This window comes from Polypterus senegalus, chromosome 3 (assembly GCF_016835505.1).
Source record: "Polypterus senegalus isolate Bchr_013 chromosome 3, ASM1683550v1, whole genome shotgun sequence".
NCBI lineage: Eukaryota > Metazoa > Chordata > Cladistia > Polypteriformes > Polypteridae > Polypterus > Polypterus senegalus.
This window is the reverse complement of record NC_053156.1, coordinates 240,886,470-240,958,558: the sequence shown is the minus strand read 5'-3', so window position 1 is coordinate 240,958,558 and position 72,089 is coordinate 240,886,470.

Here is a 72,089-nt window from a genome sequence, read left to right as displayed (position 1 = left end):
CAGAAAATAACCAAAAAATAAAGTAAATGCCAATTAATGACAGAAATGTCAATGAAAAGCATCAAAACCATTAAATTCTAGAGATACCCATGCAACTTGGAACCTGTGCAAGGACAAAATAAAGAAAATGTAGCATGTGCCATTGTACTAAAAAGAATACAATGAAACCTCTTTTAACAAAGAAATAGTAAGTAATACATTTTTTTAAGAAAAAAAAGTAATGCCTCAAATACTGATGATTGTTTTTTTTCTTATCTGAATTTAGCACACCAATACATGTTGATGGTGAGCATTTCAGCGATAAAATAAGGTAAAATAAAGTAAATGTAATTAAACTTAATTTTTTGATCTGATGTCATTGGCAATCTGCAACCTGACTTTATCTTTTATATGCAGCTGTGTGCCACTGAAGATTTAATCAAGTTTTTTATTTTTCATCTAGGATTGGGTCACTGCTTTTTGCAGATGATGTTGTCCTGTTTGCTTCATCAGGCCGTGATCTTCAGCTCTCTCTGGATCGGTTCGCAGCTGAGTGTGAAGCGGCTGGGATGAGAATCAGCGCCTCCAAATCCGAGACCATGGTCCTCAGCCGGAAAAGGGTGGAGTGCCCTCTCAGGGTTGGGGGAAAGATTCTGCCCCAAGTGTAGGAGTTCAAGTATCTCGGGTCTTGTTCACGAGTGAGGGAAGAATGGAGCGTGAGATCGACAGGCGGATCGGTGCGGCATCCGCAGTGATGCAGCCTCTGCATCGGTCTGTCGTAATAAAAAAAGAGCTGAGTCGTAAGGCAAAGCTCTCAATTTACCAGTCGATCTACGTTCCTACCCTTACCTATGGTCATGAGCTATGGGTCGTGACCAAAAAAACGAGATTGCGAATACAAGCAGCTGAAATGAGTTTCCTCCACCGGGTGTCTGGGCTTTCCCTTAAAGATAGGGTGAGAAGCTCAGTCATCAAGGAGTGGCTCAGAGTAGGGCCGCTACTCCTCCGCATCGAGAAGAGTCAGATGAGGTGGCTCGGGCATCTGATCAGGATGCCTCCTGGACGCCTCCCTGGTGAGGTGTTCCGGGCACGTCCAACCGGGAGGAGGCCCCGGGGAAGACCCAGGACATGCTGGAGGGACTATGTCTGGCGGCTGGCCTGGGAATGCCTTGGGATTCTCCCGGAAGAGCTAGAAGAAGTGGCCAGGGAGAAGGAAGTCTGGGCCTCTCTGCTCAAGCTGCTGCCCCCGCGACCTGACCCCGGATAAGCTGAAGAGGATGGATGGATGGATATTGCTACTAATGCTAGTTATAAAGGTGCCTCAGAAATTGTATATAACCACATGATATGACCATAAACCTATCTTAATTTTGAGTGACTTTCGTAATTCCTAACCAAATTTAGCTTCTCCTCAACATCAATGACATCTTTAACAAGGGGCACAATAACAGTTGATCTCCATTCCAGAAATAAAATAATGCTTGCAGAGTCATTGCTCAACTTTGCAATGTTATTTATATAATATTGTACTCTCACACATTAATAACAGAGACATCCTAGTTAGATGTTGTGTGTAAATCCTTAACTGCACTGGCTGAAGAGTATTTGCCTATGATGACATTAATGTTATGAGCCTGTTATGACACTCTACATACATTTTTGTATTGACAATATGATCCAGTGTAAGCAAATAAATATTAATATAACAGAATACACTCTTTCACAGGGTAAACAAAGTGCTGATGAGTAAAGAGTAAATAATAGGCTAATATACAGATTAGGTGGTTAAAGAGCTGGCATGGACAAAATAGACACAGACCCAAGCTGGAAAATCAGAAGGACAACAATGCATGAAAAACAAAGTGATATGGTCTGCTCTCCCAAATATAAGGCAAGCAACCTCGTACACAAATACATGTTTTGAGAGGTACAAGTCAGAAGATCTGTTTTTCCTATAACAGTACAAATATTGTTATGTCTCTGAATAAATAAGATGGGTTTTTTTGTAAATAAATTGTTGAGCATCTATGATATTGTATGATAAATGGCAATCTTTTTCATAAGTGGAGCAAACAACTCATTCCTTTTTTGTGAAATTCATGGGATAGTAACCCACCTATTGATCCATTTTACTTAACCCTTAAGTCTAATACAACGCCACACGTGGAGAGCAGCTGTAAAAACGTGAACTGTACAATGCAGTGCAGACTAAAACTAACCTCAAACGTAGGTACAGCATTATAATACACTAAAGCGTCTAGATAAGATATTGGTGTTATTGAATAGAACTTTGCAGTTGGAATAACAACTGTTATTATAGTGCCTGCAGGTAGATTGTATTTAATATATAAATATTTTGATGTTTTTCTAGTATATACCATTTTTTTCCTTCCAGGAAATCAGTCTCATACGTTACTATAATTGCAGCCTCTGCGGTTGTCAGTTTTCCATTTGCCATGAACAGTAAGAGGTGATTTATAGGTTAAGCATGCACTGCAGGAGAGTTTAATGTCATATTCTACAGATGTCATTCATTAAAGCTGCCTCAAGCCACTCTAACATAACACTGTTTGCATATTCTGACATTTTTAGTTATTTATTTTGTTTACTGCAATCAAAATCAGTTAAAAGTGCAGTGGTGTTGAACACTGACCTAACCATCTGCATCAGACTCATCCACAGTGACTTTCAAAATAAAAAAAAGAGAGAATTCTATTTTTTGTAATAGCATCGTAAATACTGACTCAGAAGTTGTCTGTTTAGATCACTTCAGCTATAAGCACAGAGACACAGCAGGTTGCAGAGCTCTAAGGATGAAAAAATGGACACCCAGCAAGAAAAAATTTAGACTGAATTTTACAATAAAGCTGGCCTAAAAATATATATTTTAGTAGAGATGGATATTTTCATTATTCATTTAATGTATCAAAATAATTACTATAAAGCTTCATCCCTTACAGTAGAGTGCTTCATTTATATTTATACTATATTTATAATTGAGATTGATTGGGTATATATTTTATTTTTCTTAAGTCAATTTAAAGATCAATTAAGCAATCTTTTTTTTATATAGGACCCATCATAATTCTTTGGAAATTTCGTCATGACACAGTTTACATGATACATTCATAGTGTCAGTTCTGCCAGAGTGCAGTGAAATTATTGCTGTTTGTTTCTAATCAACTAGGAATCATACTAGGTAATATTATTCATTATTCTTCAGCTTTTAAATACCTTTGAAAGATTTCTGCCCTGTTATCCAGAACCATAGGTAAATATTTGTCTTACCTAAAATTTTCTCGTGTGTGTTGTTTGAAAGCAGGTAATATTTCTTTTCCCATAATTTGGCTGTGAGTGTTTGCACTTGACATCACACATGTAGTTTGAAGCCCACTGCATTACTGGGCTAGTAGTTGCCAGAAGAACTTTATACATTCACAAGTTTAGTATTTATATTGAATGTGGAGAAATAAAACTTCTAAATGCTTCAAAGTCCATTAACCAGAAATGCATGTGTAACACATTTGCAAGCTTTTACCCTGACAACCAGATTACAAGCGGTATTAGCATCAGAACCACAATTACGAAGCAGTAATGTTACTGTCTTTGTCCTATTTTTATTGTCTCAAAGGCTAGAGATGATGCTTTGTGGTGAAGTTTTCTGAGGTTTGTAAGGCACACAGAGGGAGATTTCCTATGCATACATGGAAGGAAAGGAAGCCTTGTGTGGTTATTGTCCAAGATCCTTGGTTTAGTTGCACCTTGTGGCATCTGTATCTGTTACAGATACAGTCATTCAAGGTCTCACGCTGTGATTCTATTTTGCTAGAATACATTTTTCTGTCATGGTTTATTGATTAGTTAACCCTTGGCTTCAGGGAGATGAAAGTTGAACTGCTACATATGATCTCTTTTGTTTTTTTCACATTACTTTCCTCCCGTGAAACTAGACTCAATGCAGCAAAACATCAAATGCTGTTACAGACTGTCTTCTACTACGCAGGTTCGGAACTTGAATTACTCTTAAAGTAGGGGAATACTCATGCATTTTAGGAGGGTCAAAGTCTACTTTAGAAAGCAGACGTTGAAACCAGGCTGAGTTGATGCAGATAGCATAGAATATTGAGCTCATCCTCAGTTTATAAGGCAAAAGTGGATATTTTGTAGTTTCTTGGATGCCCATAAGTTCAAACATCTTTATATATAATACGCTATCGTGGCTATTCATTTGTCTGTCCAGGATTTTAAATCACCTGCAGCTTGCAAACCGTTTGACTTATTGATCTAAAATTTGGTACACATATACTATGTGATGTCTACTATCTGCTGTCGGGGTGATGATTGACCTCCAAGGTTATTCCTCTTTTTATTTTATTTTATTGTAGAATTAACTCTCGGTATCCCCTACCTCTTCATATCTTAAATCATTCTTGAGGTAGATTGAAGATTTAAGTGCCAGATTAAGTGAAAAATTAAAGAAAATGTACTAATTAATTGCAACACAAACACAGACTTAATCAGTTTTAATACGAAAAGATGCTGACGAAAGAAGAGAAGAAGTGGGACGCTAGGGTGGAGAAAAGAAGAGCTACTCAGGAAGCAGCAAGCGCATCAACCTCTGAGCAAATGAATGCTAAATGTACAGAGAAAGAGTATGAAAACTATGAATGCTCAAGTCAAGTGGATTCACTGCACATTATCGTGCAGTGCGCCTTTACTGGTTTGGTTTATAAGAGTAAGAGAGAGTTTAAAAGAGAAAAGTGAATTGTGGTTACTCTTCTTGCTGACTAAGTGTCGAATAAGTGTGTAAGAGTGTTATTTGATTGTCATTGACACTGCCTTCTCGGTTTTAGAGACCTAACTATAATATTTATTTATATAGCACATTTTTATACATCAGCTCAAAATGCTTTAGAATAATAACAGCTAAAAAATGTTACAAAAAGAATGTACAAACTAAAGAACAGTTAATTTTAAAAGGCTATATAAAACAGTAGAAATGAGAAACAAAATGCCCAGCTTAATATCAAATGCTATGGTCAGATGGCCAGGGAGGAGAGGAAAAAAAAAATCTCGAGCAAGCAGTATGCTGAAGAAAATAAACTCTTGGGGTTCCAAGGCCAAAAGACCGCCCAGTCCGCTTTAGGCATTCTAGAAACCCTAAATGTGTCACCAATAACAGAATACTTTTGTGGAGCTTTCTTCATTTTGTTAGCATCACAGGGTGCTGCAGTATGCTTTGGTAAGGTGGCATTGGTGCATTGTGCCATCTTTTTGTACCCAAAAACAAGCATAGAGGCAGTAAAGAGAAACCAGTGTATAAAATAACAAATAATATCTCTATATTATCTATATGCTAAAATGCTTCAAGGTGCAATTTAAATGCAGTGTGTACCAACTTACACTTAATCAGAGTTCAAGAAACTACTGTTTATTACTTGAAAACCATATTACTGAAACCATGTAAAAATGTTGAATTTGAATTGAATTAATATTATTAAGGTAATTTATAATAATTTTTTAAATTGCTGTAAATAGTATCTTCTCATCTGCATTCCATCTGTTTTTGCCTGTGAAAACACTTTGTAACTTGACCACGAAGCAAGGTCAGCACTAGGACAACATTGGATTTTTTACGGATGGACCAATGCATGAAGATAATACAAATAAAGCACACATTATTTTTGATTTATGACACATATATCTGAGAGTGCATAAGCAACAAATTAAAGCAAACAGAATTTCATCTTGTACAACACAAAACCCCAGGATCACAATCTACCAATACAAACATAGGTAATATTGATCAAGCACTTGTAAGCTGCTCAAGTTGTTTTTGCTTTTTTTTTAATATTGCGAGTTCATTTGTAATTTCATTCTTTCTATTGAATGAGTTCCTAACTGGCACAACCCGTACCAAATACTTTCTTGCATTAAATTTTGAGTTGTCTTTTCTGACTGTATTTTTGAAATTTTTGAGAAAAACCTTGATACTGAAGGGAATGTTGAGGCAAGAGTTTCGGCAGTTATGTGTTTTTGTTAACACAGTACACAGCATATTAAAAAAGAAATGTGCCTTGTCCTTTGCATTGAAACGCTAAATAAATTTTATATTGGTATTAACAATTTGAGTAACTCATGTTATCGCTGGTGTAGACAAGGCAAATATCCACTTTGTTTGAATATTGCATCAATGTTTGCTTGCTACAACTGTTGTTGTTGTCCTCCCACTTTCCACACTTCTATATGATTAACTGTTGGACACATTTAAGTTGTACCCCAGTGCGACCCTGAGCTGTATACACCAATTAGAAAAAGGATAGATGTTTGGACTGATGGACTTTTGTGGAAATGCTCACTACAATCAGAGAAAGAATGCAAAGACTCCATTCATTTATTGGGGCTGTATAGGACATTGTTTAAAAGCAATTAATCTTGTTATCTTTCCTCACCTCTTACAAATATGTGACAGTGCATATTGAATGATTATACCTAATTTGGTCAGTAAAGTTATTTTCCTCACAAACCATGCACACATCTGTTTTTGAACTATTCCCATAATGTTATAAATGCTGCAATAATGCAAGCCTTGTGTGTGTTTCACTTTTTTTAAATAACAAGTACGATTTCTACACTTGCGTGCTGAAATTCTCTTGCATGAACACAAAACATTTCCAGACCTGACCTCTACTGTTTTTCGTTTCAACATGTGTTGATGTGGTGCTGCATCATCACCACAGTGAGCCTTTTTATATGTAGTTTGCCTTCCGGAGTAATTTGTCTACTTGCAGTCACGCATGAGTACAGTACCAACTTTCTCGGTGCTACCGATACTATAAAAAAGCTGGTGTTGATAAGTTTTTGGAAATTTGGTGCAGAATTAGCACAAAACTACTGGCTCTTTTGACATCCATATTCCAGTTGAAACATACTGAGAGAAATTTCTTTTTTCCTCACCAATTTCTCTTTGTCTGATGTGGGAGTTTAATATTAAGTGTGCCTCAGATATCACCTCTGGTCTGAGAACAGTAGGAAAAGTCTAATGTGGAGATGTAAAAGACAAATAGGGCAGTGCCACTTTGTCGTTCATCAGCTCCAGACAGATGATGCTATGCTAAAAAAATGTGTCTTCTAATATTGTTTGCTTAAATCAAAAGGACTTATTTTAGTGGTAGGACGATCCTTCCAGTTTGGGACCAGTATAGTGAAAGGCTTTGCTAACTACAGTAGTTTTATTTATCCAGTGGAATTTTATGGGAACCATATGATTATAGCATACAACCAGAGTATAGGCATTAAAAAAGTTCTATAGTGTAATGGAGAGCTAAGCTGTTTACAACTGCAAAATCAAAAGGAGGCTTTTAAAGCTACGTCTAAAATACTAGAGTAGAAGCTCTGGGTATGCTGTCATTCTTCTTCATTTATATTTCGATCCATGTTCTTAAGCTTTGAATGGACTGTAGATTTATTTCACCAAGAACACTCAAAGATGCCAATGTATTTATCTTCTCATAGCAAAATCATATTACTTAATGATTGTCTTAAAACGTAATAAGGACTAAGGTATTCTCTTGTATAGATACAGTAGCCCTGCAAGACACCACAGAACCAAAGTATTATTTGAAAAAGAGGATACAAATGCAGTTACACATTCTCATGCAGGCTTTCCATCTATCACTATACTTTAACATGTAAGTGCAGTTGTCCAGCATTAATGTCCTTTATTCTGAACCAAGTCACCTGGAGATGGGGAAGAACTTGGCAATAGACAATTAATTCACCCATGCTCCTATATTTACTGTTGAACCAGAAACTCTTGTACTGATGATGCACTGCCCTAATGTGTCTTAAAAGCTGAGTTCATTGCTGTTTTTCTCAGATGTTTGAATGGTTTGACCTTTCAATATTTTAAGATGTGTGGGTGCATGTAGGAGGTTTAGGCAATGAGTAAAGGCTGAGAGAGCATGCGTCATATGAAAAACAGAATTAAAGAGACAGATGTCAAAACAAAACAAACAGGCTGAAAACAGTAGCAGAGTAAATTAAAGAAGAAAGCAGTTACATAAATAAACCAAAATAAAATGTAACAAATTAAATAAAGAATGAAAAAGTAGTGTCCAATTATTTTAAAAATGGTGGTACATTATATATAGTGTGATGAGCCAGCCGATGTGCTAGCCAGGACGGACCCTGCTGCCTTACCTGGACTGGAGGCCAAAATAATGTTGACTGGGGAAGCAACCTGACCACAGTGGATGGCAGTCCCTTTTGTAGTTGGAAGGTAAGAAATACAGGACAGTAAGAGACTGCCTGCTATAGAGAGATCATTCCCCATACACTGGATGGCAGCCCCAGTATGGATGCCCATAGGGCAGCATGGAAATTGTGGTCCCATATGGCTACTCTCACAGGTTCTGTGGGGGCCTCCAGGGAGAGCTGTCAGGAATTAGCTGCTAAGCGGCGAGCGTGGTCCTGCCTAACACTAAAGTGCTTCCTGGAGGCAATTGATTGAGCACCGGAAGTACCCCCGGGTAGGTTAAAAGAGAGAGCCCTTCACTTGTCCTGGCGAATCAGAGTCAAGAGTGGAGAATGGCAATATTCATCTGGGAGAGTGGATGTACAAGAAAAGGAAAGGATTTGTTTGTGCTGTGAAACTGGAAAAGAAGCCTTCTTTTCTCACATTAATTGTGAACCTGGAACTTGTTTGAGCAATTGTGTCTGGGATTTGGGGCTCGGTGGCACCCCCTAGAGGGCACAATATACTAAATAAAAATGCACATAGAGTTAGATTAGATTTTTTTGTACCTAAAATTAGTTATATCATCATTTTTATAACTATTTTTATAATAATCTTTACAGGTCAAACTTATATTTAAAACTGATTCATAATATTTAACACTGCATTTTCTCTAGTCAAACATGCTTGAAAGTTTCTGGTTGCTATTTTTAAAGTTTAGACTGCAGTATGTGCATTGTTCCCACAATGAATAAAGTGTACTTTATTACTGAAGCATGCTTTGCAATATAAATTGTACACATTCAATTAAATAATATGCTATTTGCATGCTATTCACTGTTTCCTAGTCATATTAATCATACGCTTATGTAGGAATTGAAACATAAGTACCTTTAAATCCGGCACTGTGAAATGTACAAATATTGAGGGACAGTAAGTTAAAACATAAGTTAACATTTAACATTCACCTATCCATTTGAGTTCATTATTATTCTGCCGCTGTGTAGAATGGATTAATGCTTTGAGGTAATGTTCTTGCTGTAATCAATAAGAATATAATTGGTAGACAATTATCCATTTAATTAAACCTGACTAATGTTAATAAGCAGCGTAATGTCATTTAATATTTTTTCAGCTGCTTTACAAATTACATTTAAAGAAAATTGCACATTAACATTGTTTGACACTTCTTATTACAGTTATGTTATTCACTATGAAACAAAGCAGTATGCAATTTATGATTGTATGATTCCCTGTCAAAATTACAATAAGTACCTACAGGTTTTTGGCAGGTGCATTTTTTATAGCTTAAAAAGAATAGCTTATCACAGAATAAATGCACATTTCACTTTTGCTGAGTTGCCATTTGCTTGGTCTGAGTCATTGAGGGCATGAAACATAAAATTTCATCAATAAATCTCAAACCCAGACATTCATCTATACCCACTCTTTTATGAGACATTTCATGGCAATAATGTGTAAGCCCTAGGATATCAAGGTTAAAGGTTGTAGTCTATTTCTACCTTTCCTACGATGAATGGGATGGCTGACACTCTATCAGCTAATGATAGATATGTTGAAATCCTCAAACTGCCACTTTAAGAGAGAAGAATATGGCTATCACAAAGACTGTTATGTATCTCGCAGAAGTTAATATTTGCATGTCTACTTTTTTAGTCTAAAAAATAAATTTTCCCAAAAAGTCTATGGCACTAAAAAGAACAAAATTTTGTAAAACCACAAGTTCTATCACAGCAAACCATTATGTTAATCCATACATTCTGCTTTCCTGTTTTCTATGATCATAGTTTGGAATTTGATAACACAACTTATAACCTTATCCAACAGTTTTGGGCCCAAAATTTATGTTTTAGCATCAAGGCTGCTGCATCTCACGCTTCACACCGTGAACAAATTTAGTCAGAGAGAGGGAGAGAGATGACGCAGAGCAGTGAAGGTCATTCTTTATTTACTTGCATTCAGTCAGTCTTTATTTTTTGGCACATATCAATACTCTGCTTAGTTTATCTCTACCCTGTCTGTTGTGATTTGTCTACTTATGCAGGGTGGGTGGAAACTTTCTATTCATCTTATCTTTTTTACACAATTGTGACTTTCCTTCACATTAGCAAGAGAAAGTATCTGGATATTTGCAGCTTTTCTAAACATTTTCAGTGGATTCCAAATTTTCTTTAGGTGTGTGTCAACTTATAAAGTCCCTCTTCTGGAGTCTCTTAAGAAACAAATTTATTTCCACATTAGAAATTGTTTTCGATAAAATGCTACGCAATTCTGTTTGACATTGTTAATGTGTTGTTATATTTCAAATGAGAATCGACTATTCAAAGGCCACAACAGTTAGTTAGGGTGCTGCTCCGTAGCTCCATGTACCAGAGTTGGAATCCAACCCAGTCTCCTCCTGTATGTTCTGTGTTTACTTGCATGGGATGTGTTATGGGTACTGTGGTTTCCTCCCTCGTATCAAAGATGTTGTTTTTTGAAAATCGGTCTGATACAAGAAAGTGTGAATGAGTGTGCACTGCTATGGACTGTCACTCCATGGAAGTGTTGGTTCCTGCCTGCACTGTTTCACTTTCCCTGCTGCAATCACTTTCTCCATATAAGAAGGTTTGGATGATGGATTATACTCATCATGAATATAATTCAACGAACTGTATAATTCAACCGTTTATAATTAGACCAATTCTAAATACAGAAATGCAACACCATTCATTTCCAGTTTGTATTTTACTTTCTTTTATAAGACATGCACATTATTGCTGAACAGCAAATAGAGCGTCAAGTGGAATACAAAAGCAGTACACACCAATGAGAAGCCTTATCTGGGCAAGGGCTGGTGACCTATCGTATTTTAACATGCAGCTGACCAACATCACTCTTTATTGACAACTTCACATCTGCTTCTTTAATGCATCTCAACTTTTCATCAGTTTTCTTTCCCCATTATATAGCCTTTGCATTCTCCTCCTGAGCATCCTCAATACTGGCACAATGACTAATTAACAACATCCTGTGGATACTTTGAAGGTCAGGGGCTGTCTAGTAATGTCGGCAACTCACTGCTCCAACAACTATTACTCTTCTGGTTCTCAAACACTTTTTAGATTAAGACTGTCCAGCAGTCATTATAACTCCACGGCCCCATTCTATGTCCAGTGCAAGCCTAACATTCCATTATTATTTATTCCTAGTGCATCTTATAGTAAGCAAGGTTTTTTGTAAGAAGCACCCTTCATGAGGACATTTAAAAAAGGTATCTGAAACTTTATAAAATGTACTGCATTAAAGAATTTAGTGTCCTGTTCAATATACCTTATTTAATTGGTTATTTGTCAATTAAAACATTATTCATATAATTATTTGAATTTAGACTCTTTTTTATAGTCACCCCTAACCTTCAATAATTCTTTTATTGCTTAGTCTATTTCCATATATTACAGAATCACTCTGATTGAAATTCCCAGCGCTGATCTCAGTTCTTGTTTCAGTTTAACTAACATAACTGGAGATTAGCCAAATATTCAATCGACAAGCTGAGTCTGGGAAAGTGCTGCAGACACACTGATTAAGACAAGACAGTATCTAATCAAAACAAAAGTGACACTACAGAGATCATGGGGTCAAATAGATAAAGAGAAGATCTTAAAAGCCTATAGTAAGCTATCTGTCATTGACAGATTAGCTAATGAAACACATCAACATATGGTGCATATGAAATATTCGTTCAGTATTCAACGACTGTATATCTGTATTAAATTAATGAAATGCAGAACTGACAGTGCTACTGAGCAGATCTGAACTGCATGCAGAAATAAGAAATGTTTTAGTAAAAAGTTAAAATAAAATGTAGACTTAATATATTGATTTAATTTTCTTTAGAATCGGTAATACGGAGGTCATTAAAGCAAAAATTAAAACATTTTACCTTCAATGTGTAATTCTGTTACACCATTTTTTTAAATGTGTATTTACTACAGTATGAAAGGAATATACGTTTCATCTAGAATATATGTAATAATATGTCTGCTGCTACATTGCTTCAGGAACCTGGTTCTCTATGGTGTTGGCACATTTTCACACATTTTGTCAAGGTGCTCTGAGCTTTTTCCCCTTCTAAAGATATGAATGTTACAGTAGGTGAACAACTTAATATAAATAGTTCTGGTATACTGGCAGGAGAGGGGTGGCAAGGTAGGACAAGTTGTTGTGTCTCAGCTCCAGAGCTTTGGGTTTCAATCCTGGCCTATGCAGAGTTTGCATGTTCTCCCTGTTTTTTAGATACTACTATTCATATTCCAGCAGGTTTGATGACTGAAAGCATATCTGAAACTAGCTCCTGCCTTGCAAGTGATGCAACTGGCATTTTGCTCTAGCTATCCAAAAGGGAAGGATAACTGTGGAAAATGTATGAATTGTTTCATAACCTTTCAGATGATTTTGTTCTTAAATTCCCTTGTGTTTTTTTGAGTCATGCTTTTCATGGGAAATTTTGGAGATTGCAGCAGTTAATGTTTTTCTAAGTGTTCTGCTCATTCTCCCAAGCTCTAGTATTTTCTGTCTTTCACAAGGAATAAATCTTATACATAATGTGAAATGTTGGTACATTTATACCATTTGTCTGACTACTTACTGTCAGCTTTTCAGAATTTAAAAAGAAAATCTTTATTACAACTTTGTGTCCATTAAAACTGTACATGGTCAGTAAATTTAAGTTAATCAAATCAATGTTTAGTTCCTGCATTGTATGTGATACTGAAAGTAAAGCTCTGGTTCCCTTTGCTCTGTACTGAAATAAGTCAACCTTTTTGTGTGGCAGCATTTTTCTTCACAGATGTCACCATTGCTCAATTAGCATTATATCCAGCTTGACTCATATGTTTTGTTCCAGAGCATGATGTTTTTGTGGACAGATGTCCCTAAATAATGCCAACATGTCATTGCAAACATATTGCAGGCATTTTAGTGTAAAATCAGCTTCAATATGTAGAGCTTCTTAGTATCAATATTAATGAAGGATAACGAACTATCAGTATTTAGCAAATAATTCACTTTTTTCTCGGGGTGGATCCTGATAAATGTCTGACAGAATTTAAATATGATATCATTTATACAAAGAAAAATTGTTAAGTCCAAAATATCTAACTAATTTTAATTATATATATTACTGCCATGTGGTGGGCTGGCGCCCTGCCCGGTGTTTGTTTCCTGCCTTGCGCCCTGTGTTGGCTGGGATTGGCTCCAGCAGACCCCCGTGACCCTGTAGTTAGGATATAGCGGGTTGAATAATGGATGGATGGATATATTACTAGCCGTCCACTGTGGGTCCACCAGTGTAGAAGTGAAACAGGACGAACTTTACACTGTGTGCACAATTATTAGGCAAGTGAGTATTTTGACCATATCATCATTTTTAATGCATATATTCCAACTCCAAGCTGTATTAACTTGAATGCTTATTGGATTTAAGCACGTCAGGTGATGTGTATTTGTGTAATGAGGGAGGGTGTGGCCTAAGGAGATCAACACCCTATATCAAGGTGTGCAGAATTATTAGGCAGCTAGTTTTCCTCGGGCAAAATGGGCCAAAAAAGAGATTTAACTGACTCTGAAAAGTCAAAAATTGTAAAAAGTCTTTCAGAGGGATGCAGCACTTTTGGAATTGCTAAGATATTGGTGTGTGATCACAGAACCATCAAACATTTTGTTGCAAATAGTCAACAGGGTCGCAAGAAACGTGTTGAGAACAAAAGATGCAAATTAGCTGCCAAAGATTTGAGAAGAATCAAACGTGAAGCTACCAGGAACCCATTATCCTCCAGTACTTTCATATTCCAGAGCTGCAACCTACCTGGAGTGCCCAGAAGTACAAGGTGTTCAGTGCTCAAAGACATGGCCAAGGTAAGGAGGGCTGAAACCCAACCACCACTGAACAAGAAACATAAGTTGAAACGTCAAAACTGGGCCAAGAAATATCTGAAGACAGATTTTTTCAAAGGTTTTATGGACCGATGAGATGAGAGTGACTCTTGATGGACCAGATGGATGGACCTGTGGATCAGTAATGGGCACAGAGCTCCACTCCAACGTGGAGGTGGGGTACTGGTATGAGCTGGTATTTTTAAAGATGAGCTAGTTGGACCTTTTGCATTGAAGATGAACTCAAAATCAACTCCCAAACCTACTGCCAGTTTTTCGAAGACACTTTCTTCAAACAGTGATACAGGAAAAAGACCATGATTTTTATGCAGGCCAATGCTCCATCACTTGCATCGAAGTTCTCCACTGCGTGGCCAGCCAGTAAAGGCCTTAAAGATGAAGGAATAATGACATGGCCCCCCTTCCTCATCTGACCTAAACCCTATCGAGAACTTGTGGGCACTTCTTAAACGCTAGATTTACGGGGAGAAAAACAATACACCTCTCTGAAGAGTGTCTGGGAGGCTGTAGTCACTGCTCCACAAAAAGCTGATCGTCAACAGATCAAGAAACTGACAGACTCCATGAATGGAAAGGCTTATGACTGTTATTGGAAAGAAGGGTGGCTATATTGGTCATTGATTGATTGATTTATTTTTTTTTGAAATGTCAGAGATGTTTATTTGTAAATTTTGAGGTGTTTGTTTATTATTCTCACTATAACAGATGAAAATAAACAAGTGAGATGGGAAAATTTTCATTTTTCCTTTAGTTGCATAATAAATCTGCACACTAATAGTTGCCTAATAATTGTGCGCACATATGTATTCCCCTGATGATGTTCACACTCACATTTCCGTTGTGAAACATTCAGGTTTCAGGTTTATTAACATTTTGTATTGACTGATAGCACTGTGTTTGTTCCATATTAAAATTAATCCTCAAAAATACAACTTGCCTAATAATTGTGCACACAGTGTAAATATCAATAAACAAACAGGTATCGCTAGTCAAGCGGAGGCAAGGTGTACTCCAAAACACAGAGGTATAGCAACTCGAATGGAAGCTGGCGAGTGAGTAAAGAGGGCCCGGCTCCCTACTCCTGACATCACACTTCCCCCTCCCCTCGGCCCACACCCTCTGTCTCGGAATAGTGCAAATATTTTGCTCCTGCAAGCGAACTATGATTCTAAGTTCGATGGGAGAAGTTGCAAAATCAAACGAAATGTTCAAGCAAATGATACAAAGAAGAAAACTAATCTAAATCCGTTAAGTAGTTGTCTCATTCACTAGATAAATGGAGGTAAGGTACACGCCTCGAGGCTGCAGCGTGAGTAACGAGGGTCCCGGCCCCCTCCCCTCAGCCCACTGCGTCTCTCTCAGATTTGCGCAAATAAATTGGTACCACAAGTGAACTATGATACTAGAAGTTGCAAAATCAATTGGAATGTTCAAGCAAATTATAGAAAAAAACCCAATCTAAATCTGTTAAGCAATTCTCTTGTGAAAAATGGACAGACATGCAGACAGACAGACAGATGTTGGATTTTATATATATAGAGATGAAGCTGATTTTTTTTCAGACATCTAAGGGTTTCATTTAATTATGTATAAAGAATCAAAGGCAAGACAATATGTCAACACTGATGATAGGTCTGAATAATATTTCACCTTGGTTCTTTACTGAGATGGTAAACACTGTCACGATTTGCTCTCTGAGATCTGTGGATGGAAGATGAACTTTGCTTCAGCAGAACCACAATGAACTTACTCTGTTGCAGTACATCCTGATTGCTATTTTTGGGAGTTTGGTGTAACAGACCACTATTGATTTTTCTCATTAGTAACTTTTTAGCCAGTCACCTGGAGGACTGTTTGCAGTTGATTGGATTTAAGTTTACCTATGAGACAGTGGCAATGAACTTCTGACCTACATCTGTCAGATAATTTGAAGTATCAGTAATTTATTGTCTTGGCCAAGGTGATTCAAAACACATTTCTGGACATCTTTATAGTCATCCTAAACATGGAGCATGAATGTAATGCAAGATCATATATAATAATCTATTTGTGGAAGATGTTTTGTAAGTGAAAGCAATGCCCAATTTCATAATTAATCAAATTCTTAGAAGAATACTGAAATCCATCATTGTTTACTATTACCCTGCTTTTACAGTTATGCAATATGGCCGTCTAATAAAGCTAACTTTTCAACCTTACATGTTCTTCTGTTTTCTAATTAAAAACAAAATACAGTAATGTACACAGGTACATGAGGTGGGCATGAGAAGTGTTTTCTCTTAAAAATGTGCATCTGACATAGCAATAAATAGAGAGAAAGGTAGTTAACATCCATTATAAAATGTATGTATTAAAGCAGACAACAGGAGCCACACAAATAAAAAAAAATGAAACCCATAAGGGTCCACTTGAGGACAGAAGTAGGTGAATGCTGGAAATTACTGCCTAGGAACACTGTAGAAACAGAAACTTTAAACATGTTTAGGTTTAGTGTCAGAATGGGGGAAATACAGAGCAGTACACATCCAGGCAGGGATGCCTTTACCCGGCTATGATGCCATGCTGAGAACTTTTTGCCTCAATGCAAATTTAAAACAATCTCTATTCCCCCAATTCCACTATTAGCCAGCAACAGTATTTTGCCATTATGACTAAGATTCTTACAGCAGCTGCCCAGAAATACAATGTTTGCCAGAGTCTAAATAGATACTTTTAAGAACCTCCACCTCCTCCATTAAGTGAGTTTGGAGTTTGGAGATAATCACAGTATATTGAGAATGAAAAAAGATAGGACATAAGAAGGAGCATTTTAATGATACTAAGGCAGATAATCCAGACCAGTATTCATTTGACTATTTTGTTTTTCATTTTGTGCTGTGTTCTCCTTACCTTCACCCTCTTTTTTATATATTCTGTGTTATTTAGTACATTATCCTTCCTAACCTTTATTTAGACTGTGCTGGTGTTTTTCTAGATGAGGTTCTGCTCCAGAGCACTCCCATTCGTCACAAAGTCTTGATCAACCCTGCAGGACATAATCATTTAGTCATAAGTAGTGCTGATCAGCAAAATTCACCAAAGTGTTTTTTGCAGCAAGAATGCTGTGTTTGCTGGTGACCTTATGCACCAAATATTTTCATAGAAATATGTCACTTTTTTTTCCTAGGGCCACATAATGCTTGGCAAGGCCAGTGTGATATCACAGAGCTATAGCAGCCAAGTGCAAAACTTTCACGCATGCATAATGTAAGCCTATTCAACCTCACATTTTACGTTGCTACTTGATTTCCCTTGCACATGTGTGATGTCATTACCTGATCAGTACCCTGCATGAATTACAAAAAAACTAAAAATAAACCTTGCAGTAATTTTATTTGAGGGGTACATTAACTGACAATAATGACAATATTATGAGTACTACCTCAGAGTACCACGCTGCTCTCTGTGCGCTCACTAACTTGCCACCACGGTGCATAGCTAATTTTCCTTGCATCCAGAATGCATCTGCAATTAGCAACACACCACATTGAAGAATCCAAACAAGCCATAAAGGAGCCTTCTGCCTCTACCTCACTGAGTCAAAAACACCAGAGACCCTGTGAAATAATACTTTACCATACCATACCAATCTAAGTATAATATAAGTCCGCTTAATCCTGAGCAGGGTTGCAGGGGCTGGAGCCTATCTCAGCAAGTTTAGGGTGCAAGGCAGGAGCAATCCCCAAGACACAGTAAATCACATTGGGTTAAATAATAATAATAATAGTAAAAGGTTTATTAATATTTGCAAGGCATTTCTATACTCTTGATGGAAGAAAAATTGCAAAGCATTTGCACAAAGAGATTGGAAACAAAAAAAGATGTGCCAGCTGCACCGCTGCAATGTGTGGCAAAATTGCCAACTAAAAAAAAAAAAGCTGTGTGGCGCTGCCATTCATTGCCTCAAAGATTGGAACTCTCTGAGCTCAATAATGTTTTTTTCTTTTTTTTACTTATTGCTAGTTTGTGGCTATTTGTTGTATTTTGTTTGTATTTGTCATTCCGTCTATATCTTTTGTGCTTTGTGGTATGGTGGCGCAGTGCTTAGCACTGCTGCCTCACAGCTCAGGTCACATTTTTAACCACAATAATCTGCATGGCATAGTTGATAGATGCTTTTCTAGTCTTCAGGACCATTTAAAAGACCATTGCACCATTATTATCCACTCAAAATTAATTCAGTTCGTCCTTCCCCATCGACTTTAAATCATTCCACGGACTTTGAAGAATGAATGCAGTGACTCAAACTCTGCCAGGTTCGCTCATCTCTAATTTTAAGCACAGTGATATCTGAAATACAATACAGCTTTGGAAGTTTTTTTACAGCTTTAGAAGGTTTCATTATTCATAAATAAATGTTTAATGTGAGACATATATTTTCCAGAATGTGGACCAAAAAATAAGATATGTTTTGAGATATCAAACTGCTAACAGTCTAATTTGCAAAATCCAGCTCATCTTGTCACATTTCTGACAAAAAAAAATATGAGAATATTTTATTTTTTTTACAAGATATCTGTGAGTCACAATTTTATTTAAAAGTTACTCTAGTTCCTTTGTTTCTTTAAGGAGTATGGGTATCCCACAGGTTGCATCTTCAACAGGTCTGCTACATGACTTTCAGTCTCTCCCACCCGCAACATCTACACATCTACTGCTTTCTATTACTTAGATCCTGACAAAAAATAATAATTTAATTATATCTAGTATTTATAACAAATATACAATGTTAATTTATTATGAAGCATTGTTTACATTTTATAGAAATCCCCCTTTATATTAGTAATATCTCATTTAGGAAAAAATGATATGGGAAAACTGTTTGTAGGGGGGAAAATACTATGGAGGTTTATAACCAGAAGATATGGGTAGAATCTCCAATCTTAATGGCATTTTGTTCTGCTTTTATTTAGCCTCAACATGTTACCAGCAGTGAGTCTCCCATATTTCCACAGGAAATTTTAAGATAGCTAATATTGACATTACAACCCTCTGGCCTTTAATAAACCTTTATTTTTTTTTTTCCAATCTAAACTAGCTCTCTGTACCTCTATGGTAGTCTCTTTAAAAGCATCCATGAAATTAAGACATACTTACTAATTTATGGTAGTGGAAAAGCCCAGCTTATCTATTAGTCTTCATTGGTATTACTACCTTACACTCTAATTTTCTTAAATGCAAGACAGCAGGTTAGGGACTGTACAGTTAATAGACATATCTTGGGAGGGAAAGCGCTATGATTGTGTGCAGATGAAAGACAGATGTTGTAAGCAACATGGGCATGATAGCCCAAGGCAAAGAGTGTTGTTGGAGCCAGAAGCTAGAGGGACTGGGTGGTAGTGCTAGATGATGTTTGCTGGCAGCTTTAAAAAAAAGGACCATGGTAGTTTCCATTGAATTTTTTTCAAAGCTGCCAGCAAACATCATCTAGCACTACCACCCAGTCCCTCTAGCTTCTGGCTCCAACAACACAACAGAAGCTTTAGTGATTCAACTAAGTGATGCATTACAGAGAGCATTTTTGCGAGCACAATGTAAAATATAGCTGAAGAAATGAAAGAAGAATTTGCTACATTTGATGTGCAATCTTCAACTGGAATGAAAACATTTTCTGGAAATTACAATAGCCCTGAAGTGCCAAACACAAGCAACTAATGAAAAAAAAAACAAATTGAAAAACACTTCAAGAAATTTGAATGTGAAAAATCTAATTATAAATATAAATGCAAACTGGAAGAAAGGAGAATACGAAAAAATATCCAGTCAAAGAAAAGACACTTACAAAAAAAAATATGTGCTTACAAAGATAAAAGAGGAGTGAACACCTAACAGAAACACAACAAACAATAAAAGTACATAAACAAAACAAGGAAACTAGAATCTCCAAAAGAAACTGAAGCAAAGTAAGAAGATATAAACTCCACAGAGAGACAAAGAGCAAATGATTTCTTATTTTTAACATGCAAACAGGGTCCAAATATGAATGGAGTGACTAAAACCCTTAAAATGCTCAGGTAAACCACAATTAGTGTCATATTACCAGTTCATTCTTGAACATACAGTATTAAAGTGGAAAATTATCCTAAAACCAAGCCTATTCTTTATCCTACATAAAAAAATGTAAAAACTTTAATAACAGACTTGTCAGTAAATTAAGAACTGCACAGCTTTCATAGTTGCCTAATTAATGATTTTGTGATCAGTAAAATTACAGCACATGCTGGTTGAACATACTGATGACAGAAAGATTTCAGATGTGAAGAAGAATAACATTATGGAAGGACCTGAAGACTGTGCAGCCTGCCATCACAGTCCACTTCCTATACTGACACAGCACCATCCCACAATAATAGGGTACATTCTTGAACAACAGGTCTGTCACTTACACATGTGGTAATTCATGTCATTATTTAATCTCCCTTTGGCCATTTGTCAATACCTTTTATGGCCTAGTTTACAGTCAATCATTATCCAACCCGCTATATCCTAACACAGGGTCATGGGGGTCTGCTGGAGCCAATCCCAGCCAACACAGGGCGCAAGGCAGGAACAAATCCCTGGGCAGGGTGCCAGCCCACCGCAGGGCACACACAACAAGCACACATTATGGAAAATTTAGAATTGCCAATGCACCTAACCTGCTGTGGACTGTGGACGGAAACCAGAGCACCTGGGGGAAACCCACGCAGACACAGGGAGAACATGCAAACTCCACGCAGAGTGGACCCAGGAAGCGAACCCGGGTCTCCTAACTGTGAGGCAGCAGCGCTACCACTGCACCACCGTCCCGCCCGACCTAGTTTACAATAAACTGATAAATACTTCTCTCTTACCAGTAGTGATCCCTGGATCTGCAGTTGGATACAATATACGAGGTGTGGCAGAAAAGTAATGAGACTGATTTTTTATTTACCAAAGTTTTTATTTTTTTCAAACATCAAAGTTATCCCCTTCAAAGTAGTTCCCTTGGGCAGCTACACACTGATGGAGACGTTGTTCCCACTGTTGGTAGCAGCGCTGGAAGTCTTCAACCGGTATGGTCTTCAGCATGTCCATTACACTCTTTTGGATGTTTTCTAAAGTCCCGAAATGACGTCGTTTGAGGACATTTTTCAGTTTAGGAAAAAGTCACACGGACTGAGGTCAGGTGAATAAGGGGGCTGGGGAACCACAGGGTCTTTTCAATTGTCCTTCTGCTCAGATGTGAGGTTTTTCAGCACCATTTTGGCACAGACCTTTCGCATGTGCAAATGTTCAGTCAAAATTTGATGAACGGTAAATCTGTTCAAATTTAATAGTTCACTCAACATTCTTAATGTTAAACGACGGTTTGATCTCACAAGAGTGTTCACACGTTCGATGTTTTCATTGGTTTTCGAAGTTGAAGGCCTCCCTGAAAAACTTGAGCTCGGGATAAAGAATGTTCCCCATAGGCCTGTTTTAACTTTTCAAACATCACACTTGTCGATTCTCCAAGCTTAACACAAAATTTAATGGCACAACGTTGCTCCAAATTCCGCTGTTCCATTTTGCGTGACGCACAACCAAAACACAACTTCGCTAATAGCAGTCACAAAAATCACGTAGTTAACGGAAGGAGTTGAAACTCGCACTGAGCTATGGGAGGGTACTGATACACGTGCTCTATCAAGGACAACAGCGCAGCGTTGCCAGATCGCTTGCAGTGTTGCCAGTCTCATTAATTTTCTGCCACACCTCGTATAATCTGAAAAATATTTTCATGTCGCACTGACCATTAGAACAGTAAAGATCAATGTTTTCTGTTTTTATGTTGGGAAGAGTTTGACAGTGTGTATCAAGAAATACATTATGCACCCTTTCATGCCAAGCCTCTTTGGTGCCACGTTACAGTAAGAATATATCTATGTGACATCATCAACCTTATTATCTAACCTACTCCTATAACTCAACATACTATGTGTTATGATTGTTCTGGCAGTACCAAATAACAAAGGCATGGTTCACATATAATAGCCTACTGTACAAAGCAAATCTCACCCCAAGGCAAGCCTGACCCCAGGAAAATGAGAAGCTTTAGACCTTGCTAACAATAGCAAAATGTTCCAAAAAAACCTGGAAGATACCTTACAAGAGGGAGAAGTGTAAAAACTACAGCTGAAGAAGAAACATGTCCACAAATAATCTTTATTAAAGATAATGCTCATTCACAATAATAGCAAGAATAAAAAAATCAAAAGGCAAAAGGATTTGTCTGAAAAAGCAATCAGCAGCAACCAAGTCCCGATAGAACTCTGGGAGTAGAAAACAATAAACGGGAGCATAAATTCAGAAACTGCAGCAAAACAAAGAGACAGAATATATCACCAAACACCAGACTGCATTCAAATGAACCGCAGGGACTTGCTCATCCAGCCTGAATATAAAGGCTGGAGGAAGTTCACTAACAATGGCTTAAGTGTGGCCCCACCGACAAGTAACACAAGTAACATGACAGCACAAAAATAGACACATAGAAACTAAATAATCACAAAAGAAAATATTGATATATACATAACAAGATACTGTAAGTAATAAAAATATATAACAATATATACTTAAGCAAATGTGGTGGCTCTGAGGCAAGGTATCTACGCTGGCAATTGGAATGTTGCCAGTTTAAAACCCATAAATGCCAGAAGTGACTCTTCTCCGTTAGGCCTTTAACCTGCAATTGCTTCATCCTGGGTATGAAGTTAATCTGAATCCAGCCCTGCAAGCAGACCCTTCAACTTACAGGGAAACCTTTGGTGTTGGTGACAGGATTGGCACTTCAGCCACTGTAAAAAAACCTCACACTGTTCCAGTGTGGTGCTAAGGTGTCACCTGTTGCACAGACGCACTCGGGTCCCAAATCCGGTTCATCGTGTGGTGGGTGTGACAACACGCTGTAATCAGCGAATGCTCCCAACCTTGTACATAAACAAAAGTAACTAAAGCATCTAGCATGAACAAAACTATTTAAAAAAGGTCTGAAACAAAAGCCAGGAGAGGAACCCTGGCTTACTCATGACAGTATATAAGGCATACTTGCACTTCACTGTCCATGCCACACTTTCCACAGACCATCAACAGTATAGCTTCATGGTGCTTGAACACACTATTTTGTATCTAAATGAACTCATAATGAACACAAGGTTAATTGTATTGTTAGCTTTAAAGACTTTACTTGATACTAATACCCCAGACATGTAGCTCTATTTGAGAACAATAAACCATTCTTATTCTGTAATTTTGTAAAAATTTCTTTTTTTTTTTGCTTATCACCTGATCTGTTCCCTGGCTTTCATGCAAAGGAGTGCACTACTTTTGTATATAGATATTCTTAGCCAAAGAAATGTATTTTGAGGTATGAAGTTCACACTCTTTTAGATAATTTAAAAGATTTAAAGCACAAAAAATGTATTTACTTTCCTCAGATGACTAAAGACTGTTAATAGTGTGTAATCACATAGACAAGTGTTTGCTTCACAGAGTAATAGCAAAGTGTTACAACTCTTTCAAAACAATTAAAAAGTAGTTAGAGAGTAAGTAGTAGTTAGTGCTGCTGCTGTTTTTGTTGCTTCTAAGCTCTAGAGCCCTGGATTTGAATGGCAGCCTAGGCACTGTCTAAGTTGGCATGCTCTATCTGTGTCAATGTGGTTGACATGTTAGGTTAATTGGTAGCTCTAAATTGGCTCCCCATGACTGATTGTGAGAGGTGGTGTGAGTGCACCCTGGCCTGGCTGGCACGTTTCTTTTGCCAGATGTTTCTAGGGTAGCTTCCAGCCCTTTTATAAAAATGTAAAATATATTTGCTTTCATAAAAATATAAAATCAGGTACACGGAAACTTATCACTTTCTATGTATAAATCACAGTTTAATGTTATGAGTATTTTTAGAAAAATTTGATGTGCTATTACATTTTTACTTGGTAAAGAGGGAATATATAAAAATGGGAATATTCTATTAAAGTAAATTATTTTATAAGTAACTGAGTAAAACACAAACCAGCAGGTTCAAGAAGATTCCTTGTAGCATGTCTTAGAAACGCTGAAATAGTATTCAGAAACCACCACAAAATGATTAAAAAAGAATATAGTAAAATACTATTTATGTCAGTGTCAATGTTTCATTTGTAATCACTTGCTATCATTGTTCTGTTCCCACATTTCTATTAATGCAGTGCAGGCTATCCATCTGTTCTGTGTGTTTTGTTGTTTACTGCATATTTTAACACATTGCCTTGTTTACTCACCATGCTTCAAATCTCACTTTTCTGCCTCCTGATTAGATGTTCATTCAGCCTTACAAACTATGTAGTTAGCATTAATTCACAGCACCTGGAGGATGTCTAAGCATAGTGTAAATTTATGTTCAATTTTTAACAATTCAAAGGATCTCATAATAGCCCTATTTTGATATAAAAACATTAGTCATACAAAATATGAAATGGAAGCTTGCTTGCCAATGACGCACTCATCTTTGCGATTTCTCAGCTACCATATTTAAAAATGTTCATATGCAGAATCTTTTAATCATGACAATGTAATGCCCTGAAAAATTAGGTACACAAGGCATTTAAAAATTGTTGAAACCCGGAAAAGCTTAACTTTGTCAGATTCTGAATTACAGACTTGAAATAATTACTTTACTGGGCTAGTAAAAAATTTCAACATTATTCTTTGTGCTTAAAATATTTTATATTTCATACTGTATTCATAATAACTTTATGGCACAAAGGAATAACAAGCAAAAGTGCTCATATTTGCAATATATAAAATTATTTTACAGTCCCTCCCTTTCAAAGATCCAAGAGGACAATGGGAAAAACATCTATCACTCAACATATCAGAAAAGGAGTGGAAGGTAGCAATGCAGAGAATTCTCTCAAGCTCCATATGCACAAAGCATACAATTATTCAACCTAAAATTATATATCGAGCACATCTGTCTCGCTTAAAACTGTCCAAAATGTTTCCAGGACAAGGTCCAACCTGCGAACGCTGCAATCAAGTTCCAGCCTCACTGGGTCACATGTTTTGGGCCTGCACCAAATTAACATCATTTTGGACAAAAATTTTTAAGTGCCTTTCAGACAGCCTTGGTGTCACAATCCCTCCTAACCCATTAACAGCTATGTTTGGTGTTCTTCCAGATGGGCTTAAAGTGGAGAAGGACAAACAAACTGTAATTGCCTTCACTACACTATTGGCACGCAGATTTATTTTGCTAAACTGGAAGAATCCTAACTCTCCTCTTTTATGTCAGTGGGTAACTGATGTTTTATATTACCCTAAGTTCTTGTCTATAAGCCGCGGCTCATCTAAGGAAAAACGTTGTGAAAATGAAAAAATAGAATATCGGCTTATACATAAGTCCGGCTTATACACAAAATCAATTTATTAAAAAGTTATACATTTTTAAAAATTTATTTTTATTAATCAAAGCCATCAAATTCTTCATCAGATTCAGTATTAAAGAGATCAAACATCTCGTTAAAAGATTCTGGAATATCAGATTCGATTTGATCTTCAGATTCTTCTTCACTATCAGTGGCACGAGATATCACAGTTGTTAGCACTTCGGTTGGATATTCGCAGATATTCGCAGCTTTAAATCCATTTTTAATGTAATCCGCAGTTACTTCTGTCCAATAGATGTAATGGCTCTTACAGATAAGTTGTGTCTTTTCATAAACAGAAAACACCAACATTTGCTGCCTTTGAAGTCATTGATTTTTAAATGTTTTGCCAATTCTTTCGCTCTCAAACGAATTCCAGTGGTCGACACTCTTCTATTTTCATTCCGTCTGGAGATAATCCATGTCTTCAATTGTGACTCCAATTCCGGCCAAAACTCTTTTCGGGACCGATGGCAGCGCTTCTTCGGATGCATTGCTTTTATAACAGGCTTTTGTTTTTTCCATCGCCGGATGTTTGACTCGTCTGTTCCAAACTCTTTAGCCGCCGCCGCATTGCCATACTTTTTGGCATAGCTGACCGCTTCAAGCTTTCGATGATTGGGATAAGATTTTCGAGTCTTCTTTACATTATCCATTTTAACAAATTTCACAAAACAAAAATTTAACAAAATCACAATTTAAATGACCGCTACGCGCGTGTGTTGACTCGGCAACGCCCAGAGCAGAAAGAACGCGCTCCGGCCGCTCCAACCGCGCCATGCGGGGAGTGAGAGAGACGCCAATATCTCACACTCTCTCCCCCCTTAAAGAAATTAAATGGGTGCAAGTGAGACCACTGACCTCCCTCCCTTCTATTAGTTATAGGTTATAGTACGTTCGGCTTATCCATGAGTCCGGCTTATCTATGATAAGATTTTATTTTAAAAATTCATATGATTTTTGGTCTCCGGCTTATACACGAGTCCGGCTTATAGACAAGAACCTAGGGTATTTGAAATTGGAAAAAATTAAATTCTCAGTTAGAGGATCTGTGCAGAACTTTTTCAAAACCTGGCAGGATCTAATAAATAATACTTTAGAATAAGCTCTTAAAGCACTGAGGAAATAATTCTCTTCGCATTTTTTTATCTGCCTATTAAACTCATCAATTTATGTATTTGAACCAGCTTTAAATTTTACTCTGTTGGCCATGCTCTCTTTCTCAGGGGTGGGGATTGGGTTGTTTTGTTTTCAATCCTATTTTTTGTAAAAATTGATCTATCTGTATGGAATGATGACAATAAAATCAATAAAAATAAAAAATAAAAATAAAAAAGTGCTCATATTAAACATAAATTGCATTAAACTAAAATAGGGTAAACACATAACACTCATCAGCTTGTGCTTTTTATTCAAAAGAAGAGATCACATCAGTCCTACACATTACAAAATAAATTCTAAAAAGTGTTTTTTTTATACATCCATCCATTATCCAACCCACTATATCCTAACTACAAGGTCACGGGGGTCTGCTGGAGCCAATCCCTGCTAGCACAGGGCGCAAGGCAGGAAACAAACCCTAGGCAGGGCACCAGCCCACCACAGGGCGCACACTCACACACACTAGGGAGAATACACCTTTACAGTCTTTAGACTGTGGGAGGAAACCAGAGTGCCCGGTACCCACACAGACACAGGGGAGAACATACAAACTCCATGTGAACCCGGGTCTCCTACCTGCGAGGCAGCAGCGTTACTCACTGCACCACCACGCAAGCCTTTCTTTATACAGGCATTTGCAATGTTGCATATTCACTTTTCTGTATTGATTTCTGAACCGCTCAAAGTATTCACAAAAGACATGACACAAATGTATGGGAAACATATTCAGTTTGCAAAGGTTAAGAGTTCATAGCACTCAAATGCATATTTAAATCTGTGTTTGAAATATAGAACTTTGGAACAGTACATACAGGATCATAACATTTACAGTCTTAATTTAATCAAGGGCTGCATGGGTTGGTGCCATTCTGTTGCCAATTGCCAGTTAGTCTAACATGCACTTCTTTTGGATATGAGATAAAAGCCAGAGTACACTGACATACTCTTAGTGAGACATGTAGTGAACGTAAACTGCACTCAGACATGGAACAAGGGGAACTGAACTCTGGATACTGGATTTATAAGGCAGAAGTGTTAATCACTGCTCCATCATTGTACTCCTTTGGAAATATTGTTTTATTAATTTAGATTTATTTACAGATGGACTGCAAACATGTTAACATTCCAAATTTGTATTCATAACCACTGTCACATAAACAAAATAGTTTATGCCATGAATACTTTATAGTTCTGTTTAATGAAATGTATAGTACAAAGAAACTTATTATGAAGTTCCTCTCATCTTCTTGTCCTCACTACAGAGCTGGTAAACAGTAGATAGCGTGAGCTATACAGTAACAGCATTCAGATTGTTGTGTAAACTTGTCATCTCTCTCTGATCTTTGTGTGTAGTTTCTTACCTCATTATACATAAGGCAGCCCTCATAACTACCATCACAGTCACACCTAGAAATAACACAGAAGATGTAAAATATACAAAAACGGTGACTATTAAATGCATCAATCTCAAAGCAGAGATAATCACAGGGAGAGCACAAAGGGTAGATACATAAAAGTGAAAAACAGACCTACAACTCCTTCTGGGTATAACTATAGAAGGACCACTATCTAGTTGGGTGGTCCTTGACCACTATCCACTTGACCACTAGAGTGCCTAAAAAAATTTTCACCTTTGTACAAATGACAATATGACACTATGAACCAAATGAACCTCCTCCACCTCCATTCTGTTTATCTCTCATTTTTTCTTCTCTCCCTCTTTAGACCTGGGACCTTTTATGAACACCAGTTAAGCATATGCCCTACTGTTCTCCTAACTCCATAGGACTTGAGTCATGAGATGGTTTGAAACCATACACTGATGTCATTTTCAATAAATCATTTCTGTAATGAAGGAAGGCCCTCCATTTGCTCCAGGAACACTAGGCTAAAGCTTTCTCTTTAACAGCTCCTAGTGTTTCTGCACCCCTGAATTATGGTGGTTTTTTAAAGGCCAGACCTTCAAGGCAGCTCCCCATTTGTGAACTCTGTAAAGAGACAACATGGATGCCTAGTCAGGAGAAGTTGCCACTTCTGTTGTCTCCTGCATTGCCTCACTGACTCTTTGGATAGAGAGCCTGGCTCTCCCTCGTTGTATAATTTAACCCAGGATGCATATCACTCATTTTGTCTGTCCCATCCTCTCTCTGTCTCTCTTTTTCTCCTTAATACTAATACTCCTGCCATACAGCTCTCTTGCCACTTTTGCATTTCCATGTGTTCCCACAATGGCATGTACAGAAGTGTTCTCTTTCTCTCTCTAACCTTCCTTAGCCTCCTTAGTGTTAACTTAACACTAAGAGTTTGGTAAATCGTGATGTGTGTTTTGTTCATTTAATATTTATTTATTGTTCAAATTAAAGCTATTACAAGAAGTACTAATATAGTCAGGGAGGGGTGGGGTAGGTATGGGGCTGGTAGGGGTTTCCAGTCTGGCTAGGGGCGTCACTGGGTATATACCATTTATATAATATCTATTTTATACAACTATCTTCGACAATAATCTGTACAGACTGAGCGAGAGCAAATCTTTGGACTGTACTTTTTAAGAGGTTGATTATATTTCTGTGCATATACAGGGTGGCCTGCCTCCAATCGCTCTCATGACATTGTAAAGTGTGTACATGAACATTCTGAAACAGGCACAGAAATTTATTGATGCATGAGGAGATCATTTTCAGCATCTTCTGTAAATGTGAGTACCAAATTTGATCATTTTTTCTTCACCACGTAATGCAGTCGTTTCTGTGGAGGTGGACCACTTTTTCATGGACCACCCTGCATAAAAGCTTCATGCAAACTTTCTTTTAAGTTTAAAACATGTGCAAATTCTTGGCTTTCACAAGAAAGAGGAATAATCAGAATTTCTAAATGACATCCTGAACAGCAGTTTTCATTTTTCTTTTCTGTTTTACCACTGCAGAATTGTGGAGGACATGTTAATTATGATCTTGGCATGCACTATACACAAGCGCACCTTAGAGGATCACTTTTTGTTCTTTGGTCTGTGAGTCCGGGCTATGTTCTATAAATGGATGTCCATTAAATATAATGGAAGGACAGAAAGCCACAGGGTTTTGTAATGGGTTCTCTCCAAGCCTTTCTTCCACTTTCATTAATTCTTAACAAAGATTTATGTAGCTAAAACATCAATAGTATAACAAAATCAATTTTTTTCTTTAAGGGATGTTACTGGCCAAAGATGTGAAGAATGGACATTAAGATCAACTGTTGAGCAATATTTTTTTTTTTGTACTAACAAAATAATAAGGGTGTTAGTAAAATAAATACAACAGAATAATCCAAAAATAGTGACTAGTCAAACATGTGTCAATTCAATTAAAAAAACATAACTGAAGAAAATTTTTGAACAAACAATACGAGAAGCACAGGTGGAGTACATATGGGAAACAAGGATATGAAAAATACTGGGCAAAAGAAAGATGTGCCATGGGTACAATTCCTAGTAATGAAGGCCAGAATGACAAGGAAGAGATTTAGAACATAATTGTGGTGCTTTACATATGTCACACCACTATATTAATGACACATTATAATGGCATTCTTTATTGTGTATTTTCCATGATTACTATGATGTGCCTATTGCATACAGTATAAGCAAATCACCAGCAACATATCTGGTTGCCATTTTTAGCTTTTGCTGTATATCAGGCTGCTCATTTTTTTCAGCTGGTGTAATTGCTGTACTGAGTAATGTTGTGTACAAGGATCACCTTTAGGTTATTTTCCAGCACATACCCCAGGCACAACATGACTGATGAAGTGGTTTGAGGCATACTTTAAAAGTGCTTATACACCTTTTCATTACATGTTTTGTCCTAGGATGGTACAGATTGTACAGACTGCTCCTGTACCAGTTACACATGGAGTGAATCAAGCAGTTTAATGAAAGCATCTCATATTCAGGATGCCATTCAGCCCATTTTAAAAAGCACACCTGCACATTAATGATGGCTCTGAGGCTAAGGATTTGTGTCGGTGTCTGTATGGTTCAAATCCCATTACTGCCAGAAGGGATCATACTCTGTTGGGACCTTGAGCAAGTCCCTTAACCTTAAAATTGCCCCAGGGTTGCTGGACAATTGCTGTCCCTGCACCAACCCACCCAAAAGGTCATGTGAAAAGACACTTTCCCCTCAGAGATTAATACAGTGTACCAAATACCAAAAAAATAATAATGTTGAGTTTCTAGTTCTAGCACCCCTGTGGATACAATAGAGTGATGCATTGTTTGTCTGTTTCAGTGTGAAAAACATCCTTTAATAGTACTGTCTAATTTCAGTTGTACTCATCCGTCTATCTATCTTTTAATCCAATGTATTCATTATGGGATCAAAGCAAACTTAATAAATGCTTCAGTATAGAGCAAAGTCATTAATGAGACCTCAGTTTATTACAGGGTAGTTACATTAATGAACTTCGACAATACTTTGTAAATGATGCCTTCCAATATTTCATTGTTTCTCACCAAAATGTTTTGGGTTATTTTTCTTACCCCATTTTCATCAGAAGTCATCCACTGCCACTGCCCAACACTGTCACCATTTGTTTTGAGCATTTTGTCTTTCTTAATATTTTCAGAAGCATACTGTCCCAACTAAGAACAAGTGTCAATTAAACCACCTTTGGATGGGTTACTACATATTTTTCTTTGCAAAAATAGTTACATATGAAGTATATGAAATGCAATAAAATTTCATGCATCCTCCTTTTCTGCTATAAAAATCTCCCATATACTCTCACAGCCATTTGAACACATCTTCAGCAGTAATTTAGAATTTGGATAGCTTGGAATTTTTAAACAGGGGGTCCATCCTGCCGAAACAAAGATTAAATGAGTCCTAGCAATCATGCACCAATAAGCCTGCACTCAGTATAAAATTATTAATGTTTATGATTTTAAATAAAAAATATCATAGTAGAACAATGTTTTTAAAAGATGTTCAGCTTTGATTTAGTAAAGACCCATAAATCACCGGGACCTCATTCAACAGGCAGCACATGGTATGGATAAATACAAATCACATACAGATGGAGGAGTGCATGATGACCATTACAGATGGTGAAGGACTATGCTGCATTTAAAAGCTCTGTCTCTCAGAAATGATTGCTACATGGCACACCTGATCTTTTATGTGTAAGGCTCAGCAAGTAGAGATACATTTAGCAATTAAATGTAACATCTGGGATGTGGAAACTTTTGACATGTTTTTCCCCACTTTCAGAAATTCTGATTGATTTCGTCTTATATAAACGTAACTGAGTAAAAATAATATTAATATTTGCATCTCTTTCATGGATGTCAGTTTGTCTGTAGTGTATTAGTTTGCAATAGTTGTCACACAGAATCTTAATCTGACTACAATACCAATAAATCAATTCTTATTTTCTTGTAGCCTCATTAACTTTATTCACCATCACAAGATGTTTTAAGATGTAAGAAGAATGAAAAATTAGAGGATTTGTGAGGATTTACAATGGTGAAATCTCAACACAGTGAACAGCATTTATCCCTGAAATTTTATTTCCTTTATTAATGAGAACCAGTAAGTATGTCCCAATATGTTTATAGACATTATACAGTAGCAACCTGACCAAGGTAGGACAAGCATAAAACATATAAAAAAGGATCTTCTTCTATTTTTATGACTATACTAGCTTTTACCTGTAACTTCGTCTGTGCGGGACTCTGTTTTAATATACTTTTTTTGGAAATATATACATGAAGTTATAGCTATTGCCCGTGCCTTTCTTTGTGTGGAACTTCTGATGCCGTGGGAGTGTAAATATTTAATTGCTTTTTAGAGGATTTCCTTATAAACAATATTTTTTGTTTGTTTATTGGGCGGCACTAATATTACCAGTATCGTGGGCGAACTTTTGCGTGAGCAAGCTACGTAAGACTGACCGTGGGAGAAACAATCTTCCCTTAAATCTACGCCAGCGTATTTCAAAGTTTGCCCCTGAGACTTATTTATTGTCATGGCAAAGCATATTTTGAGGGGAAACAGCAGTCTCTTAAAGTCAAAGGGGAAGTCATTGGATATTAGAGGAATGCGCGGCATGAACACTTTTTCTCCTTGAGCACACCCGGTCAAAATAATGGCTTCGATTAAATTTTTATGCAGGGCTTTGACTTGCAGTCGAGTGCCATTACACAGTTTCGGTAGTTTTAAATTCCGAAGGAGCACTTCCGCAGAGTAAGCCTATGGTATGGAAGACCCGGTGGTTTAAGGGAATTTAAAAACTCTACCGGATAGTTAGCGGCCTTATCTGCATTACAGACAGTGTCTATCGACTTGTAGACCATTTCTTCTCCATCAAAGGACTTCAGCAACATGTCATTAATGAACGCAGCTTCATCGTTTTTTGGAGTCAAAATGGCCCATTCACAAAACCATTCTATAGGCTTATTCTGTATTTGAGCATTCCCTTCCTCATTCCACGCATGTGCGCCGTGTCGTTCACTTCTCTTCTTAGTGGCAAGAAATGTATTGGAGTGTCCCGATTCACCCCCTTAGGAATGGAATTTCAGAAAATCCTTTCTTAGCGGTTATCCATGTCATTATAGGAATGCACTGTCAAAATTTCAGCCCTTTAGGTCCAGCGGTTTGGTCTGTGTGTTGTCTGTCAGTCAGTCATGGAACTGTTTTATATATATAGATAATTAATTTAGACTACTCGTCAAACATTTTAGAACACCTGAGATTTTTCAGTTTTCTTTTAAATTTACTCAGTCAAAATGCAATGAATGACCTAAAATGATGAAAAGGTAAGCAGTAAACTGCCAGAGGTTTAAATTTAAAGTTTAGGTTAGCAAAAACTGAAAAAAAGGAAATTTCAGACTATCACAAATGGGCATTCTGCAGGGAACTAAGTGTTCAGCAGCACTTAAAGTAAATTAAGTCTTGCATGTTGAAGCAAACAATTTGCACAAGTGTCACAACCTTTGTTGATTACTATAAAAACCCTCTGTCTGTCTTAAAGCAGAGTTGGAAAAGGCTGTGTTACTACACCCTCTAAAGTACAATATTACATTGCAGAAAGTTATAAATTCCAGTGATAATGGCAAGGAAATGGCCATTAACAAATGAAACAAGACAGAACATTATTAGTCTTAGAAGTGTAGGCCTTTCATTTAGAGAAATTGCAACAACAAAGTGTCAGTGAGTACAGTGTCCTGCACAATCCAATCCACAATCTGGCAGACCCAAAATCACAACTCAATCAGAAGACAAGTTTCTAAGGGTCACTGGCTTGTGTGAAAGGTGCCTCACAGCACAACAGCTTCAAGCACAGCTTAACATCAGTCGAGAAAAACAAAGTCACTTTCTACTTGATGAGGAGACTTTGTGCAGCAGATTTGACATGGTGAATGGCAGTAAGAAAGCCATTCCTTAAAAAACAAAATATGGCCTTGAAATACCGACTATGGACTACTGCAGCCTGGAAGAAAGTCTTATGGACTGATTAATCAAAATTTGAAATCTTCAGTTCATCATGCAGGGTGTTTGTACGGTGTTGAGTTGATGAAAGGATGGTTCCTCAGTGTGTGACACCAACTGTCAAACATGGAGGAAAAAAAGTGTGATTGTCTGCAGTTCTTTTGCTGGAGTCAGATTTGGTGACTTGCGTGGAGTGACCGTCATTCTGAATAACAACACAGTTTGGCTGCAAAAGGTGGCTACTTTGACAATTCAAACATTTGAATAATATTTTGTACACTTAATGATACCTCAACTTATTTGTTTTATTTGCCATTGTTTATTTGTTTTATGCCTTGATATCATGAAACTACGGCAGCCCAACCCCACATCAATAGCTCGCTTCTTTCACTATTGGTGCATGGTGGAATTTTTTTGCTAAATGAAAAAGAAAATTAACACTTTCTCAGAGGTGTTCTTTGTGGTGTAGATGTATATAATGTATTTTTTTCTATATGTTGAATTGATTGTATTGACATTGGAGTATTATTGTTTTCTCCTAATGAAGATGAAACAAGTGATATTTCGATGTATACTATATGACATATGGTTCTGAAGAAAAATGTGCACTGCATGAAAACATTGCACAATTTAGCTAATCAGCTAAAGCTAATCCGTCATAGTTTCATTGGTTAATCACATGTATCAGAAGTATTGTGTAATTAAATACTTTACTGTACACAATATTTGTTTTTTTTCAATATAATTAGTTCCCTTGAGCTGCTTACTGTTGAACATGCTACATACAGTCGGTGGTGGACACTGCCAATACAGGTGTTTGATATTGTTGCAAAAGTTATTTAAAGCTAATTCATTCAAAATTAAAAGATGCTAAAAATTTTGACTCTCCATTGGCATCGAAGCCTAAAATTAGTATTGCCTCATTTTAGTGTATTTGAATATATGTCTACCAGCAGAAAAATCTAATGTTATTGACTACTTTTGCAGACTCAAAAGTGCAATCCCGTTATCTTCTTACCACATTCTTAAAAGTAGCATCTCCATAAACGATAGAAAAAAAATCGCACTTTATTGGTTTGGCTCAATCGGTTAATTTGCTGTTTGCTTTAGTTTTTTATCTCCTCGTTTTTGGTGGATGCTTGCTGCCGTAGATATACCATCCTTCCAAATTTCAGCTTTTTAGCTAAATGCTGTTGATGAATGAGGGAATGAGTGTGTAGATTTTGAATATGTATATTTACACAGTGTATATAAGTTATATATAGATATAAATATAAAGATATACTGTATTTCCTACATAATGCTAGTAGAAGTAGTGTTTATGTTCGTTTCTAGCAGTTCAAACATATTCTAATGCCCTCTAGATTGAATACTTAAGTATTAAGTTCATGCTGGTGATTTAATTAATTGCTGTCTTTTCTTGTATCAATTGTTTTAGTCAGTTTGTACTCGAGTTTAATGTTAAACACTTTCTTTTAGAATGTATGGTGTCTTCATGAATTGTGTTTGATTTGGTTGATTGTTTTGTAATTGGTTTTCTTTTGTGTTTCTATTGGTTAATGCTTTTCACCTTTAGATAATTGGCATGCAAGTAGTGGAGCTCCTAATTTTTCAGGTGAGCTGCCATTAGGACTGTTGCATGAGGCTGACCTATTTAGGACTATTTATTTTTTGCTCTGGTGTTCTATTCTTTGCATATGTTTTTAGAAAAAATGTGATATGTTCTCATTCTTTGAGAATTTGAGATTGTGCTTTCTGTTATTAGGGTTTTTCCAAATTGAAATCTCTTTAGAGATTCATTGTGTGTTTTGGTTGCTGTTTAATCTATTATTATTAGAAACATAACTTTGCCTAAATTGTTTGTGTTTTTGCTCATTTCTTCATGTTAATTTTGACCTTCATTCCTTTTCATTTTTTCCAAAAGGCACACTTGTGGTTAATTTAGTAATTAATTAATAGTAGAATAAGTGTTATCTAAGAACATCTCATTCCCTTCATTTTGCAATGCCTGTAATCATAACAGTAAGGCTGAAGAAACTCTGGGTGAATTTATTTTACCTTGCAGCCTTGCTGTAATAATCTTGATTCTGCTCCTAGAGCCACATGAGAGAACATCAAAAATACAAACTACAGAATGCTAGTACCCTGATTTCAATTGCCAATCTTCTCTTTTTGTTGTTTGCCTTCTCTGACTTTATTTCCCTGGTAATTGCTACTCTGAACTAATTTTCCACACCACACAAGCTATTCACCAAAACACTCGATTCATTTTGGCTACTTCTTCATATATTAAAATATTTACATAGTCTTGAATTTTTTCTCTGAAACATTTTAATTAAAAAAAAAAGATTGTCAAATTGAGATGTTATTTTCTGAATCTAATTTTATAAAGACATGGTAAGGTAAAGAACACAGATTGCTCCACTATTAGGGTCTAAGGGTTTAATACTTACAATAACTCCTGTTAATTTTGTAAGGACAGCACCACTTCAGTGAAAATAATGGATCATATGTAGATCAATATGATGTATTTTTTCAACAAGCACACAAAAGAGTAGAGTCTTTCTATGAAATGTTCTAATAATTAGAGTGCTTTGAGATGCATACGGCCATCTTTTGTATACTGCATTTAAGTTGAGTAATTTTTTTTTGCAGTTTCTTTCCTGAGGGTCTTATTTTCAGCAAAGGTATTGCCCAGTGCTTCATGATTGGTAGGAAGTAGTTTGCTTACAGTTTAACTCAGTGACAAATCATGGATTCAGTGGTAGGCCTGTGGTTGACAGCACATCCACTGTGGTGCTCCCACACACCCAACTGACTTGCTGATCAAGTGCATTCACTTTGGGCAAAGAGTGAGGAAGCAGATTCCTGTTTTTAGCCATCTAAGAACATGTACTGCTGGTAAAGTGCAATATTTGGGATCAAAATGCTGATTAAACAATTAAGTGTAATTCATGATGTTGAAAATCATCCCATTAAATCTTTTCAAGTGTAAAAATGCTTGTTTAGCTGGAAAACTCCAAGTGCCAGATGAGAGTTCTCTGCATAAGATTATTGGAACAAAGGTTTGCCAGAAGCCAAAAGTTCTGTTTTTAGCAGGAACCATATAGCCATACTTAGCTGAATACCTGAATATAAATGTGGCACAGTGGCACAGTGGGTTCACTTCCTTGGTCCACCCTGTGTGGAGTTTTGCATGTTCTCCCCGTGTCTGCGTGGGTTTCCTCCAAGTACTCCGGTTTCCTCCCACAGTCCAAAGACATGCAGGTTAGGTGCATTGGCAATCCTAAATTATTCCTAGTATGTGCTAGGTGTGTGTGTGTGTGTGTGTGCACCCTGCAGTGGGCTGGCGCCCTGCCCGGGGTTTGTTTCCTGCCTTGCGCCCTATGTTGGCTGGGATTGGCTCCAGCAGACCCCCGTGACCCTGTAGTTAGGATATAGCGGGTTGGATAATGGAGGGATGGATGGATGAATCTTAATAAACATAACATTGTGTACAATGATCCCTTAGAAATACTGATAAGTAACAGAGGAGTAATTTCACAGGTTTTTACTGTCTTTTAAATTTACACAGATGAAGAAGCCAATATTAGAAAGTATCAGTAAATATCAGTTCCTTACACTGTAGCTACCTAGAATATGGTATAGCCTTTTACCCCCTGTTAGTTAACATGAGCTACAACTTTCAGAGCTATGTCTGTAGTCAGAGTGTTATTAAGCCATTTAGGAAATAGTCTTACTGCTATCATGGACTATTAGATATGCTTGCAAATAGAAAATGGCATACAGTTTCCTAACCGTGTTTAACATGTTTGACTTGCTTAACTTGCCTCAAGTATGACTGGATGACCAAACACAGACAAATAAAACAAGATATATAAGCCTTAAACAGATATTTTCTTAAACAAGAACTTTCCATTTCTTTAATACCAATTTTTCCTCTATTTTTATGTGTGAACTCTTTTGCTTTGAAGTTCTACTAAAACTTTTAAAACAAAGATATTTTATCTGTGGAATTACTGTAACATACATCACACTTGTGCTTGAATCATGCTATGAAGCAAATTAAAAGCTGCAGAACTGTATAAACACAACTACAACAGACTTTTCTGTGTCTGTTTTTTGTAGGTCAAGTTCCTGGGGAGCTAAACCTTAACTTACCAGCACTGAAAATACTGTACAACAGATACTCAGTGTAGCGCTTCATAAAAAATTTGTGAAACAAATTGCGTTTCACTACCAGTGAAATTTGTGTCATTAATGTGACTGCCTGTCATTTATTACATAAGTAAAGATTTTAAATAGAAAAAAAAATCACTGGACTCATTTTCTGTCATGTGAAAAAAATGTGCTGAGCCAGTAGGCTACCACCTATAGGAGAATGAATCTAGACTCCACGATCACGCTGTTTCTACAGTAATGAGTTTGCATACAGGTTGTGTGAGGAACTTAGACTCTTGGGTGCAACTGCGGATCCTAATGTGAAGTGGGAGACCTTCCCTGACAACAACCCTGAAGATTGTTGAGGGTTTTGTTGGTGTTAACAGTGCTCCCAGAAGGAGGTGTCCATCTCGCAGTAGGCACCCTGGATATCATCGAGAGGAGTCACAGCGCACAGCTTGATGGCAACTCCAGTCTGTACCAGGAACTGAGAAGGATGGCTGTGAGGGCTCTGATGGAAGATAAGGAGGCCTTTGTTAGAGGAATCTGTGAGTATGTGACACATGTCCAGCTTACAGAGGAATCAAAGCATGACGCACATCTGAATCTTGTTCCTTGGAGAATCTCTGTCTGGACAGGTGATGGAATGCTCCTTATGGATAACACTGCAATTGTGACCTTTTTGCTGGGCTGCAACGATTAGTTGATGTAATCGACGACGTCGACTACAAAAAATCATCGACACTGAATTTTATTGTTGAGGCATCATAAACAGAACCTTCAATAGAGGCTCCAGTCACAAATAACCACATTGGTTTTTGTAACTGCAATGCACTACATGAACGTCTGGGGACAATATCGTGTGTTATTGTTTGTCAAGACTGCACACAGTCCTACCAACGAAGAAGAATGTCTGAGGAGAAAAAGAAAGAATGTAGAGGAAAATAAAGATGGTTGCAATGGCGAGTCGGATAGAGGAGGGGGAAGGAGATGGAAAAAAATCAAGACAGAAACTTTCTAAAGTGTGGGAGCACTTCACCAAAAAAGAAAAAAAGTTGAATGCAGATTATGCAAAGCAGAGCTTTATTTTCACGGCAGCACCACCGCGATGCATGAGCATCTGAAACGCAAGCATCCTGGAGCTGTGATGCCGCCATCTCTTGAGAATTTATGCTGGCGCTGTTAGTTAGTTAGTTAGGGTCAGATCAGAAGGGGAGGGACAGCGTGAACGAGACTGAGAAACTAAAAGTAAAAAAGGTAACTTTAACAATTAACAAATTTACACCCGATCTGTTTGTTTTCAAATAATATTGCATTAGTGCGATGTTTTTTTCTGATTGGTACTACTCAGGTCATACAATGATTTCTTCAAAATGATATTTTTTTGATATTTGTCTCTTTCTTTTTTTTCCCCCGGTGTTGCGCACTAACACCAGAAGGTGTGAGCTTATTCAGTGCTAGCAGGAGCATGCAGGTGGCTGGTTGCTTGTGCTATAACAAGCTTAACCTAGCGGCAATCAAAGCACATGTACTGTGCAAGGCATGGACGGGTTCCACTGAGAAAAGAAGAGCATTCATGGCTCACCTTGCAGAGGAACATTCTTTCCTCTGCATGTCCTGGATTCCTGTGTAGACTGGGCAAGATCGGGGGTGGGGGGTGGAAACGCAGTCACTAATTACAACCGCAAGAAGGTATGCAACTTGAATATGAATAACGTTGCATCCATGCCACAATGTTTTCCGAAATGTACTATAAGGTCATAAAATAAATAATTCCAAATATCATATATACCTATGTCTCTGTTTTTTTGTCAGTGTGGCTTTGACATCATGGGCCATAAGGTGCATACTAATTCAGCATAAGCAGGAACACTCAATAAAACTGAATAAAAAAAAATCAAGTGACAATGAGATATGAATAAGGCAGATTCGCCAGCGTTTGTGTGTCAGCTTTAATCCATCCAGATCAGAGAATTTCCAGTTCAATTATCTCAAAATACAACTCACATCTACAGTTATTCCCAGTTTTAGATAAAAAGTAACAGCGTCAGATCCCTGGGGGGCGGTAGTATGTATCGTGATCGTGACTGAGAGAATTAAAGTGACAACAAATAGTAACTTTTACAAGTACTATACATTTACAGTGGCTGTTACAGACGTAAATGAAATTGATGTGTTTATTGTATAATATTAACAATAAGAGCAACTCACTACTCAAAACAGTAAATATATGAGGCATTCAGGATCGAACCGGGGGACTCTTGATTGTAAGTCAGCAATTCCTACCGCTTCACCACGGAAGCTATTGTATCGTCATTGAAACTTTTATGAAAGTGTTTATTTGATCTTTGCACTTTATATAATTGTCTACATTTTGTCATTTATTACTAAAATATGAAAAATGTTTCAGTTTTAACAATGTATTTTTTGATTAAGTTAAATGCACTTTTTTTGTTTAAAGACTATGTGCACTTTAGTGTTTAATGTATTTCTTTTTATTGTGATGGTCACACTAATATAAAAACATCTGATTATTTTTGAATTCATATGTTTCACTGGCTGTTATTTTAATTTGATTATTATTCATTTTAAGTGTGTTAATGCAGTGACATCAGGGTGACATTCACAGGTTGACAGACGTGAGCAGATGAGGTAAAATATGCACTGGAGCCCAGAACAGGATGTGCAACCACAGGTCGCAGGCATCAGAATAGTCAGGCATGAAATAATCGTGACTAATCGAAAAATAAATTGAACAATTAGTCGACTACCAAAATAATCATTAGTTGCAGCCCTATCTGTATACTCAGCCAAGATAAGATAGTTGTTACATAATGGTATTGTGGGCAATGAAAGAGAGGCATCTTTCCATTTAGTGAGATTTCCTGCGGATGAAATGTAGTAATATGCACATTGGTGAATATTAATATGTTTTTGTGTGGAAAATATCCAACATGTTCCAATTCTAACAAAATGTCCTGTGCTACACAATGCTGAACTGAACAAAATTCTTAAATAGTATAGATTTTCCTTGTGTGTGATGGATTATGTGCATTATTCAGCTGTACATAAACATGGAAATGTGAATGAGGCTTTAGAGGGCAAAATTCCTTCCCTTTCATCCAAAAAAAAAACTTTACAACTCCTAAAAATTTCTAAACAAATTTTAGTGTTTTCAAAAGCTGTATGTGAATTGAAGTAGTTGGATCAGCATTGTTGAACTAATTGCCAACAAAAAATTTTCATATTTTGTTCTTTTTTAATATTCAGGTTATTTAAGCCATTATATGCTAACAAGCATACAAGGAAAATAACACTGAAATATCTGTCCATGAGTGTGGTGATTAACTACAATGAAGATCATATTAAAAAGCATGTGTGATTCCTGAATCGCTGCTTTTTATTTTTTAATTAATACACTGCAGTTTTTTTCTTATGTAATAGTAATAAGTAAGTTTAGTGAATTATCACAGAATAATTATTAATTTTCTATACCAACTGTATAATATTACTGCCAATCTCATGAACAGATTTCAGGTTTTCCTTTGTTAATGTTTGTATATCAATATATTATTCATTCTTCTATTTTTGCTTTTCTTTCATAATATTACAATGACATACCAAGTATGTGTGTTAATACACAATGCAATTTTTGTTTTTGCAGTAGTAAAAGTCATCCAGGTCAATGAGTTGAAAGACAAAAAAAGAATGATAAATGCATTTCTTACTTGACTGGACATTAAAGCACTTTATCTATTTACAGATTAAGCACATGCCAAACATAAACATGTTTGAAATGTGACCCAATGAAATTGACTTCTGAAATAGTGTTCAAAATAATCAGTTTCCTTCTGGTCAGTTTATCAGAAAGTACACACTGATAAAAATAAAGTCAATATTTATTTTGGTACAGAAATTCTGGGACCACCACATTCAATATCAACCCCTAGAAAACTATGTATGTGTAGATAAATCTGTTTTAGGTCAGTTAATGAGTATTTACTGACAAGAGAGCTATTTTAACCTTTCTCTAGTATACTGTTGCTGTGAATGGTTTATGCTAGAAAACTTTAAAAATACAATGAATTAAAGATACAGTATTTATACTAATATCGTAACACAGTGATGGCTTGTTTTATTTTTCTTCCTTTAACTCACTTATTTAATGGAGTTCATAGTTCAGATGCTGGAGCCTATGCCAATAGCATAACATCCAGAGAAGGAAACCAAAGCTGGATGGGGTGCCTCACTCATACCTAAAGTAAATCAGCAAAGCCACGTTACTGTCATGTCTTTTTTTTCACCTTTATTTATCTGAAATAAAATAAATTAATATGTAAAGGCATGTGGATATCAGCTAGATAATACAAAATTTAATTTTGTCTTGTTGCACTTTGCTCCTGAGAATTCTCTTTGAGAATTCTTCAAGTCATCATTGGCATTGACATGAAATAATTTGTTAAATCATCATTACCACCTATTTTTCTACTTATTATTTTGATGCTCTTCCAATAAAAAAATGTATTGATGCACATCAGCTTATCCAAAATGACCAAAACAGTGACTAAAACCTGATACCACATAGCCTTGACTACACTGACATCTTCTCTGAGATCTTGCATAATGAGGTGTAAATAAAGCAAAAATGTGAAAGGAGTTGGAGAGCTACATTGGACAAACCTGATTTAATGCCAAAAAGCAAGGTGAAAATAAAAAAATAAAAAATTCCATACGAATCATGTGAAAATGCAAAGAATCTGATACAGTTGGCTGATGCTTTGTTCACATGCTCTCATAGGTTTCAGGGTTCGATTTGTGATGTTTCCCTTCCCTCTTCAATGCGTCTACATATATTTTTGGTCAAGCTTTTCAGAGAAATGCAAGTTTGTTGTTGAATTGTTAATTAGTCTACAAAAAAGCATTTAAAGAAACATTTTTTTTCCTGAAAATAAAGAGAAAAGTAAGCTTGTTAAATGTATATAACTTCCTTCCAAATGCAAGTAAACCACAAAAAGTACATTTCTGGTTGAGCAGGTAAAATTTTTATTTCTGCAATTGGATATGGTGAAAGTGTGTGTGTGTGTGTGTATATGTCCCCGGTCCCTCAGAGCAATCTGATTGGCCAATTTCACTTTGGTGTGACTGGTCAGTTTGGCTTTGGTGACACTAGTGTATGAGAAAGTGCAAGTGGGATACAGAGTTGCCCTCAATGACAGAAAGTATAAAGGTGCACAGGAGATGAATGAAGTGCTTCAGAATGACAGAATTTGGAACTCATTTGAGAGAAGGAGTGCCAGTTACGACACACAAGGTTACAGTCACTGAAGGTACATGTAGGCTAAAGAATGTCACATTTTTACATTTATTCTTGTCATTGACAGGTAATGTGCACATACATACTGTAAATATCTCTTTTCTACATAAGTTGCCAGTACTTAATTTTGCTACCTATCAGACACCAAAATCCATTATTTTTCATTGTTCAATTTCTCAATTTTGATTTCTTATTTAACCTTGGAATAACAAGAATTTGCTGTAAAAATATTTATTAAGATGCCATATTTATATTTTGGGTGTGACAGCTATTGTGTCACAGACCCAGCAAACCAGGTTCAAATCCTGAACCAGTCATGCTTGGTATGGAATAGACACATTCTCCCCTTGGTTGCTTGAGCTTTTCATTTGGGTCTAACCACATCTCAGAGATGTACATATTAGGGTAATATTAGGTTCCCGGTGATGACTGCTGATCTCTTTCTGAGATGTTTCCTGCAGCGTCACCACTACCAAATACCCCATGTTTCAAACTTGTATCCATCCATTATCTAACATGCTTAATAGATGTACTTACTGAAGATCTGTTGTTTCGTATTTTGATTTGCTGTTGTTTTTATTTCCTAGCCCAGATTTACACATTGGCACATTCTGATTCTTTTTGATCTGTAAATATCAACAGCTATTAACACCACTGTTTGAATACTGCACATGTAATATATATCCATCTATTTCCATGCATTTTGTATGGGCTGTATCACAGCAGATGTAACAAAGACAGCAAGCTACACTAGATTTGCCCTCTCTTCTATTAATAGATTCTACCTCTGGACAGACAACTCTTTTAAGATTTGTACAAGATATACTCCAGGAATACTAGTGCATCTCAGCTAGTCACTTTACTTTGAGGTATTCCTAGATTGCAAGGATCCTCATCCAGTTATAGTCATAAACATCAGTGACACTATGTAAAGTATAATTTATGATTAATTAGCTATTAGAAGAATGAACCTTCGTAGAGGTAGGGTACCCAAAACAGTAATTATTAAAAAAGAATCATGAAATGGAAGGTGTCTGTACTTAAAGGGATCCAAGAGGCAGAACAATATCTTAACAGTAAATGATAGAAAGGGCAAATGTGAGTGTTAGAAGGTGTGCCTGGGGACTACAACAGCAGGCACTCATCTGACTCCACATTTAGGTCTGCAATTGACAGACTTGATGCCATGGCTTAGGCTCAGAACAAGAAGATAAAATGATGTTAATTTATTCCTAATTTAGTGGCAGGTACTGGGTGATAGAACACAGTGGAATTACTTGGAGTAATTACTAGCACTTATTCATTCAGTAAGCAGCAAGAAAATGGAACCATCTGTACGGGAGTAGCACAGGAGTGAACCTCCAAAAATATGCAACAGCAAAGTTAATTGCACGTTGCATACAAACATCTGTTAAGTGTAATTATAAGTCATATCACTATTATATCCTATGAGAGTAAACTGCACTTATAATTCTGTTTAGAGGCAAACATATGCATAAAATATAAAATAACAAAGCATACATTTAACCAATAAGATACTTTCAGGGGAAAGTATATTTGGGAGAAATTCCTTAATGACAGGCGCTGCTTTTATTTGCTGTTATGATGCTGCTGTTCAGGGCTTGTTTACATAAATTCTTATAATTTAAAAATAATTTAATCTGCTATTGATTAAACATTGTAGGTATTAAATACAAATTTTATTTTTATAACATTTCTAAATGTGTATAATTTTATTTTCTAATGCTATATTTCACAAAAGTCATTTATAACAAAAAGTATTTTAGATTAGGCTAATTTAATAGAAAATTACATTGTTTAGGTATTACTGGGTTTAGTTTTTTGTTTTTTAAAAATTTGCTACATATAGTACATTGGCAATTTGCCTAAAAGCATGATGGTGTCCTTTCTTGACAGTTAAAAAGAATAATTTGAAAAATTGATTTATACTGCTTAAATCTTGTGTTGATCTTGATGCCTGCTATAAGGAGTGGCTTTTGGACTTTGAGACAAACTTGTGTACCACTGTTTGCTGTATCAGCTTTTACATTGTAAAACACCATTTTACTGATATTTTTATAAGTGATAATGTATGTAATGAAAAAAACTAGGGCTTAAAGAAAACATTGTACTGTATCTTGTCAGTTAGTTTATAATAAGAACTTGCTTGATTTCCCTTCCCACTAAATAACACGTCAGAACCAGTTAAAGAGGAACTAGGGGATGCCTAAGCTGACACCGTTTTGGGGGCTGCAAGGTGAAGAGAAATGTGTGCTCACATACACAGGTAGAATGCTGATTGGCCAGGATTGGTCTTGAGGCACATAGACAGAGAAAGAGAAAGAAGCTGACCCCTAAATTATTATGTCTATTGGCCCAAGGGGTAGAGTAAGGGAGTAGGCTTAAATATGGAGGCATGTCAGGAGTTGCTTGTCTTTCCCTTTCTATCCAGAAACCATGCTGAATCAAAAACCCATCAGCTCAGAAGTGTAAAGCAAGGAAAAAAGAGCCACCTGATGTCTAGGCAAATTGTATACTTAAACTTTCTAACAAGAACAGCTTCTATTCATCCAGGGTTGTATTGTCAAATCCACTTGGTTCTCTTCTGCTTTTGCCATATTTAGGAACTATAATTTAGAGAATGTTATTTTATAATTAATGAATAAAGATTTGAATCCACTTCTCTGATGCAATATGAAGTCTTTCTATTCTACTCTCTGTTTGTGGTCTAGAGATAAGAGAAGGCAGGAAGTTTTTTAATCTAAGATGTAATTAACCCTAGTTCATCTTGACAGTAAACATAAGTGGAGCTGCGATTGCAGCTGCATCTCCACAACAGAGACATGACAGAGAAGGAGTCAAAGATTTTGGATATTCTGGTCTACATGGAAGGTTCGAGGGGGTCACCATTGGACTCATCCACAACAAAGCAATGGCAATAAAAGAGAAATGTACTAGATTAAATTTGACAGAAAATTCATATCAAAACCTCTCAAATGTACATGATATGTACTAAATATAATATATGGTGTTAATACTTTGTTTATTTTTCCAATATCCTATTTAGATGTAATGCTTTCTAACTGTTAAATAAAACAGCTACATTTGAATGAGACAGTGGTGTAGTGGTTAATACTGCTGCCTCACTAATCCAATGCTGTGTTTGAAAAGCCTCATTAGAATGTTGTCTGTCTGTTTCTTCAAGTGCTTGGATTTGCCAACCCACCTCTCCAGAGACATGTTTGTTAGGTTAATTCTAAATTGCCCCTGCACAAGTGGACTCTGGATTGGGCTGGTGTTCCATCCACAGTGGAATTCTGCCTTGTGCATAGTGCTGCTGGGATAAGTTGCAGTTCTTAATGATCCTGAAATGTATTATACAGGTCTGAGAATGTTCTGTTATTTGCCAATTGTGTATCTTATTTTTACATACCTAATGTAATGGATGCACATTAAGTTTGGGTTTTGTTCTTTGGTAACAATATTTAACTTAAAACCCTACTTTAACATTTATCCCACTTTTAACTATTTACTTCCCTTTTTTACCCTGATTTAATTAACTGAACAAATGTACTGTATATAATGATAATTATTTATATATTTTATTTAGTTATATATTTTCTTATCTCTTTTCAAATGTGGATCTAATGAAACATTCCTTTTTATATCTTTTAAATCTTTTTAGGGGGAATGGGAGGGGGGAATCTATTTTTAGAACCCAACTCATTTTATCCTCTTTTAAGACTATTGGAATTATTTTAGGTAAAGTTTTCTTGAACACATTTTACAAAGAGTATTTAAAGATTTATTTATTTATTGAATTTTAGGGAAACAGCCGGCTGGTACAAAAACTTTTATAAACTTTATTTATCGAATTAGACTATGTGTGCCAGAGCATGCCATTAATGGCATAATCCCCTACCCTACACCTAATGCTAATTTACATAAAATGGGGAGAACTGAATGATAAGAATTAAAAAGCTGGGACTGCACAATCCCAGTAATTTAGTATTGAATCATGTCACTTCCATGATGATATCTCTTGCAGATATAACATAAACCTGGGACTGAACCAAAATTAAAATATCTCAAGTCCCAACATCCTGCTTAAAAAATGAATTTATATATATTTAGAAATTCTGGAATTTTTAAACAAGAATTAAAGAAATCATCCCTTTTCTTGCTGTAAAACCCTCAATTTCAAAATCAACTCTTTTTGATAATGTAAGTTTTAGTTTGGCTTTCTGCTGTGTTTATAGCTACAATGTAATTTGGAGGATAAAGTTAAGGAGCCAAAAAGGGTTTCATTTTATTGTGCACTGATCAAATGAGAGAAGAGTCCACCCTTATCTTTAATCACTTTGAGTGTGAAGGAATCCCTTGAAGAAGTAATGCATTACGATATATTAGTGAAAAGCTATAGAGCAGTAAACCAACAAACTGTAACCACAGCTGGAGAAGCAAAAGCCAAACAGATTGCGTGTCAGGCAGAAAAAGGGAACGTTTAGGAACTGACATCACAGTGTTGTTTTCAACCTTACCTTTAATTATTACTCTGTGCCTCCTAGTGTGCACTATTTATTACAGAAACAGTAAGTCTAGTTTAATGAGGTTGTGGCAGACAGCCGGGGTTTATGCCTGGCTGGGATGCCTGGAAGAACCAGGGCCTCATGTATAAATGGTGCCTACGCACAAAAATGGTGCGTACTCCCGTTTCCATGCACAAATTGCAATGTATAAAACCTAAACCTGCTGTAAAGCCAGGCACATTTTCACGCCAGCTAATGCTTGGCGTACGCAAGTTCTCCACTCAGTTCTGCAAACTGGCAGTACCCAGCGTCAAAGCAGTGCTTTTGTTCCAGTGTGGTTTCCCTTTCTTTAATAGATCCACATCCCTGAAACGGCCTTATCAAATACACTGAAATTAACCATATATTGTTTATTAGTTTAAGGCATCTGATTATAATTAACTTGTAACAATATAATGGTCCACGGAATGGCCAAACTATTCCAAATACCATAGGTGCTTTCGTATTTATCCCACTGTATCTGAGTGTGGAATCACAGTTCTACAGCAGCTGATTGGTTCACAGCATCAAGCACACGTTGCCTCAGCCATGCGCTATTTAAATTGCTCTCATACAACAAACGCTTCAGAGCCTTTCCTGTACAGACCTCGCAGTTCAGAAACAGTTTCATCCCAAGAACTATAAACACACTCAATCAGTCCATCAAGTGCTCCTGGTAGAAACATTTGTACTTTTTAGTACAATTACCTTGCACAACCTGAGCAAACTTTATAAAGAGGGTAATTACATATAATGATGGCATCATTTTTAAGATGAAATGCAGAAAAATATTTTTATTACATTACACAGATAAAATGTTAACATCACTTAAATAATCTATATTGTTAATAATTAAACATGTGAGGACACGGTGTCGCAGCGCTAGCTAGTTCAGGGATTGTTCCTGCCTCACACTGTATGCTTGCTGGGACTGGCGTGACACTGTAATTAAAGTAATTAAACATATACTACGAAGATATTTCAATGTTATTTAAAAGTTCTGAAGAATTGGTGTTCTAAGCTTACAAATTGCTTAACATCTATTACAGAGCTCATTGTGTGGTAATTGGTTACTTGGAGAAAGAAAAGGAAAGACAGGGATTGGAGGAAAAATTTGAAAATTGGCAGGCTTATTCCTTACAGCTTACTTACAAAAGTTGGGCAGGTTTCATTTCGAACTTCTACGCGTAATGGTCATAACAGGAACCTATTTTTCTCCATATACTGTAATGGACGTTAGCTCGATGGCCGTGGGGGGCAGAGCTGCGTGTGACATCATCACATCTCCCACGTAATCACGTGAACTGACTGTGACCACAGTACGTAGAAAAGAAGGAAGAGCTCCCAAAGAGTGCTGAAGAAAAACGCCGAATACTTTATTCGCGGGATACAAGTTTAATGAGAAGACACGAGGTATAAACAAGACTTTGGATCACTTTGTAACAGAGTTAAAATTGCTGTAGCGAGAAAATTTTAAGTGCCGAGTCTTAGCTAACATTAAATAAAGCCGTAGACATTGCAACATCACACATGAGAGCAGCTCACGTGAACTGACTGAACGCAGTACGAGTGATCACTTCCATGCATCAAACCTGTTCAAAAAACGCATTACACAATTGACAAGGTGATGGCTTTATATGTTGTTCGTTTCTCAATCTCAGTGCACAGCTTGGTCATATTACAACCAGACTGATGAACTGACAACGTGGTATACAAAGAGATCCTTAACAGATAGTTATTGGTATATTTTCCCTCAGTTTAAAAAGGTTTTCTTTTCTTCTTAATAAAAATTTAAAATCAGTTCTTCGTCGCTGCGAAGCGCGGGGATTTTGCTATATACAGTATATATATATATATGTAGATATATATGTATGTATGTATGTTTATATATATATATGTAAATATGTATTGTAAGATATGGCCGGCCATGTACCCCGGCCAATACCCCCAAGCCGCCAGGTGGAGCCCTCCTTGCAGCATGGAGGTCCCCAGAAGACCAGCATGGCATCATGGACAATGGAATTTTTATGTACCGCCCTGCTGGATGCCATGAGGGCCACGAGAGGGAGCTGCAGGGAGGACCGAAGAGTTGAATTTAGCCTTTAAATTTCTATGGTAAAGAAAAAGTTATACAATGATGACTAAATTTAACTATATAAAGTCAAAACTTGTATATATAAAGTCATTCCCGAATATATAAAGTCAAAACTTGATTATATAAAGTCACTGCTGGAATATATAAAGTCAAATCTTGAATATATAAAGCCAGCGTCGGAATATATAAAGTAAGCGCTGGAATATATAAAGTCAAAACTTCAATATATAAAGTCAGCGTCGGAATATCCATCCATTTCCCAACCCATTGAATCTGACCACAGGGTCACAGGGGTCTGCTGGAGCCAATCCCAGCCAACACTGGGTGCAAGGCAGGAACCAATCCTGGACAGGGCACATGCATCATTTTCAAAACATTAACCGAACAGTGTTTTTTAATTTATTTTTCTGAATATGTTTTTGTTAACAGTTCAGTTCAGAGTCGTTTCAATCAATATATTTTGACTTTGACTTTATATATTCAGGAATGAGTTTATATACTCCGATGTTGACTTTATATAATCAGGAATGACTTTATAAATTCCGACGCTGACTTTATATATTCAGGTTTTGACTTTATATATTCCAGCGATGACTTTATATATTCAACTTTTGACTTTATATATTCAGAAACAAGTTTGACTTTATATATACCGACGCTGACTTTATATATTCAACCTTTGACTTTATATATTCCAGCGCTGACTTTATATATTCAAGTTTTGACTTTATATATTCAGAAAAAAGTTTTGACTTTATATATGCCAACGCTGACTTTATATATTCAAGTTTTGACTTTATATATTTCGACAGTGACTTTATATATTCAAGTTTTGATTTTATATATTCGGGAATGACTTTATATAGTCAAGTTTTGACTTTATATATTCTGACGCCAACTTTATATATTTAGAAAATCAATGTATTTGCCTGTTTGGCACCCCATAGTATATGTGTGTATGTTTATATGTACACATGTGTATATATATATTATATATATATATATATATATATATATATATATATATATATATATATATATACCAGCAACACTCATGACAATGACAAAACAATTACATTGTCAATCATGTTACGTTATTATTAAAATGTTTACTTTTCTTTTTACTTCTCCGCTGCCAAGCGCGGGTATTTTGCTATATATATATATATATATATATATATATATATATATATATATATATATATATATATATACACACACACACTCACCTAAAAGATTATTAGGAACACCTGTTCAATTTCTCATTAATGCAATTATCTAATCAACCAATCACATACCAGTTGCTTCAATGCATTTAGGGGTGTGGTCCTGGTCAAGACAATCTCCTGAACTCCAAACTGAATGTCAGAATGGGAAAGAAAGGTGATTTAAGCAATTTTGAGCGTGGCATGGTTGTTGGTGCCAGACAGGCCGGTCTCAGTATTTCACAATCTGCTCAGTTACTGGGATTTTCACGCACAACCATTTCTAGGGTTTACAAAGAATGGTGTGAAAAGGGAAAAACATCCAGTATGCGGCAGTCCTGTGGGCGAAAATGCCTTGTTGATGCTAGAGGTCAGAGGAGAATGGGCCGACTGATTCAAGCTCATAGAAGAGCAACTTTGACTGAAATAACCACTCGTTACAACCAAGGTATGCAGCAAAGCATTTGTAAAGCCACAACACGCACAACCTTGAGGCGGATGGGCTACAACAGCAGAAGACCCCACCGGGTACCACTCATCTCCACTACAAATAGGAAAAAGGCTACAATTTGCACGAGCTCACCAAAATTGGACAGTTGAAGACTGGAAAAATGTTGCCTGGTCTGATGAGTCTTGATTTCTGTTGAGACATTCAAATGGTAGAGTCAGAATTTGGCGTAAACAGAATGAGAACATGGATCCATCATGCCTTGCTACCACTGTGCAGGCTGGTGGTGGTGGTGTAATGGTGTGGGGATGTTTTCTTGGCACACTTTAGGCCCCTTAGTGCCAATTGGGCATCGTTTAAATGCCACGGGCTACCTGAGCATTGTTTCTGACCATGTCCATCCCTTCATGACCACCATGTACCCATCCTCTAATGGCTACTTCCAGCAGGATAATGCACGATGTCACAAAGCTCGAATCATTTCAAACTGAACATGACAATGAGTTCACTGTACTAAAATGGCCCCCACAGTCACCAGATCTCAACCCAATAGAGCATCTTTGGGATGTGGTGGAACGGGAGCTTTGTGCCCTGGATGTGCATCCCACAAATCTCCATCAACTGGAAGATGCTATCCTATCAATATGGGCCAACATTTCTAAAGAATGCTTTCAGCACCTTGTTGAATCAATGCCACGTAGAATTAAGGCAGTTCTGAAGGCGAAAGGGGGTCAGACAAACCGTATTAGTATGGTGTTCCTAATAATCCTTTAGGTTAGTGTAGATATAAATATATATATATAGATATATATATAGATATTGTCACTCATGCGCGAGCAGGAGGCCGCGGATGGACCTTAAGCCACATCGAAAGGCGTTTGCTGGCAGGGAGTGGCGGGGTACTAACCTTTCTCCTTTGTTTTCCAGGACAAAAGACGCTCCGCCATAGGAACCTGCCCGCACTACGTCCACTTCCACCCTTCCTCCGCCATCTTCCCTGATGTCAGCAGTCCCATCATCTCTCACGCCTCCTTCCCAGCATTCCTCCACTTCCGGCTCCTCGCTTATAAAATGGCCGCCGATGCCTAGTATGGCGTTGCGCATATGAACCTGTTTATGTTTGTATCTGACCAGAGTTTTTTTTTCAAATTGTGGATTGTCTACAATATACGGGGCCGGAAAACCCCAAACCTTTATGCTGCTTACTGTTGCATCTTTTACAATATATAGATATGACAGCAACTCTCATATCAATGACAAAACAATTACATTAACAATCATGTTACATTATTTTTAAAATAACTTCTTTAACACACTACTTCTCTGCTGCGAAGCGCGGGTATTCTGCTAGTATGTTTATATGTATATATGTATTGTGGTAGATAATCCCAGCGATGAATTATCATTCGGAGCGGCCTGCCCCGAGAGGGAAGTCTTCCTCCAAGAGGACGTCCTGGTTGAGCCTTGATTAATCCGAACATCTTGGTCCCTAGAGAACCTAGGGGGAATATTAGTCCACATTGACAGCTTGTCCCCCTCTCTCCAAGGGCAGTTCCGCCAAATATGGCCCAACCTTCAGCACCCGTAACACTGCCTCTGTCCTCCTGGTATTCTCCCCCTGCGGGACTGAAAACAATTTGGAAACGTTAAGTCCGCCCCTACTCTTGCTGGGAGAGAAACCCCTGTCTACTCTAACGGTGCTTTCTCTCTTTTTGCTTCCTTATTAGGAGACCCCTGTTTTATTTTTGGGATCTCCTGTTTGATCTGGGGCTTGTCCACAGTCTGAGTCTCTCTACTAGATGAAGAGAGACCCTTTACTGTCTGCACCCCTTTTGATTTACAAATTACCGGTGCCGGCATCTTTAGGGCCATCTCGCTCCGGGAGACAGCACTGTCTAGCTGCCCCGGATCGATTAACCCTTCCACCGGCCACTCGGTTAATGTACTGGCCTCTCTTGTAGGGCATGTAGTGTACTGGCACCCCCTATTTATTAAAAGTGGGCCCGGATTACACTGCGTCCCTCTATTTTTATATACGGTACGGGTTTCACATACCTGTACCGCCACATCATGATATGCGGGAGGCTCCCCACCAAATCGCTGCACGTAATCCCTCACCTTCAGGGTTCACTGCCCACAGAAATTTTGAGTACAGGTCCTCCGCAATAGACGCTGGATTATCCTGCCGGCTACGCCACTGTGGTAGATAGGGGGCGCTCTCGCTCCCTTGAACCCCTGTCCACAACTCCAAACACCAGGTAAAAGTCCTCAAATCGATTTTATTCAATCGCCACAATGTACAAAACACCCTCTCCTCCACTATACTCATACAAACACAAATACTAATCACAATAATACAATCCTCCAGCTCCCAGATGCGTTGCCACCCTTCCACCCAGCTCAGGTCGCCGTCTGGGAGTTCCCACAGTCCTTTTATCTCTCCTGACCTGGAAGTTTTCCTAATCCCCAGTCCATGTGACTTTTAATCACTTCCGGGTCAGGTACAAGTTCTTTTCTTCACCCCGGAAGCACGTCATTCCTCTTGTCCACATGTGCTTCCGGTGCGTATGGAAAATACCCATTGTTTCTCCCTGTAGCAGCCCCTAGTGGCCCCCACGGCATCCAGCAGGGCTGCTTATAAAAACAACATTGTCCATGATGCCCTGCTGGTCTTCTGGGGACCTCCATACTGCAGGGAGGGCTCCACCTGGCGGCTTGGGGGTATTGGCCGGAATAAACGGCTGGCCGTCCTCCACAGTATATATGTTTATATGCGTGTGTCTGTGTGTGTGTGTGTATATATATATATATATCTATACTAATAAAAGGCAAAGCCCTCACTCACTCACTCACTCACTCACTCATCACTAATTCTCCAACTTCCGTGTAGGTAGAAGGCTGAAATTTGGCAGGCTTATTCCTTACAGCTTACTTACAAAAGTTGGGCAGGTTTCATTTCGAAATTCTACGCATAAGGGTCATAACTGGAAGCTATTTTTCCCCATATAATGTAATGGAGTCTTGAGTTGGAGATGGCCGTGGGGGGCAGAGTTTCGTGTGACATCATCATGCCTCCTACGTAAGTACGTAGAGAACAAGGAAGAACTCCAAACAGCGATGAGCACAAAACGCCGTTTCACAATTGAGAAGGCAGAAAAACATTATGAAGCAAATGATGCATACAAGCATATTCATAAGTACAGCTACTGCGGAAACAAAGCACGGCGTGAACCGTAAGTTTATATTAAATTAAGTTCATAGACAGGCTGCCACTAGCGTTTGTAATTTAGTGCCTGCCCATATAAGGCCGTCCATCAGCGGCAATCCAATACAAACACTGCCGGTAAATGTTCACGGGTGAAGGACTGTGCTTATGCAGAGGAAGATGAGATGGTCAGGGTGGTGTTTGGCACAAACTCATTGAAACTGCGAGAGAAACTTTTAAGTGCGGGTCTTAGCTGACATTACGAGATGGCACCAGTACAGCTGGGAACCTTCGATGCAAGAACACCAAGCGGCTCCGTGAACTGGCGCAGTGCACAGACAAAAGCAACAGTTCCAAAGAGTGCTGAACAAAACCGAATTACACAATTGAGAAGGCAGCAAAAAAATATGAAGCGTCTTATACATACAATCATATTCATAAGTGCAGCTACTGCGGAAACAAAGCACACGGTGGAAAAAGTGAATGTCCTGCTAAAGGAAGACAGTGTAAAAAAAACTGTGCATGCAGTTTGTCACATCACAGATAAAAAGGAAGGCGAGCTGTTTATTGATGCAGTAAGGAACTAATCGATGAATGAAACCTCTTATCTTTACAGCGATTGACAAACACGGAATGTAACTTGAACACATCCTACAAATACGAGCCTGATTGAAAGAAATAATGATAATCAAATCCTTGATGACAGCAACATTCAATAACACTCACAAAACAATTACTGTATATTGACAATCATGTTACGTTATTTTTAAAATGTTCCCTTTTCTTTTCATAACTTCTACTTCTCCACTGCGGTACACGGGTATATATATATAAATGTATATATATACCCCGATCTACAATACATACTTTAGCATAGACAAGACACACGCTGTGGCTCAATTGTAGAGTCTTAAGCCTCTAACGCCGACATTGAGGTTCGATTCGAGAGGGATGTACTGACTATGTACGCGCTACCGATTCATTTTACCTTCGCATCTCCTTGGTTTGGGACGTATGAAAAATATTAGGTTAACGCAGAATCATGTTACGTTATTTTTAAAATTTTCCCTTTCTTAGCACAAGCACAGCTGAGAAGCTTGATGCATGTACTCCATAGCGTTAAAAATAACGCATTTAATCACACTTTCAATTCCAAGCAAGCGGGAACTTTTGTCAATGCATGATTTCCTGGTACATCCATTACACTGATGCACACATCACAGCTACAAAAATGTTAGAGTCGGAATAAAGCGCGTTCCTACGACTGATCATTTCGACTACCCGAGCGAAGCCTTGATAAAAGCATGGTTTTGTGCACACTGAAAAGCAAGCAAAATTAGATGCATTACAGAAAGCGGACTTTGTGGCTCTTACTGGGGATCATTGGACTTCCGTGACCGTTAGTAATTCTAAATACATCTAATTACAAAATGTTCAATGATCACACTGTTTTAGCCTAATGTACAAAATAATTTTGGCTAATGTTACTCAGAGTTTAAAGAGTAAGCTGGTCAAATTACCTTTTATGTTTCTGACTTATTTTTTAAGAAGAAAAACTGCACTTTATGTTGAAATTTTGGTTATTATTATTTAAAGACAATACTATTCTGAAAATGTACTTAAAGTACTTAAACTACCACTTTATTTTTAAGTCTGCCCAATTTTAACCAGGGATGATATTTTTGTTTCTGTTTTGAATTCAAATGCAGTTTAAAAGCTTTTTTCAGAAATTAAAACAGCTTCAGTTTACAATATTCATGTCCATGTCTATTATTTGATTCTGTAAGCCCACTAAAACCGTTTTAAATTAAAAAAAAACATTTGCGATTTGGGGCAAATTTACGTGCGATTACATACGATTAATCAAGATTAATTCTTACACAGCCTCTAATTAATTGGATTAATTTTTTAATCGAGTCCCACCCTAATATATATATGTAGATATATATATGTAGATTTGTATATATATGTGTATATACAGTATATATGTAGATATGTATATGTTGTATATACAGTATGTATATATGTGTGTGTGTATATATACAGTATGTGTATATATGTATATGTATATATGTATGTGTGTATATGTATATATATGTTTATATATGTGTCTGTGTGTGTATATATATATATATATATATATATATATATATATATATGCCAGCAACACTCATGACAATGACAAAACAATTACATTGTCAATCATGTTACGTTATTATTAAAATGTTTCCTTTTCTTTTTACTTCTCCGCTGCCAATCGGGTATTTTGCTATATATATATATATATATAATATAAATAGATAGATATGACAACAACACTCATATCAATGACAAAACAATTACGTTGACAATCATGTTACGTTATTTTTAAAATGTTTACTTTTCTTTTTCATAACTTCTTTAACACACTACTTCGCTGCGAAGCGCGGGTATTTTGCTAGTGGCAAAATAAACTATGTGATTAAAGTGGCAATTTCGAGATTGAAGTTGACATTTCAAGCTTTTTTCTCACTGTGTCCCTATTTTTTTTCTTTTCTCTGTACCCTAATAAGCTTTCATATGACACTCAGATGGTGAGCTACGACTTGCCTTTTCAAGGCGACATTGATAGCCGACAACTTCTTTTTTATTTTGGTCACTGTGCGACTTTGTGAACTTGGACTTTTGAGTTTCTCCGACACTCTATGTCACTCGATCAACTTCCTTTTGTTGTTTATGCCATTGTTTAAACCAACAAATAGTACATTTTTCCTTGCCTCTACTTGGTGCTTTACTGAAATTCTTCTATTTTCCCCTGTGCTTTTGCCATTGCCTTTTCACAGAACGCTGAGCTTAAGGGCTATTTATATTGATTTGCATATTCAAAGAGGTGTAATTCTGGGAGGGGTTGGGGTGGGGCAGCAGGCGTGTGCACATGTGTTACTTTTCACGCTAACCGGGATTTATGGAGCAGAAGAACATGGAATTTGCCGTTCACACAGATTTATGCATCTGGATTTTTTTGTGCATATGCACATTTCCGCTTTTGTCTGTACGCCATGTTTTAGTGTAAATTCTACTCACAGCATTATACATGAGGCCCCAGGAGAGGGACTACACCTCCCCTGGACCACGAGAGGGTAGCAGTCGTGGTCTGTATGGGGGCCATGGGAACTAAGCATAGAAGCTCAACCCTTTTGGGGCCCATCGCCACCACAGGGGAGTGCCCGGAAGATTGTGGAGCCCTGGATTCCAGCACTTCCACCATACCCAGAAGGAATTCCAGGGACACTGGAATGCTTCCGGGTACTCATGCAGCACTTCCACCACACCAGGAAGCACCTGGAACACATCCGGGTGGCTGTAAGAGGCCACCTCCCTCAAGTAAGAGAACTGGAGTCGGGAGGATAAAAGCAATGCTTGGGAGGTGAGGAGGAAAGGCAGCAGGAGACATCCGGAAGGGAGAGATCCGAACTGAACAAGGGTGTTTGGTGCATGTGCACTGTGTTGTGTAAATAAACATGTATGATTACAGGACATTCTGTGTCTGCCTGTTTCTGTCTGGGCTAACCTACCACAAGGTACAGCTAAAATATTTTTTTTCATTTGGTATCTTGTCTTCTGTGTAAGTTCATGAGCATTATATTCACTTAAAATGAAAAAAAAAAATCAAGAAATCATGTAATAAACAAATAAATTAATACAATAATAGCCACCGAAGGTACTATATTCCAAATGGGAGACTCATTTTTGCAAAAATCAAATTGCAAAGCATATGCTGCTCTATATGTAATCTTGTTATGTGCACAATGAGGTATGTTTAATATAAATATTAAACTATACAGTGTATTTAACTTTATTTCCTATGTATACTTTACATTCAAAATTTGTTTTCCCTTCTGAACGTGCTGTACTATGAGTGGATGTTTTCATTTTCCACACTGAGTCTGTTCTAAATTTTGGTTTAAAACAAACAGTCAGCTTAAACCATCATCTGCTTTTTTATACTCAGCAACATTTATAGTAAATGGAACTTTATTTTTTAGTGGGAGAGAATAACATCTGCATCCATACTGTTTCAGCAGCCATTATTCTTTTCTGACATTATGAACGAAAATATTAATAAAAGTAAAAAATTGCAGTAATAAACCATACAGTATGTATCATACATGTATTTAAAATAGTTGCACTAAGTCATTTCAGAAAATCATATTCTGTGTCACATTTGTTTCGAACCAGTAAATATATTGAGAAGCTCTTCTGAAGCAATTTTAGTAGAGGATATAACCATCATTTAAATGACCAAGATATCTTTTTAAGCACTATGGATTAAATAACTATTTAATTAATCATCTAATTAATACAGCGCTAACAGATGTGGTATTAGACACAGCCTCACCTCAGCCTAGGATAATTAAAAAAATGTAGATGAGGAATTTGAAATTATTCATTAAAAATTGATTTATAATCTCTTTGCAAACAATGTGTCATGACCATTTAAAGAAAAGCCCCCATATTTATCTTGGTCACTTTTTGCGGAAATGAAAATGTCTGTTTGATGATGATGTAGTTACTTAGCCGAGTAAACAATGTATCAAAATGCTTTGCAATACAAATTACAAAAATGAATAGCACAATTTGTAGTCAACAAAAAATGGATAGTCAAAAATATTAATTTCATATTTAGCAAATACTAAAAACAAATGATATTCTGCATATCTGCCAATGTTTAGTTTGGCAGAACGTATTTCTATGAAAATGACAGCTCTCACTTACATTACATGTAATTTTTTTTTCTTTAATCCAGCTTCCATACATGAGAAAATATGCATTTCTTTTATGTGAGATAACAGATATTTCTGCTTCCATTATTAATCCGCTGGAACAGCATTATGAATATCAATATCTGGTACCTACTATTCCAGACAGATCATTATACTATGTTATTTGATTTAGATGTAGAAAGTAGAGATACAGCTTAAATTAATGATAGTTATCAATAAAATATAATTTCTACAACATAGTGATTTTTCATCATTTGTTAACAGTTTATCATTTAATATATCTAATCTGCTTACCCTCCAGATTTTAATACTCTTTTTAAAACATCAAAACTACCGTATGTATACTTTATTCCACATCAATGTAATTTGTACAAATGATTTATTCAAATGTAAAAGCAGATTGATATGAAATATCACTCCTGCAGAGAAAAAAAAACAAGAATCTATTTTTAAATTAGAGATACTGGGTGGCTGATTTCCTCAAGAGTGAAACCTAGTATCACATGAACTCTTTTTTTTTTAGTTACCAGATTGTAGGACTGGTTTGTGGATGTGAACATGCTTTTTGTTTTATATTCCGAGTATGCTGTATACATTTAAGGTTTCTGATTGAAGTCACAAGAAATTAAGAAGGCATGTCTTGATTTAGTTAAAGCTTTAGACATGAACACATGTATTATAGTACTGTGTCACCCTACTGTTACAATTATTCAAGTGGAGCCTCCTACCTCTGTTTATTTTTTATTATTGCATTATTAATATAATGGAACTAAGTGCATATCCAGTGCCTTTCTCTGTTGTCTTATTTATACTCCATATCATTTGATGGTGTGGTTTTTATTAATTTTTTTCAGATATGTGAAAAAATTGTTAATACAAATGTAAATAGTTTGCCACATTTCTAACTAACTAGTACTAATAATAGAGTACATGGTGGCACAGTGGTTAGCAATGCTGCCTGACAGATCCATGTGTCCTGTTGTTCATGTGGGGTTTTCATATCACCCCTTGTGTTTTGGTAGATTTCCCCTATGTCCCCAAAAACATGCTGGTTAAATTTAATGGTAATTGCAAATTGCCCCAATATGAGAATGACAGTGTGTTGGTATGGTTTTAAGGTTTTTATAATGTATTGAATTCAAATTTGATATTTTATGATTAAGTTTTGGTGTTATGAGAAACACACAATACTACAGTAATACACAATCCTCCAGCTCCCAGACGCGTTGCCACCCTTCCACCCAGCTCAGCTCGCCGTCTGGTAGCTCCCACAGTCCTTTTATATCTCCTGACCCGGAAGTGTTCCTAATCCCCAGTCCATGTGACTCTCAATCACTTCCGGGTCGGGTACAAGTTCTTTTCTTCACCCCGGAAGCATGTCATTCCTCTTGTCCATGTGTGCTTCCGGGGCGTAGTGAAAATAGCCATTATTTCTCCCTGCAGCATCCCCTAGTGGCCCCCACAGCATCCAGCAGGGCTGTGTATAAAACCTACAATGTCCGTGATGCCCTGCTGGTCTACTGGGGACCTCCATACTGCAAGGAGGGCTCCACCTGGTGGCTTGGGGGTATTGGCCGGGATAAAGGGCCAGCCGTTCAACACAATATATATATATATATAGATATATATATATATAAAATCTTTCTATGTGGTAGTGAGAAACAAATAAGCTCCCACAGTCCTTTTATATCTCCTTACCCAGAAGTGTTCCTAATCCCCAGTCCATGTGACTTTCAATCACTTCCGGGTCAGGTACAAGTTCTTTTCTTCACCCCGGAAGCACGTCATTCCTCTTGTACATGTGTGCATGTGTGGGCGTAGGGAAAATAGCCATTATTCCTCCCTGCAGCATCCCCTAGTGCCCCCACGACATCTAGCAGGGCTGTGTATAAAAACTACAATGTCCGTGATGCCCTGCTGGTCTTCTGGGGACCTCCATGCTGCAAGGAGGGCTCCTCCTGGTGGCTTGGGGGTATTGGCCGGGATAAAGGGCCGGCCATTCACCACAGTATTCCCCTCCCAGCGACGAATTATCATTTGGAGCGGCCTGCCCCGAAAGGGAAGTCTTTCTCCAAGAGGACATTTCGGTTGAGCCTTGACTAATCTTTGTATCTTGATCCCTGGAGAATCTAGGGGGAATATTAGTCCAATTCGACATCTTGTCCCCCTATCTCTAAGGACAGTTTCGCCAAATGTGGCCCAACCTTTGGCACCCGTAGCACTGCCTCCATCCTCCTGGTATTCTCCCCCTGTGGAATTGAAAACAAGGGGGAAACGTTAGGGCCGACCCTTCTCTTGCTGGGAAAGAAACCCCTGCCACCTCTAACGGTGTTCTCTCTCCTTTTCCTTTCTTGTCAGGAGACCCCCGTTTTATTTTCGGGATCTCCTATTTGATCTGGGGCTTGTCCACAGTCTGCATCTCTCTATTAGATAAAGAGAGACCCTTTACTGCCTGCACCCTTTTAGTTTTATAAATTATCGGTGGCGGCGTCTTTAGGGCCGCCTCGTTCCGGGAGCCAGCACTGTCTAGCTGCCCCGGATCAAACAGCCCTTCCACCACCACTCCGTTACCAAACTGGCCTCTTTTGTAGGGCACGTCGTATAGTGGCACCCGCTATTTATTAAAAGCGGGCCCGGATTACACTGCGTCTCTCTTGCTTTATATACGGTACGGGTTTCACATACCTGTACCGCCGCATCAAGAAATACGGGAGGCTCTCCACCAAACCACCGCATGTAGTCCCTCACCTTCACCAACGGCGCTTTGGCTGCAGCTCCCAACTCCACAACGATCTTCTCTATGCTCGTCAGAACCTGTAAGAAACTTACTACGGGCTCGATAAGTTTCTCGAGTTCCCGCAAGTTAATATTAATGTTTACTTCGGCTGGCAGGAGACTTACTTCCTTGTTCGTCTTACTTGACGACCGGGAGCCAATGAGCACGTCCGCTTCTGGCACGTGCTCTGGAGCGTCTCGCGGAGGCTTCTGGGACTTCCCTTTCGGAATGTCCAAGTCCGTTACTTTGGGCTCGAAGGCGCAAACAGCAGGACACGGACCTCCTCCTTCCCAGCAAGCAGTGGGTGTGCTGTCGTGTCCCTCTTCAGCTACCGTCATGCGGAATTTATCTCCTAGGTGCTCTGGCTTCGACAGGAGCAGGCCATCGTCTTCGGGGCAGTTTCCTTCTTCCCTCAGAGCCTCCAGGTGATCATCTCTGAGGTACATGCACGGAACAAAGTGAGTAATAATAAACGGATTTTCATTAACGTTCCCGGCACGTACCTCAGAATGATCGTTGGTTCCTGGAGGTTTCTCTGGACTTGTAAGGCCGCTCCTTGATTCCTCCCGCGCGCCGGCCATTGCACCTAAGGCTCTCCCGCTGGTGTTGTCACTCTGCCTGCCCTTCCTCTTCCCCATTTTGGATTTATTTTTGGGTTCTGGCGATGCTGTGGTGATTCCAGACGCCGTTTTCTTCTAGGGGTTCTCTGCCCACAGAAAATTTTGATACAGGTCCTCCGCAATACAGGCTGGAGTATCCTGCTGACTACACCACTGTGGTAGATGGGGGCACTCTCGCTCCCTTGAACCCCTGTCCACGACTCCAAACACCAGGTAAAAGTCCTCAAATTGACTTTATTAAACTTCCACAGTGCACAAAGCACCCTCTCCTCCACAATACTCATAAACACACAATACTACAATAATACACAATCCTCCAGCTCCCAGACGCATTGCCACCCTTCCACCCAGCTCAGCTCGCCGTCTGGTAGCTCCCACAGTCCTTTTATATCTCCTGACCCGGAAGTGTTCCTAATCCCCAGTCCATGTGACTCTCAATCACTTCCGGGTCGGGTACAAGTTCTTTTCTTCACCCCGGAAGCATGTCATTCCTCTTGTCCATGTGTGCTTCCGGGGCGTAGTGAAAATAGCCATTATTTCTCCCTGCAGCATCCCCTAGTGGCCCCCACGGCATCCAGCAGGGCTGTGTATAAAACCTACAATGTCCGTGATGCCCTGCTGGTCTACTGGGGACCTCCATACTGCAAGGAGGGCTCCACCTGGTGGCTTGGGGGTATTGGCCGGGATAAAGGGCCAGCCATTCACCACAATATATATATAGATATATATATATATAAAATCTTTCTATGTGGTAGTGAGAAACAAATAACTTTACAACATTAGGACTCTGGCTTGCATTTTGACAGTGATTCTTGGTTTACATGTTGGGCTTTTGTGAAAGAATCTTACGGATCTCATGGTTTTGAACCTTTTTTGATTCTTGATTTATAAGTCTTTTCTGTAATTTGGGCTTGCCACCTTCCCCTTGGCAGAAAATGTTCATGAGTGAGCACTACGTCAGACTGCCACTCGCTCCAAGTTTATTAGTGCCTTAGTCCAGTGCTAGCATATGGCCTCTCACAACCTTGGGTTGGGCTCAGCGTTTTTAGCAATGTTATATCATATTATGCTAAAATTACTGGTTGACCAATCTGCTTACATATCTAGTGCCACTAGATCACACCATGTTATTTCTTGTTTGTTCAGCTTTAATACATGTTGAACTTGTAAAATGAAGTGTACTGTAGTAGCTGTCATTTCAACACAGTTTCAAATAACTGGAACTAGCTGCCCAACAGATAGGATGCTAATTTTTTATTGAATCAAATTTGTTTGTTGCCGATAGCCTTTATTATACCATTATACCTTTTAAAAAAATCAAACACAGCACAGAAACATCTTTTTGTTTCAATGTAAAACATATTCTGATGTACTAGAATGTAAGAAAGGCTAGAAGGTTAAGTTTTAAGCACAGCTTTTGGTACTATTGACCACACTGTTCAACCATGAATTCTTAAAAATGTACGTGTGCGTTGCCACTTGTCATGAATATTTCCATCTGTATCATTACTTCATACCCTTTTGCTTCTGCTGGAACTAATAGCAAACCAACAAACCTCCTGGACTTGTATTTGTCCTAGTCCTATTCTAATCTTCCCTTCCTAAATTGTCTCTATCTGCAATTTATTCAGTTTCTATATCGACAGTGCTTCAGGTCATTTGAGATGTCTCGTAGTTCTTTAATGCAAGATCAGGTGCCGGAAGCCAGAAAACTTTTATATATGCATTTTTCATATTCACATGAAAAACACTGATTTTATTGGATGACAAACTACATATAAAAAACAGGGCTTGCAAAACATTTAGGGTACACCTCCTTTTGTTACATAAACATAATTCAGGTAGCCATAAGGAACTTTTTTTCTTTAAACTAGGTAAAAAATATTTAATATTTTTAAATATGTGGTGGTACTGGTGCAGTGGACTGTATGGAGAATTCATATTGTATGTGTTTGCACAGTTTTTCTCAATATTTCAGATGTACATGTTAGGATAACTAGTGACTACTGCTTGTATTGTCAAGTCACAAGTTGCTATAGGAGACTATATAATTAACTTTGCCTTGTGTCAGATTGGTATTTCCAGGGTTGGTCCCTTCCTTGTACACAGGATGTTAAGAAAAAAGAAGGCTTTAAATTATTATTTGTAGTCCCTGCTTAGAATGTCAAATGTGTATGCATTTCTGTACAAGTTTATTTGTATACATTATATTTCTTAACTACCTTCACTGTGCAAAATAATGCTTCTTCGTCTTAGCATTTCCATGCCTTTTGTTTAAACTGTTATTTTTAAAAATGACAGATAATGCAAGTGATTTATACTTTTTTTGGTCAATGTATATACAAAACATGTATACACTTTACATTTTAGGTGGAAATATGGTAATAGTAATAGATAGATAGATAGATAGATAGATAGATAGATAGATACTTTATTAATCCCAAGGGGAAATTCACATAATCCAGCAGCAGCATACTGATACAAAAAACAATATTAAAATAAAAAGAATAAAAATGGTTGATATGCTATGATATATTTGAACTCCAGTGCTGATAGCTACTTTCAGAACGTTTAAATAAAATGTACATTTACAAAAAATGGTATCATTAATTTCAAATAGTACAAATAATATACAGTACAAAGAATGTTTTAAACTTTTGTCCCCACTGCCCTTTCATAAGCCTAACATATGATTTTCAGTGACTAGCAGAGAAGAGCAGTCATGGAATGAACTTGTTCACATTATTAATTAAGTTCCTAAAGGCACAGACATATTCTTATAATGAATGAACGGGACAATTTCAAGACTTGTTTCTATCCCCCCTATCCTTAAATGAGCTAGAAAGGCAAATACATTGCAGTAATGTTTATGAGCATAATAAACATATTGCTAGTCATATAGCATAGCTAAAGTTAGAGTTGGTGTTATTAACATCTAACAAAACTTTGAGAGCTCTATATTATATTTTTATATTATTTATGAAGCTATCATTGTATTAGAAGAAATCAGTTCTGCTGTTTTGTATATGTACCTTATTTTCTTTTGATTTTAAAGATTTCTTTCTATGGTGTGTAAATACTAAAATGAACTTTCAAACCGCCAACCTGGCAGAAAGCTGTAGTACACTGCCTTAAATCATAGCATTTCTCAAATGGTTTCACCAACAAAGGGCTTCTGGGAATTTAGATTGCAGCAATAAATGAGAATAGAGTGATGTGTGGGTGTTGGTGTACATTTCGCACTGCTGAAAACTTTACAAGTGATGGGAGGTCCAGGTATTAGTGTATTGGATCATTTTTGTGTTCATTCCTCATTCTACAGCATTTCAGCTTTCTGTAACAAAATAAAATGATGGAGACTTTTTAATGGCTCTTCTGCAAACCCATACCTAATTTTAAACCAATCCAAGAACTGTAAATAGTGTTTGTAAAATAGTCAGTTTACCATAGCAAAAGCAAATTGCATAGTTATTTTCAGATGCTACCCAATTATAAATAACAAACATCTATTTCTTAGAAAATCCAAATATGTTCTATTGGGGATTTGACGTAATAATTATAGTTATCCACATATGACATGAACATGAGAAGTATGTCAAAAAGAGGAGACCATTCAGTCCATTAAGGTTGACTATTTGGCTTTTTAAGAAACATTTTAAAAGCTCCAAAGGTTTATCTTAAAGTGCAAGTCTATAATTTGTTTCAGAATTCTGTACATTTTTCTGTTAAGAATACTTCCTAGTTTTCTTCATTAAACTGGTAAACCTTCATTAATATATTTCCACCTGTGGCATTGAATAAGTAATTCTCCATTCAGATGAAAGGATTCTGATGCATCAATTTTACTATAAACTGATGAGCTCTGACAATATCTGGAAGGAGTATCCTAAGAGTGTAAAGACAAATCATAGTATATTTAGAAAAATATCTATTTTATATAGTATAGGGATTCTTTTAATGTCCAACTTGTTATAAAACTGTCAGAGAGATTGATGACTCAAAAAATTTGATGATGTGAACATGAGAGTATCTTAGCATGCCCCATGATAAACTTAATACCTTTCAAGAACTGCAATGACTAGCAGATAAGAGCAATCATGGAATGAATTTTTTCACATTACTTATTATATTCGTAGAGCCACAGATATTTCTGGTGTGGTTCCTGTTGTGACTGTTGAGAACTTTTAATAATTTTCAGACAGACTTACATTTTTTATGATTAGACCTGTCTGGATCTTTCATTGCAATTTTATGTTTAAACTTTCTTCTGTTTCTAGTACAAACTGTATGCTCTGTAAGCCTCAAGGAGGTCAGCTCTGAGTATGCTGCTTTCATTAGAGAGCATGTGGGTTTCTGCTTTCAGTATTTTAAGCTGTTTCTCTGCCATAAGTATAGTCTTTAGAGAGCCTTAAAGTTAGTGTCTCTAGAGTGCACTGTGTAAATTCTTTACTTCATATTAATTCAGAGTTGCTGTGTGTACTAAGTTGATCTCTTTCTGTTGTTTGTTTTTAAAAGACTTTGAAAAAAAGCAGCAAACAAGCTATTTCTAAAATGCACTCTTCCTTTTTCAGTCATTCTAACACACATTTTAATAAACCATTTAATGCAAGACAGCTATCAGCAATTTAACTTTCTTAAACAACAATTCACATTTGGTGAGTACAGCATTGGTTTTATTCTGCACTTGTTGTAAATATCTTAACTTTTAGGTTACTTTGAAAAGTCACTTTAATTTGCCCATCCAGAAATGCCAGTTGTGAAATGTGTACAAGTATGGGTGTTTAGATTCGATTGATGCTAAACAATCAAATAACTATTTATCGGTTTTACCTTTAGCAATGCCAGTAATTAAACAGACAATTCAGTAAGGTGCTACTTTATTTTCCTGGCATTGCATTTCCCTGTAGCTGGAGATCCCGGCTGTTAGAGTGAAGCACACTCATTTTTAAGAAAGAAATTAATAAAATTCCTTGATATTGACTAGAAGATGATACATAGTCAGAAAGCAATGCTAGGATCTTAACCATGAGAACCAAAAGAATCAAAATGTCAAGACAAGAACATTAAGTAAAATTAAAGTTGAAAGTACAAAGCAACAAAATTTTTAGAAGGCAATTCCCAAACAGAGGTACTAATGAGTTAACAACATTAATTTCTGAACTTTTAACCCTTCACGTCATAATGTTAAGGTTACAACCTCCAAGGACACAAGCTCTAGAAACTGGAATTCTTGTTCTAACAATGAGCTCATAAAATAGTGGTGCAGAAAACTGAAACAAAAGTGGCATTAGAAGTGGTACAACCTAAAACTGCAAAACTCTAAATACTTGATTTCTGGAAAAACTAAAGTAATAAATGAAATCCTTGACCTTGACCTAAATTCATTAAAATATTATAAACAAGCCCACAAAAAAGTAATATCAGAAAAATAATAACAGGTATACAAAATGAATACAGAAATATATCATGCATGTGCACCTGGAGACCATCTTCCAGGCTCTGGTGAGGGAAGCAATACCACTCCAAGGTGAAAGGGAGCACTGTCACTAACTGTATCTTCTCTTTTCATCCGTAGTTCTGAGAAGATGCCCACAGAGGATGCCTAGCCCTGCCCACAATGGCTAGAGCTGATTCTGCCCCTCTGATCCAGACACCATAAAAACCATCAGTCTCCAGAAGATGGTGTTTCATTAATGTCCGTGACTTCAATGAGGTCAAAGCTCCCTCTGGAGAAACCCTTTTGAGCATTGATAACCAGTGCTGACTTTGTTTTGTGCCCTTTGCACTTTTTATGTTATTTTTGTTTGTGCCAATTAAACAGGGCTGCCCAGCTAGTACCCAATACTCCCCCACTAATGGACTGTTCACTTGGTCACAGTACCAAATACATCCTTAAACAAGCAGCATTGATTGCTTGCAAAATACAGTATTGTGCAGTATCACATGCATGAATAAAGCCTGTGATTTACAGTAAGATGTTTGAGATCCCAACAACCCCTCTTGACCCGACAACTCCCCAACACTGTGTTAACGCAGGCAAGGATTGGTTGTCTCCTGACGGTGCAACTGCATGTTTGCAGGCTCCCAGTGTAAAGCGTCTATCGCCTGCTAGGTTTAAAACCAGCTGCTGACCTGGCCGTGTGCTCACTTTCTGCCTCCTTGCTTTTGTAGGAAGTCTATCTGTTTTTTTGATCTGAGAAGGGAGCAAATGCAGGATGACATCATCGTCCCAGCTTGCACTTTGCCTGTGTTTGAGTGATTCCCATTTGAATAAATGCTTTGAGATTGTTCCTCTCTTTACAACAATAAAACTGATTTTTTTTGAGGAACCTGGACTCACCTGCTTCTTTCTTGTGCAAGTGTGACCCACACATCACCGTATACAATCATGGTGGTACTTAGGCAGTAGGATGATGAGAGTTGATATGCATGGATTTATCTGAAGCATAATAGTGCAGGCTGGATGTACAAATTAAAGATGCCGATGACATGCTTGTACTAGTATGAAAAAAAGATTAACATTGTCTGAACAAAAAATCCTAGCACATTTTTTGCATTAAAACAGGACACTGAGTGAATGAACCACTTAATGCAGTGATAAATCCCAGAGGATCAGAAAGTTTTCTAAAGGTGAAGATCATTGATAGTTTCAGTTACAAAATGCCTTTTTTATTACTAATAAATTTAGATTATCATGAGAGACAGGCAGTATTGAGAAAGCTTAAATGACTTGCTGAGGGAATGCAAGAATAAAGTGCAGGTAATAAACTTGTTCAACTCAAATACTTTAAGATCTGTTCTTCCCTCACTCCTATTATTGTAAATGTTTATCTATCAAGCCTTTTTATCAGCCTGTTTTTTCCAAGATGTAAAACATTTAATTATTGCTTGTGGTACTCTAACTAAGCTAACAGAGGGGCTCAAATTATTTTCTTGGTGCTAATTAACTGATTTGTAATTTATAAATTTATTTTTGCCATCTGCATATTCCTATAATATAGTACCTCCACATGATTTTCATTTTTTTCTAGATCTTAAACTGAAGTCTGATCCAGTGCTGGTTCTTCTGTTTCCTTTACTCATAATAGATATTTGTTCACTACAATACAATGAAAATGTATTACACATTCAAAACATCTTCGTACAGGTCAACTGGCAGTGCAGCAAATGATAATGATGACTCTCATCAAGGTTCAGAAACGGGAGGGCTTATTGTGCAAATCTTGTATTCTTTACTTGCATTTGTATGAACAGACTCTGGAGCGCCCCATCTTCCTCACAGAACATAAAGAATGAATGTGACAATGCCCCTGTCTTGTGCTGGTATTGGTGCTGTCTATTTATGATTTTGTAATGGAGAAACAGGTTTAGAAAAAAGATGGAAGGATGTAATCATGGAAGCCACTGCACACACAAATTTTTATTTAGCATCTTAGAGTGTATACTACATAGTAGTGCCTGTCTTAAAAGTAACAGATTAGGCATTTTTCATGTTAAACTAGGATTTTTACTGGCATGTCACCTCAGTAAAACAGCAAACATAGCTTGTATAGATACATTTTTCACTAACAGTAAAACATAAATGACTAGATTGTCGGAGATGGCTGTGGGGGGCAACCTGGCCGGAATGCCCAAGAGGACCAGAGGAGGGCTCACACCTCCCCAAACCAAGTGGGGAGACCGCCCTGGTACCTTTGGGGACCACAGGTACAGAGCTTTGAAGCTCAACCCTGTAGGGGCCCGTCGTCACCGCCAGGGGGTGCCCCAATGCATGTGGAGCCCTGGACCTCAGCACTTCCTCCACATCCAGAAGTGCTGGGGGTAAGAGGAGCAGGGAGACCTGGAGTGCTTCCGGGGATGCAGCCGGCACTTCCGCCACACTGGGGAGTGCCGGTGGAAGATTGCCGGGAAGCACCTGGAGCACATCCGGGTGTGGATAAAAGGGGCCGCCTCCCTTCATACGATGACTTGAGTCAGGTGGAAGAGGACGAGGTCTCTGGAGGAGGCAAGGAGGCAGCCTGAAGAGAGAGAAGGCATTGCTTGGTGGCCTGGACTTTTGGGGACTTTGGGGTTGCATGTTGCTGTTGCTGTAAATAATATATCTATTAAACGTGTGTTAGGTGACATTGACGTGTCCGCCTGTCCGTTTCTGGACCGGGATCCACAAGATAGGGTAATGAACAAAAGGTAAGTCCTTCAGCATTCATTCAGTATTGATTTGGTTTTTCCTGTTAGTGAAGTTGACTTGGTTATTGCTATTAGGTAAGGTCTAGAAGTGACGCAGGAGTTCAAACAATACAGTGTAGCTTGTGGAATTCATCTGTCCAACAATCCAGGAAGTATTCAGCTGTCTATGCAAATATGTAAATTATAAACTAGTCCTTAGAACAACAACCAAAACAACATAACTTGTAAAGCAATGGAAGCTGCCAAATCCAGACAAGCACTTAACAGTGGTGATTCACAAAAACAGTGCCAGAGCCTGTCCAATGAGCCTATGTTTGGGAAGCCACAACAAGTGATCACTTGGAGTGTAGCTTACCTGAGCCAGGCACTATTTTTTTTTTCATCAATAATGGTGTTTAGCTGTCAGGATGCTGACAAAAACAATGCCTTTAATTACTGATTGAGGTCCATCACTCTATCTGTCTCTCTCTTTCTCAAATTTAATGTCTTTTTTTATTGATTTTAAT